The sequence below is a fragment of the Curcuma longa genome, chromosome 9 (genome assembly GCF_044706935.1).
Source record: "Curcuma longa cultivar G26 ecotype Majalengka, Jawa Barat chromosome 9, ITB_CL_G26_1.1, whole genome shotgun sequence".
In the NCBI taxonomy this organism is placed as follows: Eukaryota; Viridiplantae; Streptophyta; class Magnoliopsida; order Zingiberales; family Zingiberaceae; genus Curcuma; species Curcuma longa.
Window position 1 is genome coordinate 4,999,068 of NC_133869.1, and position 60,948 is coordinate 5,060,015.

Consider the following 60,948-nt stretch of genomic DNA (forward strand, 5'->3'; position numbering starts at 1 on the left):
AGAGTAAGAGCAAGGAAGAACATATTTACAAACAAGTTAGAGCTAGGGTTAGGGTTTAGTTAAGGAAATTAGGGTTAAGATTAGAATAAAGTTATGGTTAGAACAGAATTAAGAATTGGGGCTAAGGTTAAGGATCAGTGTATTCACAGGGGAGGTTTTCAATCGAGAAATCAACATAACATGAAACAGGATCTAATTAGGGGAAAGTGAAGATGATAAGAGAACTTCTCCTTCCAGATCGGCACAGAACCAGGGAACTAGCAACATTGATTGATGTCACACCAAAGGTGAAGCGGGTCGCACCGGGGCAGAACACCACGGCGGAACACGATCGGGAAAGCAAGGATCGGGATCTTCCTCTGCCCAATGTTCAGCTGCAACCAACAAACCAAACATCAGACAAAAGGAATTTAAACCCTTATCTTACATTCTCCGAGGGATGGAAGATGATCGGAACAGAGGAGAGTCTTTTCCCACGTTCGCAACCACGTCGGTGAGGTCAACTCTGCTCAGCACCGGTGGAAGCGGGAGGGATAGAGAGTTTGGCGTTCGCAATCATGTAAGTTAGCGTCTCTACTGTGCAGAGGGGTCGTCGGCCGCCAATCACCAGAGCTGACCACTCTCAACAATATCCCGCAGCCGACGGGGACTAAGAAGCCGCCACGTTCGCAACCACGTCGGTGGTGCCTCCTTCAGATTCTTTGGCATTCGTCGATTGAAGCCACCGCCTTTATGCTGTGCTAATCGGGGTGAAGAAGGTGGATGCACGACGACGAGAGCTCGGTGGACAACGTCGCGAGAAGAGAAGAAGCTAAAATGTCAAGCTCCCCGATCGCTGAACCGACTTTGCCCTTTTAACCGCGCGCGTGAATCGGATGGCTTGAAACGGTGGTTTATTTGGAATTGAACCGGTTCGAGCCAAATAGGATTTGGCTGAATCTAATGAGAGCTGGCTGAATCCAATGAGAATTGGGCTGGTTAAATCTGATTTGAGCCAACTGTAATTGGGCTTGGGCTGATCTATGGTTCAAATCCAATTTTAAACCTAATTTTTAATCTGATTGAGTCAACTTGATTTCTAAATTTAAATCCGACTCAAACCAATTTGATTTTCCTTTCGATTTGGACCTAATTATGAATTTTTTAAATCATTTTTTCAGTCCAATTTCAATTCTTTGTAATCAGCTTCATTCTAATTTTCCTATAAAAATCAAAGACAAAAATTAATAACCATAAATACCAAAAAATAATAAGAAAATAGAATAAAGATAAAAATTTAATCCAGATACAAAAATACATTAAAAATCGAATTTATAATATGAAATGTGATCAAATCGGTCCAATCTAACTCTAATTTATCTTTAGAAAATGCTAATTATCAAATATCTTCCAGGATGGTAGCCACTAGTCGAGAAAGTCTTTCATGGATACTGGATCCCCAACATCTTCCACATCCTGGGATAACGGAAGCTAGGACAACCCAAATGAATCTTCGGATTGCTTCTCCATTACCATCTCTCAGTTTACACCATCATAGCTTTTTGTAAGAGTTTCTCACAGAGAACACCAATTTGATGATGTCATTTTCGCTTGTTCAAGTTCCTCCTTCCTAAAAAGATAAGTCCGCCTAGATCCCTAGATCCGACAACCTGAGAATGCATAGAGCATTAGGGTTGGCCAGCTTGTTAGGATCGGTTGGTTCGCTAGAGGGGGGGTGAATAGCGTTTCTCGACTTTTCTTGTTCTTTCTCTGCACAGAGATTAGCGGAAGCAAAAATATAAAAGAGAAAGAAAGAGATCAACGCTAACCCGGTTTGTTTACTTGGTCTCCACCTCCGCAGAGGTGACTAATCCAAGGATCCACACGCACACACACACCCGATGCACTATGAATCTTCTCCTTCTCGAAAACCTCGAAGGCGGAGAAACCTTTACAACTCTTTAGATCTCCTCAAAATGATATGAAATATTGTTTAGGAGGAGAGGAAGAAAGCAGAGAATGGAGAACAAACAAGTTCTCAGAAGAAGCACAAAAGAATGAAAGAATAGCGAAATTCTTGAGTTGTTCTCGTGCAGGCTTCTTTTATAATCTCTGCAACATCAGTCGACTGCTGGCAGGGCCAGTCGACTGATGCCTTCAATCGGCAACAAAATCTCGCATTAAAGCGCATTAAATGCTTGCCAATTTTCTGCAACGTTCAAATCACAGTCGACTGTTCCAAGACCAGTCGACTGGCAACAGTCGACTCACCATAACACCAGTCGACTGCCCAGTCGACTCCTGTCTTCCTCTGGCTCGACTGATTTTCTGTGTGCGTCTGATTTATGAGCAGTCGACTGCTGGCAGGGCCAGTCGACTGGTGAAGCTGAAAAATCACATTTCAGCTTCTCTTGACCTAGACCTCGGCCTTCAAACATCTCCCACAGCCTCATGCCTTCCCTGCACTAGCTTGAGATGCTTCCATCAGCTTCGTCATGTCAAGTCCTTGCCAAGACTACCCACTTGGACTTTTCCTTGCCAAGACTACCCACTTGGACTTGCCAAGACTTCCCACTTGGACTTTTCCTTGCCAAGACTTCCCACTTGGACTTTTCCTTGCCAAGACTACCCACTTGGACTTTTGCTTGCCAAGACTTCCCACTTGGACTTTTCCTTTGCCAAGACTACCCACTTGGACTTTTGCTTTGCCAAGACTACCCACTTGGACTTTTGCTTTGCCAAGACTACCCACTTGGACTTTTCCTTTGCCAAGACTACGCTTGGACTTTCCTGCAAACTTGCATCACACATGTTAGATCACAAGTATTGCCTAACTTCAAACATAGTTTAGCCAAACATTGAAACTCAATGCACTTGGGGCAAAGATTGCACCAACAATCTCCCCCTTTTTGATGTTTGGCAAAACTTTGTTTAAGTTAGGTCTTTAAATCATGTAAAGCATAGCATGTGATTAAAACATGATAAGTAAAGCATAAATCACATGATATCAGAGTATTAACAGAGAGTATTAACATGAATAGCATGAATAGCATGATCAAATATGAATAGGCATGAAAAACTTTATTTTTCTCTCTAACTTAAACATTCATATTTCTCCCCCTTTTTGTCAAAGATCAAAAGGTGATTACATAGACTAAGTAGGGTTAAATTTTCCTTAAAAATGTTTATCCCCCTTTAATGTTGCACCAACAATCGTTTCGGAGGGAAAAACAATTTAAATTCTCAAAATATGCTGAAAACAGTAGTATCAGTCGACTTCTAGTATATCAGTCGACTCAGCAGTCGACTGCAGTCTGACACAGTCGACTGATAAACTGAATTTCAGTTATCAGAGACGAATTTGAGAAATGCATAAGTAATTGTACGAGTTTCAAAAATTCATGAAATTTCACACGTACAATACTTATGACTAACCTTATTTGAGAAAAATATTTTGAAAATTTTTGGTCTCAAATATGGTAGTTTGATACAAAATCCAAAAGTGATTGAATAAAATCAATATATGTCCAAGTTTGTATCAACTTTTCTAATGAATAGAGATTTCCTGATTTGGAGACTATCCTTAAATTACTGAGGGATTTTAAAATGTGTTTGATTATGTTAATTTAGGAATTAACCACAAGGCTCCCCCTAAACATCATTAACCTCTTTCAAACACCTTTTTAAATCATATGCTCCCCCTTAATCATAACTCCATAAAATTTTCAAACACACATAGGCTCCCCCTTAATGTTTGAAATCTCAACTCTTTTAATCTTCAAAATTTAATCACTCAAAATTACAACTTCTTAGTAAAAAAAACTTAAGCTCCCCCTTTAAAGTTGAATTTTGACCTTCTTCTTAATATTCAATCTTTTCTCCCCCTTGAAAATTTTGAAATTTCAAAATCATAAGCATCCTTAAAAAAACATCAAAGTAATAAATCAATCATTCATAAAACATTATATATTCAATTCATCAAATGAATATCCATCATAGAATTATCGACCAAGTGAATAAAAATAGAAAACAATGCAAAACATCCAAACAAAACATCCATAGTTCACACAAATGAGATAACAAATTTTATACATAAAGATCATAAAGCTTGTTAAAAATTTACAGACAAGTCATAGTTTTAAACAAAAACAACCATCCAAAAGTTATACACAAACATAACATAACAATCAAACAAAACTAGATGTTCAAGATTTAAATGATAACAAAAAAACACATCTTGACATCTACAACAACATCATATCATCTGCTCGTCATCTGCTGGAGGAGGAGGAGGTGGATCCTGAGGAGGAGAGGTGCCTGGAGTCCTGCAAGGTGGCTGCTGTCCTCGCAGCAGATCGAGAATCTCCTGCCTCATGGCCTGGAGCTCCACACGAATGTCCTGTCTGAATAACAGGAACTCTCCATGTAGGTCTCCAAGACGCTGCTCAATCCGTGTGAGGCGATCCTCAGATGGTCCTACTGCAGGCTCTGGAGCAGGAGCAGGGACCTCAGGTACTGCAGCTCCCTCTGGAGGATCAGGTGCACCCTCCTCAGCAGCAGCAGCAGCAGGGCAGCAGGATCAGCAGGTGCAACTGGACCCTGTATGTCTCGTGCCCATCTCATGGCACCATCATGATACTCTATTTTTGCTAGTTTGAGCTGGAGGGACCCTATGCAATCATATGATTTTCTAAGCTTCTTGACTTGACCCCTAGTGACATCTATGCCCTTAGATGCAAAGAATGAAGTCAAAATGTGGCAAAAGGGCATGTATAGCTTTCCATGACTAGGAGCAGAATAGTATATGATAGAAGCAAAGACATTCAAAGCGATATCGATGTCAAGGTGATGCTCGAGGGCGTACATCATAATGAGATGTGGCCAGCGAATAACAGATCGCCCTCGAGTGACTAATAGGTAGAATGCAATCTAGAATCATATGGTACCAAATATAATGGATTGCAGACATGCGAGAATGATCAAAAACATTTTGTAGTGGAGGTCTAGGAATACCAAAATAGAATTGATGTATGGTATCAGCAGAGATATGACTGAAAGATCCAGAAATGATACCATGTGGATTGGGATAGGTAATAAATGGATTTTGGGATTGACGACATTGAAGAAAGGCTCGAAGACTGTTTGGGTTGAACTCAATGACGGTTCCCCCCACAGTTGACTCATACCTCTTGTCATCCCCTCCTACTTGTCGAAGATTAACATAGAATTCTTTGCAAAGGTCAAGGTTGATGTCATGGGTGCAAGTCATGAGAATTCCTAAATTATAGTAGGTTAAGATGTCCATAAGTTGAGGTGTCCTAGGAGTGAAATAGGCTGTGTTGAGATAACGACAGTCCATGGGTTGAAAGTCAAGTGTGTTAAAAAGATTTTCGGCTCCGGCCGAATGAAATCTAGGCACTATAGGTTCAAGAGGAGGTGTGGGCTCCCTAGGAGGAGATGAGGATGGCCTACGGGAAGTCCCTTCACTCCTAGGACGCTTGCAAACGGCATGTTTCATCCTAGGACCTCTATATGCACCAAAATAAAATAATTGACATGTGTATGATGCATGCAATGAATGCAATGATAAAAACACATAAACAAGATAGAAACAAGTTAGTCAAGGAGTAAAATCATTGATTTTGAGAGGAAATGAATGTTGGAAAAGGAATATACCTCCTTGATTGCTCCATGTGAAGAAGGAAGGCTCTAGGGTTTGCAAACGAGTGAGGGAAGTTGAGTAGAACCCTAGCTTTAGGCTTAGGAAGAGTTTGGAGGCTTTGAAGATGGCCGGAGGAGGCTGGAGAGAGGGAGAAAGCGGCGCCGGCGACTGAAAACTAGGTTTTCAGTCGCCTGCTGTCGGGCGCGTATATAAGGTTTTTCGCTCATCAGTCGACTGATTGTAAGTGAGTCGACTGATGTCAGTCGACTGGTGGAATAACAGTCGACTGTTCTCATATTTTGAACCTCTCAGAAAGTTCAGTCGAGTGTTGTGATGTCAGTCGACTGATGGTCTAGTCGACTCAGTCGAGTTCAGTCGAGTGAAATCTGAGATGAGTCGACTATCAGTCGACTGCTGGTCTATCAGTCGACTGCCCTTAAATTCTGAAACTCACAGAAAGTTCAGTCGAGTCTTTTTGGTCCTGAGTCGACTGTGAAGTCGACTGATGAAGTGATCAGTCGACTGATATTCTGAACATGTATTTTTCAGTCGAATTTCATTAATTCCGTAGAAATTCCACAAAATTCAGAAAAATCTGAAATTTTGCGAGAACATTTGTCTTAGTGATATCTATAAGGGAAAAATTTTGTTTCATGAAAATTCTTCATAATTTCATGAATTGACACAAACTTCGAGAATATGCTTAAGTGTGCATTGTTTAGTGTCACTATGATTCATTGTTGTGATCCTTACAGATTTGTGACTGTCTAGCATTGTGAATGAATTTGTTATATGTTTTCCAAACATTTTAACTATCCAATTACCATTCAAGCAAACACAAACACAATCAAAGTCATCCTAGTGTCTTGTGAGGTATAATAGTTTGATATGGGATCATGCAATGCTAAGTTCATAACCAATCAAAATTCATATCAAATTCTCACTATCTAAGTTCTCATTTGTTCTATAGTATTTTCCAAACCAATATTTTTGATACTTTCATTAGCATATTTGGTTTGGTAAACATGAGTTCTTACCTAAATAACATGAAATACATCCTTCTTTGGTATCCAAAAGTTTGATTCACTCACATTTTCTAAATATTTCTTGGGTACCCATGCTTGTCTTATTTTACCCATGGTGATTGGTTTGTTGAGTGACCCTTGTCTTCCCACTAGAGAAATGTAGGCAAATTCTTTGGGTTTATATCCTAGTCCTGCCTTGTTATATACTGCCCTTTGGCTATTTAAGATCAAGTCAAGGTTCTTGGACCCTAATGTGAACTTCTCTAAGCATTTCTTTAAGTTAACAGTTTCCTCTTTCAGTTTCACATTTTCTTCACTAATTTCATTGAATTTACTAAGTTCACATGCATTGTTCCTAATAGTTCTAAGTTCCTCCCTTAATGCCTTAACCTTAGATTTTGATTCAATTAAAGCATTTAAGAAGAGCCATAGTACGAAAAATAAACTTTTGTTTCTCTCTATCCATTACCTCATCCTCACTTGAGGAGGATTCATTACCACTTGATGACGATTCGTCGCTACTTGATTCCTCGTCACTTGAAGTCTCCTGGTCCCTTCCACGTGCCATGAGCGCCATGTGCCTTGTGATGTGACATGTTTCTTCATCATCCGATGAGTCACTGCTTGAGGTATCATCCCATGTGGCTTGGGCCACCATGACTTCCTTTTTCTTTTTATCCTCTTTCTTCATTTCTTTCTTCTTCCTCTTTGGACAGTTTGTCTTGACGTGTCCCTTTTTATTGCATTCATAGCAAATTACGTTAGAATTAGAATTGACCCTTTTTGATTTACCTTGATGTGATTTGATCATCCTTTTGGCATCTCTCTTAGTGAACCCTCTCGACTTCCCAGTCAACTGTTTAATATAGTGCGCTGCTTCTCTGATTGACATCTCTTCGTCGCTATCAGAAGATTCCTGTTCAGATTCGGATGAAGACTCCTCCTCCTTTTTCTTCTTCTTCTTTTTATCTGCAATCAAGGCTATACCTTTCTCTTTTGTTGCCATATTAGCTTGCTCATGTAGTTGAAATTCACAGAATAATTCATCAAGCTTAACAGCGGATAGATCCCTTGATACTTTATACGCATCAACCATAGATGCCCATAAAGTAGTTCGGGGAAAGGCTTGTAACACATACCTTACAAGATCGCGGTTATCGATCTTTTCACCGATTACATGGAGACCGTTTACGATCTCCTTGAACCTCCCATGCATCTGACTTACATTTTCATTAGATCTCATTGAAAAGGATTGTAGTTGGCTTACCAAGAGATCCTTCTTGGCTCGTCGAGATTCGCTTGATCCTTCATTCAGTTCAATGAGCTTTTCCCATAATTCTTTGGCCGAGTCGAAAGGACCAACCTTGCTCAATTGCTCTTTAGAGAGTCCGCACTGCAAGGTCGTTATGGCTTTTGCATTTGCCTGCGCCTTCTTACATATGTCCTTTGACCAGTTTTTGATAGGTATCGTTGTTCCAGTTGCATCCTTAGGTTTTTCGAAGCCTTCTACAACAATAATCCAGTTTTCAAAGTCATTCATTAAATAAAATTCCATTCTACCTTTCCAGTATGCGAAATCGTCTCCGTTGAAGAATGGTGGTCGTGCGGTGCTATATCCCTCTTGGAATGCCATGAGTTGCTCCGGTTGATTGTTAGATCCTCCGAAACGTAACCGGCTCTGATACCACTTGTTAGGATCGGTTGGTTCGCTAGAGGGGGGGTGAATAGCGTTTCTCGATTTTTCTTGTTCTTTCTCTGCACAGAGATTAGCGGAAGCAAAAATATAAAAGAGAAAGAAAGAGATCAACGCTAACCCGGTTTGTTTACTTGGTCTCCACCTCCGCAGAGGTGACTAATCCAAGGATCCACACGCACGCACACACCCGATGCACTATGAATCTTCTCCTTCTCGAAAACCTCGAAGGCGGAGAAACCTTTACAACTCTTTAGATCTCCTCAAAATGATATGAAATAGTGTTTAGGAGGAGAGGAAGAAAGCAGAGAATGGAGAACAAACAAGTTCTCAGAAGAAGCACAAAAGAATGAAAGAATAGCGAAGAATTCTTGAGTTGTTCTCGTGCAGGCTTCTTTTATAATCTCTGCAACATCAGTCGACTGCTGGCAGGGCCAGTCGACTGATGCCTTCAATCGGCAACAAAATCTCGCATTAAAGCGCATTAAATGCTTGCCAATTTTCTGCAACGTTCAAAATAGCAGTCGACTGTCCAAGACCAGTCGACTGGCAACAGTCGACTCACCATAACACCAGTCGACTGCCCAGTCGACTCCTGTCTTCCTCTGGCTCGACTGATCTTTCTGTGTGCGTCTGATTTATGAGCAGTCGACTGCTGGCAGGGCCAGTCGACTGGTGAAGCTGAAAAATCACATTTCAGCTTCTCTTGACCTAGACCTCGGCCTTCAAACATCTCCCACAGCCTCATGCCTTCCCTGCACTAGCTTGAGATGCTTCCATCAGCTTCGTCATGTCAAGTCCTTGCCAAGACTACCCACTTGGACTTTTCCTTGCCAAGACTACCCACTTGGACTTTTCCTTGCCAAGACCCCACTTGGACTTTTCCTTGCCAAGACCACTTGGACTTTTCCTTGCCAAGACCACCCCACTTGGACTTTTCCTTGCCAAGACTACCCACTTGGACTTTTGCTTTGCCAAGACTACCCACTTGGACTTTTCCTTTGCCAAGACTACACTTGGACTTTTCCTTTGCCAAGACTACGCTTGGACTTTCCTGCAAACTTGCATCACACATGTTAGATCACAAGTATTGCCTAACTTCAAACATAGTTTAGCCAAACATTGAAACTCAATGCACTTGGGGCAAAGATTGCACCAACAGATCATGGGTTTAAAAGGATGGAAAGTATCTCCATTGGCATGAGGCCTTTTGGGGAGAGCCCAAGAACAAAACCATGAGGGCTTAGGCCCAAAGTGGACAATATCATGCCATTGTGGAGATACAGACATTCTTGGGGACCCTACAATTGGTATCAGAGCGAGGCCGCTCTTCACTGGACTAACCGCCGGATGAGCCATGATCCGGATCTAACCATGTGGGTTGAACCTTAAAAACAAAGGAAGTGGGGGCTCCCGTGGGAAGAAGGACTAGACACTTGGCAGGAAGTCCTAGTAGGTCGGATAGACCGAGGGGCATGAAGTCCTGGTTGCGGCTGGGCAGGAAGTCCTAGTAGGTCATAGACCGAGGGGCATGAAGTCCTGGACCATGCAGGAAGTCCTAGTAGGTCGGGTAGACCGAGGGGCAGGAAGTCCTGGTTGCGGTTAGGCAGGAAGTCATAGTAGGTCAGGGTGGACCGAGGGGCAGGAAGTCCTGAGAAATGGCAGGGTCGGAAGTCCTGGTGGGTCGAGAAATAGTAGTGGAGGCTTCCGTTTGAGGGAGGCCTGTGGTCCTTTGTTTGAGGGGGGGGGATTGTTGGGTTGTAAAGGTGCAAACATAGTCCCACATCTAAAACACATGGGAAAGATCATGGAGTTTAAAAGGATGGAAAGTATCTCCATTGGCATGAGGCCTTTTGGGGAGAGCCCAAGAACAAAACCATGAGGGCTTAGGCCCAAAGTGGACAATATCATGCTATTGTGGAGATACAGACATCCTTGGGGACCCTACAGATGTAAGCTGTAATCTGAGCTCTGAGATTGGGTGCTCAATGTAAGCCAAAAACCTAAATGCTGAGGTCAGGCGCTTAGTGTAATCTAAACTCAAGCACCAAGGTGAAATGCTCGGGGAATAATACGAGTACCATCATATTAATTTAAAGCTTAGTACATCATATTGCTTGAAGAGATTTATTTTTTAAATTCATCTGATTAAAAAATATACACATGCAGTCAACTTCACCAAAAAAAAAAAATTCAACTCAAAAGAATAAAGAGATATATAGGAGTGTAAAACTCATTGTTACAGAGACAGATCTTGTTTAGGATTGTCCTAACTCTAGCCGAGCTCAAAAAAAAATTATCTATGAAAATTTTTTTATTTAGTCCACTAAAATCTATTAATTCCTTGCACACCCAAAATCCAGTACATCTCATTAAGTTCAAGTCCTTCTCAGCTATAATTCTTAGATCCATCCTCAATTACATTGTTGCAACTATACAAGTCAACAGGATGGAGAAGAAGAGATTCGGATGAAGATTGAAAAAAATTTAAAAACTTTTTAAATGTGCACATAGTGCCACCTCCCTTTTGACTCCCGATATCTCTTAGATGTCCCTTTTGAGCATCCATTTTGTTGCAGTGCCACCACTTTGGCTTCAAACTCTCCTGCACCACCTGCCTCTCGCCATCAACTGAGAATATATATCATTGGAGATCATGCATACTGAGAGCCCTCTGGGCTCTCTCCCTTATCAAACGTGCATGCCAAGATGTAGATGTTCAGTGGCTGAACATTGCTTAGAATTGATCTATATATCTACTTCAGTAGGTGTTCAGTTGCCTCCTAGGCAAACCTTGCTCATAAGGATGAGTTTGCCATATCCTTTTCATGTGTTGATTTTCTACATTACAATTTGAGTTTAATTCCTCTTAAAATGTCCTAGTGTTTTCAGTGAGAAATTAAAATGTTGCTTCTGTTGTTAGAACTTTAACCCAATAGTTAACTGACCTTTATTCTTAGGTTCTGTGCTTTTGCTCCTTCTCCTTTCCCCGGCCCCTTAGACAAATACCTTATCTTTGGGGCCCGGGGAAAAATATCATGCTCCTTCTTTGTTGACTCTTAACAGCCGATTCTCTTTAACAATCAACTTCAGTTCATAGACGATATATATATTGGAGTTACTGAGAGAGACGACAAAGTCCCTTAGAGTATTAATTAATTGTAGCTAAGCAAGCAATTAATTAATGAAGGTACGTACGTAGTAGTGGAACATATATCAAACTTGCACTTGAATTTAGGCGCACTGATCTGACTGAAATCGCCTTGAAATTTTGTCAACATTAAGTTTCAATAAATTAAAATTGCAAACTTAAATGGTTCATGAAAATTCTTCTTTTGTTGGTCAAAGGGTCCAGAGATCTCGATGGATATATTCTTCTTATAATTTAAAGAGAAGAGCATCTCCTGTGGAAAGAGATGTGGCTGGCTGCCCATGTACCTGGTTTCTTTGATAGCTATGTCCAAATGGTCAGGTTGATCCGCCAGTTTGGCTCAATTAGACCTGCATGCATGCCTGATCAGACTAACCAAGCCGTTAAGCATCTAGTTCACCTTGACTGACTAACTCATTTGAGCTGACACCTGGCGCAGCTTGTCCGAGTAGACCAGATCAATCGACTCCCATGGCCCAACCAACCCTTAAGACCCCAGCCTAACTAGATTGGCTAGCTCTAATATATGTAGATCCCCGAAACAGTCTTCCCAAATCGATAAATAAAAAATATTTTTAGTGAAAAATAAACTGATCCACAGACGCACCACCACTTGGACGTGTGGTGAGAACACACTCGTTGAAAGAGTGATAGATCGATAAGTAGAATCTCAGCTGGTAGAAGACTGATCATGACTGTCAGATGCACGTCCACTTGAACAAAAGTATGAAAACTTTAATTTAGGCACAAAACAAGATACATTAATTGCTATAATATACTAATTAATTACATGAATATTAATGTAACAAGTTCATTAGGAGTTCAAGGTTACATTTATACATGCATTCATCCTGTTTCAAACACATTGAAACGTACGTACATTATCAAAGGCACAAGTAAATGGTCGTCCTGTGAATTTAGCTGCAGTTATTTTTCCTTTTTTATATTGACTTCAGGTCTTGCTGGTCAATTATGGAGTGGACATGGAATCTTGAACCTTTTAAACCTTATTCTCTTCCAACTTCTCTTTTGACCAGCTGGGTATCTTTCAAAGACGCAAGATCAAAAGGTTAGAAAACCTTATTAAGAATATCCATCTGCTATGTCTTTATTTCTATACTGACAATTGTTTGGTGTAGTAATAAACGAACTAGATTCGAAGTGTACTTTCGGCCGATCGATGTTCAAGGATTCAAATCCGTATTAACCGAGAATGTTTGCGAGCGATTTAACTCATGGCCTCACATCCAATGTGAGTTAACAACGTATGACAACACCTAGCTAGCTAGTTGCCTAAAACTGAAAGAAAGATAAGACCAAAAACACTTTAGCCAAGCCATTCCTTGGCCTTTCTGAATAAAACAAAAAATGAAATCAGTTCCAGTTAGTATCTGACACCGAATCTAAGATTTAAATACTGGATTAGCAACAGTGCAGTCAAACCAGTACTGGAATTCAACATCTAGCTCATCAGAGTTCCCAGTATAAATAGAGAGCCAGCATCAAATTTCTCATGCCAAACTCAAGCAAGTTCTCTCTGGTTCTAGCTAGTGCAGAGCTGTGTAGATCACTAGGAATCATGGATTATAGTAGGTTTGACTGTGAGACTGTCAGGTATTTCCACCATCTGTTCTTCATATATATAGAGCTTTCATTTTCTCAAGTAACCTATATATGATGTTTAATTAGTTCAGTATGCATTATTGCAGGAACAAGTGCGCAGCCTGTTTCAAACAATACAACAAAATAGAGCATTTAGTGGAACACATGAGGTCGTCATTTCACTCTGTGCATGAGCCCAAGTGTGGAGTGTGCCAAAAGCACTGCAGGTTCTTTGAGTCTCTCCGGGAACATGTAATAGGCATGTATCTACCGTTAACCAAAACTCACTATTAATTTCAAATGCTTTGATCTTTTCCTCTAATGTTTGGATATATACGACTGAACACGTGTTGAAGGTCCACTTCCTAAGGTCGAATGTGCAATGGCGTTCAGCACTCGAGGCTGCAATCTGTGCCTGAGCATCTTCGATAGCCCTGGTGCTCTTAGAGCTCACCGCTCCACCTGCCAACTCTCGCGCAATGCTCCTGTGAGCAGTCTCGAATCCGTTTGAGCAATTAGATGATGGCATGCGCGCAGTTAATTAGGGTCTAACTGCTGTAACTGTTTCAGGGGATCGTCTCGTGGATGTCGAGGTTGAGCTTGCAGGGGGCTTCGTCGGATTATGGCTCGAGGCCAATGCAGGCCGTGGCTTTGGCGTGCAAGATGGTAGGAGGAGGAAGCGACGGCTCGCTGGACCTTTGTGCGAGGGTCTGCTTGGTCGGTGAAGATGAGAACCTCATTTTCCAAACTTACATCAAGTCCCAAATCCCAGTCACAAACTACAGGTAGTAGCTGCTTAATTAATTAATTTTCTCTCTTAATTATCGATCTGATACGTACGCCACGACTTTAATTCACACATTCCTTTGTAATTAAAGTACTGTAATTAATCATGGCTACAGGTACGAGACGACTGGCATAAAGCCTGAGCACTTAAGGGACGCAATGCCGCTGAAGCAAGCGCAGAGGAAGATCCAGGAGTTGCTCACCGGCGGAGAACCGACTTGGAAGATACGATCGCGGGGAGGGAAAGCGAGGATCCTTGTGGGTCACGGCCTCCACCACGACCTCGACTGCCTTGGCCTCCAATATCCAGCATTCTTGATTAGGTCCATAATCTCAAATAAACTCATTCTTCGACGATTTTAAGCTCGAATATTAACATGCGCAGTCAATGTCAAACACAGAGACACAGCGACGTATCCACCGTTGACGAAGACGAACAAGCTCAGTAACTCTCTCAAGTACTTGACACAAGCATACCTTGGGTGAGTAGCATATACATATATATATATACGTGGTTTATTGCTAGTAATAGATAGACTGAGTAATGTTGATGTACATGTGTACGCGTACGTGTGATTAATTAAGGTATGAGATCCAAACTGGAATCCAAGATCCGTACGAGGACTGTGTGTCGGCGATGAGACTATACGTGAAGATGCGATCGCAGAAGCATGACCGCGACTACTCGTCGGGCTCCGGCGAAACCCGGAACAGTTATCCGGCGTGGAGACAGAAGGAGCTGGAGAAGATGACGCCGGAAGCCTTACTGGAGCTGTCAGTTTCCGACTACTATTGCTGGTGCTTGGACTCTAATTAAGATAATTAAGCCACGGCTGCATGCATGCAATTAAGCAAGTTAAACATGTATTACAAGGGTAATGGAGCAGGTAATTATGTAAGGAGTAGAATAATTATATATTCTAATGCATCTATATATTGCAGTGATAATATATATATTTAAAGATTGTGTTGGAGTGTGTGACTGTTTTAGAACTTAAAATTATGGTATATTAATATACAAAATTATAACACAATCATTTTGGTACTAATATAAGGTTATATGACTATATAAAATTGTTGTTTAATTTTTTTATATATATTATAGTTTTCAAATTAGTGTGAGAAAATCTTTTAAATGAACCTTGCAGTTAGTATTATAGTTTTAATTATAGAATTTGTCCCATACAAATATACCACTATATGGGGATTCTATTATAAATTAATTACTCATTAATACATGTTGGGGTTATTTGGATAGCGGTGGTTTTCTGTATCACAGAGGAAGAGTTTGCTGGACTACTACGACACAGCGAGGTATTTCTGGAAACAAGGAAAGAATATTTTGAAAAAGGATTTTTTGAAATAATGAGGATTATTTGCTCTGCCTCTTCATTCACTTTTCTAGAATGCCTTTTTTGGCTTACAATCACTTGAAGATTGAATCTCCTTAAATAGACCTTTAGGAAGAATCTGGAGAACCCATTTACTCTACTTCTTTTTCCCATGCTTATTTACTTCCTTCTCTTTCCCATGTTACCTACCACGATCATTAAGTGCTTTGACTAATCTAATACCAAGATTACTAATTACACTTTATTTAACACCCCCTCTTAATTTGTAATCTTGAGAAAGTCTTTAAACAAAGTGAGCTTCTGCAAATTTACGGACTTTGTAAGAACATCAGCGGGCTGGTCCTGCGTTGGATAAACTCCAAAGCAATCTCCTTCTTTAATACCATTTCTCTGATAAAGTGGTGGCGCAATTCAATGTGCTTCGACCTTGCATGAAACACTGGGTTCTTTGTCATAGCAATGACTGATTGATTATCACAGAACACTGTTGTTGGATGAGCAATCTTCTATTGTAATTCCAGCAATAACTTCCTTAGCCATACTGCTTCACGAATAGCTTCATTTGCTGCAATATACTCTGCTTCGGCAGATGATAACACTATAGTAGATTGTTTCTTCGAACTCCAGGAGATGGGTTTTGTGCCAAGACAAAATAGATATCCTGTAGTACTTCTTCGATCATCAATGCTTCCTGCCCAATCACTATCAACATATCCCACAAGGTTACTGTTTTCTTCCTTTGTATACTTCAATCCAACATCCTTTGTACCTTGAAGATAACGTAAGACACGCTTTGCTGCTGCAAAATGAGTCTTGGTGGGATTGCTCATAAACCTCGATAGCAAACTCACACTCTGAACAATGTCCAACCTCGTGTGGGTTAGATAGATCAATGAACCAACAAGGCTTCTATAAATCTTTGAGTCAAACTTCTCAGCACCATCATCCTGTTGCAGCTTCTCATTAAGAGCCATAGGAGTTGCTACAGCTTTGGCTTTCTCCATGCGAAATTTCTTTAATATATCAGCAACGTACTTCTCTTGAGAAATAAAGATCTCTCCTTTGCTTTGCTTCACCTAAAACCAAGAAAATACTTCATTAATCCAAGATCCGTCATCTCGAATTCATCCATCATCGCCTTTTTGAACTTCTCCAATAACGCTTTGTTGGTACTAGTGTAAATGAGATCATCCACGTAGAGACATGCTACTAGAAAATCAGCATCACACTTCTTCACATAGAGAGATGGTTTTACTGAACTTTTTGCAAAATCATTCTTCTGCAAATATGAATCAATTCTGAAATTCCATGCTCTTGGCGCTTGCTTCAATCCATAAAGAGCTTTGTGAAGTCGATAAACTTTGCTTTCTTCTCCTTTAACAACGAACCCTTGTGGCTGTTGAGCATAGACCTCCTCTTCTAGTACTCCATTGAGGAAGGCTGACTTCACATCGAGTTGGAACACTTCAAGCTCCATTTGTGCAGCAAGTGCTAGCACACTTCGGATAGTCTCCATTCTGGCTACAGGGGCGAATGTTTCTGTAAAATCAATGTCGGGCTACTGTGAGTAACCCTTTGCTACGAGACGAGCTTTGTGCTTTTGCACGCTTCCATCTTCATTGAACTTTGTTTTGAATACCCACTTTAAGCCTATTGCTTCTTTTCCTTTGGGAAGATTTACCAAGGACCATGTATCATTCTTTTCAATGCTCAACATCTCTTCTTTCATTGCATTTCTCCACTTCTCTTCCTTTGTAGCCTCTTCAAAATTCTGTGGCTCAAAAGTAGCAAGTGCAAAGTTAGCTTGTTCGTAAATATCAGTCAAGGAGCGATACCTCTGTGGTGGCGTTTCATCTTCAGAAACTTCATTCTCAGAATTTGTTCCTGAGGAATCAGCTGCTACTGTATCAATAGGATTTGAGGAAGGCACTGCTACTGATGCTTCTGGATAAGAAAACTGTTGGATGAGACTGAGAAGTCTCATTTTCCCACTTCCATGCTGCATTCTCATCAAAAACAACATCTCTTGAAATAACAAGCTTATTAGTTTTCGGGTCAATCAAGCGATAACCTTTTGATTCATCGCTATAACCAATAAAGACCAACTTCTCACTCTTCTCATCAAACTTCTCCTTCTGCTTTGTTGAGAGTGCATATGCTACACATCCAAAAACCTTTAAGTGATCAACTACGGGCTTCTTCTTATGCCATGCTTCATAAGGCGTCATGTTCTGAACGGCTTTTGTCGGGGATCGGTTGAGGATGTAGGCTGTTGTGTTCACAGCTTCGGCCCATAATGAATTAGGAAGACCCTTGCCTTTAAGCATACTTCGAGCCATCTCCACAATAGTCCTATTCTTCCTCTTGGCAACACCATTTTGCTGAGGTGTATACTTCACAGTAAGTTGTCGTTGTATGCCCTGCTGCTTGCAATAATCAAGAAATGGTTTGTAGATGAATTCTCCTCCGCGGTCTGTCCTCAACGTCTTTATTTGATATCCGCTTTGTTTCTCTGCATTTGCTTTGAAACTCATAAAAATAGTGAAAGCCTCCGATTTCTTTTCAAGAAAATATACCCAAATCATACGAGTATAATCATCGACAAATAAGAGAAAGTATCTCCTATTACCGATTGTTGGAGTTTGGGTTGGACCACATATGTCAGCATGCACCAACTCAAGAGGGGCTTTTGCTCTCCAAGAGGTTTTGGGAAAAGGAAGACGATGTTGCTTCCCATACACGCATCCTTCACAGAAGCATGCTGCTATAGGTTGGATTCTTGGAAGACCAATGACCATATTCTTCTCTTTCAACAACATTAGGCCCTTGTGATTTAAGTGCCCATATCTTAGATGCCATAATTGAGCTTCATCAGTAACTTCGCTCTTCAATACAACATTTAAAAACGAATTCATCTTCAATGGAAATAAATTATTCGCCGTCATCTTTACTACAACGATCCTTTTCTCATTCTTGTCAACGATCTCACATTGACCATCGGCAAAGGTAATTAATCTTGTAACCTTTCTTCATCATTTATCCTATGCTCAAAAGATTCTGAGCGATGCCTAGAGAATAATACACATCATTAATTTGCTTATCTTCACCATTTGCAGCTTTTACGGCAATGACTCCTTTTCCTTCAATCTTTATCTTTTTGCTATCTCCAAGCTCCAACAACGAGTTGTAGCTATTGTCGATCTCCACAAAGTTTTGCTTATTCCCTGTCACATGATTGCTACAACCACTATCCAAAAACCACACTTCATTCATATCTTGTACTGCATTGAAACAAGAGTAGAATACTTGCTTCGATTCATTTTCTTTTGAAAAATTTATCATCCTTTGAGAGCCTTATTGTTGTTGCTGTTGCTTATCTTTGTAATAGCAGTCCCTTTCTGAATGATTGGGAATCTTGCATCTTCTACACCTGAAACGACAATCCTTTGACTCATGTCCGGCTTTCTTACAAACATAGCAATAACCATGTGTATTCCCAGATCTGTTCCAGGATTGGTCTTCTCTACCGCAGAATTGGTTTCCTGCACGTCCTCTGTTGGCGATCTGGATCTCCGTCCTATGTTCCGGATTCTATCCACTCCGAAAAGCATAGAACCCCACAGGACAAAAAATTTTATCCCGCCAGGATCAATTGACAAAGTCTACAAAAGACTAAGTCAATCGATCCTTCAGGATCGTCGATTCCTAAATTACTTTCTACGGTTTCTACGACTAGTTCTAGTACGAAAATTAGACTGCGGGAAAAATAAATTCATACCAGAACCTTTAGATGACCTCGGAGCCTTCCACTGTATTCCTAACTTCTTCCTGGACGTTGGGTGGACAACGGACCTCCAGAAATAAAGGAGTTGCAATTTCCATATGAAGAAACCTTGGATCGCCTTTCTTCTTCTCCCAGCAGCTTCGCCTTGTCTCGTCTCTTTGCTAGGATCCGGCCACCACCTTGGAGGAGGAGGTTCGGCCACCTCAAGAGAAGAAGGAGAAGGGACGGTGGACGAAGAATAAGAAAAAGAAGGAAGAAGAAGAAGAAGGGGCGGCGACACTTGGAGGAGGAGGAAGAAAAGTTTTCCGAGATCGCTTCGATCTTTCTCTTCTCTTCTCTCTTCTTGGATTGCTCTTGCCGCCCACCCCTATGCCTCCTTTTATAGCCTCATGCCCAAAGACCAAGCCTAATCTTTCCATAAAATTTTTTCTAATTTGGATTGATTCTATAAACCAATTCCAAATTTATAGAAAGATTTTTAATCTAAGCCTTTAGATTAATTAGCTTGGTTTCCAGCCGTTAGATCTTTTTGATTTGGTTTTTTCCTTTTTATAAAAAAAATGAAATCAACCTTATCCATTATTTATTTGGCCGGCCACCTTTAGGATAAGATTGGTTTAATCCGCGAACCAATTTTATATTAAAATAGAAAATAAAACCGAACCGAAGAGATCTCATCCGTCGGATGCAACTTAATCTCATCTAACGGTTACGATATAATCTCTTTTAATATAACTTAATTGCTTCGATCCAACGGACCTGATCTAATCCCTTGGGCGTGTGGTTCATTGAACCATCTCTGGTTCACCTCGTGAACCGGTTCTTCCTTCCAAAGAGAATTAAAACCGAACCGGAGAGATCTCGTCCATCGGACGCGACTTAATCTCATCCAACGGTTCTAATATATTCTCTTTTATTCCTCTTTATTTATTTCGATCCAATGGATGCAACTTGATCTAATCCCACGGATACAAGCTGATCTCATCCATTAACTCATCCTACGGTCGAGAACTAATCTCATCCAACGGTTGAGATTAAATCTCATCCGACGGCTGAGAACTAATCTCATCCGTTTGATTGCATCCTTTTGAAGATGTCTTTAGGCTACAGTGGGGACCTCGAGGAGGTATTGGATCTGGCCTTCTGATGGGTTTCGGATCTCGTATTCAACCCCGAATACACACCTACATCCATCAATAACGATCCATTCCACTAGAGGATCATTATTGCACTACCAATCCAATCCCCAAATTACGTTATGGGTTCCTTCTTATTATTTTATGCATTGCTTCCCATGTTTAAGATATCGTATGTCCATCAATTATCTGAGTTCACTAACAACTCAATAATCGACATCTAAGACCTTGAATAGTACCACTCATCCTTATTGTCAGTCGGACTAAGTCCACTTGCAAGATTTGACTTGACAATCCTTATGAGCTCTTCAAGGGGACATCATCAACCCTACTGGGACACGGATTCCTTCTATAATCAATGGCACACCGTATAAATAGTAACATCACCCAACTTACCGAGAATATTTGATCTGACGGAAAGATCTCACCCTTTGGTAAATCAAAGCAATAATTACTAAGTATAGGTGCCCATTTATTACATCGGGATTAAGAGTGCATAATTATAATAACAGAGGTCTTGTTCAATTTGCGAGTCAGTGTAAATCGAACAACCTCAATGGTCCTACTCAATGCACACAAAGTGCACTAGTGTAATTCTACAGTCAAGACAGACAGTCACCGAATTACACTACAACCGTTCCCGATGGTTTGTCCAAAGTCATCTTGGTTGTGAGCCTTAGTTTATAATTCACAAGGGACCGATAATCATGGTCTTCTGTGTCTCACAGACACCAAGTTATCTACAATGTAAATTAAGAGGACTTTATTGTAAAATACACTATTGCAATCATTTGACCAAAATATGATACTTTATTTCATTGTTTATATAAAATACACTATTGCAATCATTTGACCAAAACGATGATACTTTATTTCATAAATGTTTATATACAAAAGAGCTAGTCTTTTCAGTCAACAATCGAGAACTTCATCACTGCAACACTTGATTTGATTTATAATTTCAACAACTCTATAGGAAAAGAGCATACTGCTGGAAGACGTAGCCATGATCTATAGTGGCTTTGATACCAAAATTTGTTGGGGATATTTGGATAGCGATGGTTTTCTGTATCACAGGAAGGGTTTGCTGGACTCCTACGACACAGCGAGGTATTTTTGAAAACAAAGAAAGGATATTTTGAAAAAGGATTTTTTGGAATAATGAGGACTATTTGCTCTATTTCTTCATTTAGTTTTCTAAAATGTCTTTTTTGGCTTACAATCACTCGGAGATTAAATCTCCTTAAATAGACTCTTTAAGAAGAATCTAGAGAACCCATTTACTCTACTTCTTTTTCCTATAGTTATTTATTTCCTTCTCTTCCCCATGCTACCTACCACGATCATTAAATGCTTTGACTAATCTAACATCAAGATTACTAATTACACTTTATTTAACAATTAACTCATATGCATTTCATCCATGTCTAGCTTGTTCAGTTCAATTCACAGATCACAATATTGTTATGGCTGTAATCCAGCAACTAGTGCTTTTTCTTCTGCTCCTTGAGGATGGCTTGCTTGGGAATGAGGAAGGCATCCCAAATGAAGCTTCCACCATTCCATACTGTGGCTGAGAGCATCAAGACCTGAAAAGCTAAATGCATCTCGTAGGACAGGAAGATGGGAACACTGAGAGCCATGGTTGCTGCTGTAAAGATAGCCTGGAGAAAAATGTTCATGATGGATTGATTTTTGTCACCGAGAAGAGGGCTGCTTAACCTCCACCAGATGTCTGCCTTTTGAGCCTTCTTTGGTAGTTCCCTGTGCATCAACAAAAACATCCAAATTGCTTTGGGTGAAATAACATAAGAATTGGCATGCTGCATTGTAACAACTTGAGTGAAATTAAGCAGACGCTAAGCTCATAATCCTGATCTACAAATGATAATTAAGACAAACCTATAAGAAGTTACGACCTCAGGGTGGTCACTAATTAGCAGTTGCTGCCAGCTCAAGGTATCGGCAATGAGGAAGTAGAGGAGTTGCCACAGGGTGTAGGCAGCCAAAGGAACCGCAAACAACCATGTCCATAAGAAGGCATTCTCCTCCATCTCAGGCCATGCCACTGTTCTGCCTTGAGGGCTCATGGGCTCTGGATTCCACCACCTGATGGTGAAGAAAACAATTCCTGAAATGAAACGTGTATGCATGAAGTATTTGTAGAATCACATAGTTGTTATGATTCTAATAACAGCAGATATATTACCAGGTAGAAGATGTATAAGAACACCAACAATTCTATCGATGGAGCTGAAAACAAGGCTGCATTGGCGAACTACCAATGCCCAAGCCAATGGCCCCTGTTAAAAGCTATTTAGATTTAATTCACCATTCAATATGATGAGAAATTTTCACTTCAACAATTTTGATTTACTGTTTGTAAAACTTATGAAATGTGGCTGGGGAAGTTTGAAAAAGCATTTCTTTTCTAAACATCCGAGAGAAGATTTGTAAAAGTGGGGACAAAGTGAAGTTATCCTAAGATGTACGAAAGAAACTTCACAAGGGAGTTGAAACTTCTTGCCTCTGCAAATGAAAAACAAACCATGAAAAGCTTTTCATTCTTGGGATAGAAGAGGATCATGACCAGAAAGAATGTGTTTGCATAGTAGCAGAAATCCTGTAAAAATTTTATGCAATCAAATCAAATCAACCAAAGACCATACTAATGTTTTACTGCAATACAGAAAAAGAAATTAACAAAAAATATAGATAGATAGATAGATGTTTAACATACCTTATGCTCAAATATCTACGTCTAAGGCACCTAAAAGGATATTATGAACTTATAATTTTTAAAAATGAAGTTTGCAAGCTCACCAGGAGATAATAATGCCATTTCTTGGACAGATAGTAAACCCACCTTAGAGGAACCACCGTTATATATAGCAAACAATAAATTAATGGAACATCTTGGGGCCCTGTTCACCAACATGACAGTGTATTTTTAATATTCTTAAAGAAAATGTTTTATTTAATATAGGGCTCAATTTATTTCTACTTACATGCACCAAGTATGAAGCAGAAAGCACCATATCCAAGAACACCCAATAAATATGTCGCCTAGAATCAGGTAAATTATTATTAACTAACATGGTATATAATTCACAAGTATACGTTCAAGTGACAGACTAAGTATTTTATTGTCAGAAAAAGTTACAATTTGTTCATGATTTATTACAATGATTATAATCTGAATTGAAGTTTATGGTAAAGCAAACTAACATATGTAAGCTAAATGGCATTGTTCTTTTGTAAATGGGACTACAAGTACTATGTACTTTTATCATTTTTAATTGTATGCTTATTAAAATGACATTAAATCTCTTTTGGGAATGAAAATAAAGAAATTATCAAAAAGTAATAATAAGAGAATTGCTTAAATGAAATTAAGATTTAATATTACCTAATAGTACTTAAAAGTTTAAATGGGAAAGAAAGACACAACTAGATCTGTCCGAGTCTACTGTCTCTATCAATCCCTTTGCCTATTCAACCTCATCACTAATTTTATCAACTCACTTGGTTTTGCTCAAGCTATCTTGCCTAACTGTATCATCAACCCATCTTGTCCATCCTTATTAACCTGAGTGACTTATTTAGTTCAATCAACCCAACTAACATAATCGGCCCACCAATTTGTTTGGCCTAATTTGACTCACACATAGTCTAGTCATTTCATTTAAATCATCCCACCATATCGACTCAATTGGACCCCTTAAACTGAAGTTTAACGGAGCAAAAATGATATAATAAAGCTCATCTAGGTCTATTGACTCTATCAATCCACTTGGCTCACTCGACCTCATCAACCATATCTTCCCACTACTTGACTTATGCCCCTACTGACCATCTCTATCAACTCTCTTGGCTTTGTTTGGCTTGTTCAACTTGCTTAGCTGTGTCATTCCAGCTTGTCCACCCTTGTTGACCTAAGTCACTTATTTAGCTTAATCAACCCAACTAACACAATCGGCCCACTTAATTTATTTGGTCCAATTTACATAATTGACTCACACAGCCTACTGATTTCATCTAGATCATCCCATCATCGGCTCGATTGGTCACCTTAGCCCACTCAATTCATTGGTCTGACTAGATTAATTGTTTGTTCATCCTTACTAGCTAGGCCTATCTTCCCAACTAGTCTCATTTGGTTCACCCAATTCAATTGGTCAATTTAATTGACATTACCACCTCAATTGTTGGTTCATCTTGGCTAGGCACATCTAGCTCGACTGGCATATCCACCCCAAGTAGGTTTGTCAAACCCGGTCAAGCTTGTTAGCTAATTGGTCTATTCAACTTGACTAGCACCTCTAGTTTAACCAATATCATTCGACTTGCATGGTTTGACTAATTTGATTGACCCAATTAGCCTTGTCAATCTGTTGTCGACTCAATCGGTTTGACTAGCCTACCCGATTCAATTTATTGGTTTTACTAACCTAGTTGGCTAATTTGGTTTGACCGATTGGCTTGACTGGCCTATTCGACTAGACTTGCACTCACAATTTCCTAACTCACTTAATTTGACATGTTTATCTTGCTGACCCAAGTTTACAATGTACATTTTAAAGGGTTGAATATACTAAAATGTATATTATTTGAAGAATGAAATTGATCAAGAAGTAACTATTACTCATGAATATGGGATCATAATTTTATAAGAATTGATATTTCAAATTCATTTTTACAACTAAAACTAAACAATATAAACTGTATTCTATGAGAACTAGTAGAGAATAGAATAGCTACTCTTACACCAAACAAAATGCACAATTTTTATGCCTACCTAAATATATCTGGGACTCTGAGTATCTATCTATACAATAGTGTGTTATTTAGTTACAAATAATAGTTCCACTGCCTATAGGAAAAATGCTAACCTTGAAGATGAACCTCTGGTGTTGTTCTTCTGCTCGCTTAGCAAATTTATAAACAATCCTCTGTTCCATGAAAACATTAAACTATCAAAAACAATTATATTTGCAAAGAAAAGCGAAGTAGTTTTCCAAAAATTAATTAAGCTGAAGAAACCTGGGAGCGAAGGAAGACTTTGATGCTGATGGTCTTGATGAAGGACTGTCCAACCTCCATGGTCGTGCTGAACCATATCTCGGCTTCTCAAGGAGCAAAATGGAGGACTTAATTGCTTTGATTACTTCACCTTCTGCTTTGGGAGGATGACAAAGAGAGGAACCGGAGACAGTGAATTGGCCAAAGCTGACATTTTTAATGACCTTTCTTGTACTAGAGTGCCAACATTATTAAGGGAGAAAATAATATTAATTTGTTTGGAGACTACGACTTTTGGATGCATAGCATAGGGGTAATCTTCTATCAGAATAAGGAGTCGACATAGGCATTGTCCAACTAAGCCATTTTGGATTATTCAGGTTGAATCAAATTGGCATACATGCTCAACTTATTTTGCACCTTAGATTTGGATTTAAGAATTTCAATCACAGGAAGGCAAGTAATGGGAAGGTGTGATATGAAAATAGTGTGCCAGTATATTCCTTTTATTTATTATGTTTTTGAGTGGTAATGCTTTTAGAAAGATTTACATATTTTCCTAAAATTAGTGATTTTATTTGTAAATTAAATACTTTAAAATTCTGTGATGCCTTGTTGTTTGGCCCCTAAATTGAATGATATTCTATTATTTGTATGTCTTCCCTTCCAAACCACACAACTCTAAGAATAAAAGAGTTATTTTTACGATTCAAGCACTATTAATATCTTTTGGCTATTATTACATTTACATGGAAATGAAGTCACGTTGCTACAGGCAAACACTTAACATCTGGTAGCATAACTTCTTAATCAGACAACTCATGTGACAGGTTTCGATTTTGAATCAGAATCGACTACTTTGTACTATCAAATTGTTCATATCCACTGCTGACCTTCTCTACGAAGAACCTGGACGATTTGGGCAGCGTTTCTCACGAGATAGGTCAGCCACCTCCAGTGCTAAATCACCACCCAACTCATCAACAATCTTGTCCAACTTGGATAAAATCCCTGTTTAACCAGAAAAAGTAAATGAAGCGACAGTTCATTACATCTGACATGTCACAGTCTAACACTGCACAAAACAATAAGATTCATATGGAAGTTTCTTGATGAAAATTGGTTATTTTTGCCGATAAGAATAATTGATGAAACAACCAACTTACTCAGAGATAAAGACAGAAACAAATATTTAAACTTCTTGCAATGCCTAAAAAAGAAGATAAATGACTCTAAAAGAAGGTTTGGTGAAGATGATATACCCACAAAAGTAGCATCTGACATGTAATTCTGGAGCTAGCAATGAAAACCAAAAAATGTATTAGTGGTTAGGTTTAGATAAATAAAGTAAATTGCTTTTCCCACTCCCACCCACCCCCCACCCCCCACCCCCCACCCCCCCTCCTCTCTCCCATTCAAATGACAATTTTATCCTTTTTTTCTTTGTTTTTCATTTTATTTTACTTATATATATATATTTTTTAATTTTAATTAATTTTTATTTAGTTTTATTTATTAAATTAAAACTGATAAAAAAATTATTCAAAACATTAAAACTGATAAAAAAAATTGGGAAAAAAACTGATTAACAAAAAAATAAAATCAATAAAAAAACAAAATTTAAAAAATAATAAATTGAAAAAAATACAAGTATTATGAAAAAAATAAATAAAATTAATTAAAAAATAAAATTTATATAAAATTGAAAAAATATAATAAACAAAATTGATTAAAAATAAAACTAAATAAAATTCTAAAAATAAAGTATTGATAAAAAATAATAAATTAAATTGATTAAAAAATAAAATTAAATAAAATTGAAAAAATATTGAAAAAACAATTAATTAAATTAATTAAAAAATAAAACTAAATAAAATTAAAAATATATGAGTGCTATTTTTAAATAAAATTAATTAAAAAATAAAACTAAATAAAAATTTTAAAAAATAAATAAAAAGAAGAGGATAAAAATGTCATTAGAATGGGAGAGATAGGAAGTGGGAGGGGGGGGGGGTGCGGTGTTAGGGGTGGGAAAAACAGCTCTCATAAATAAAATAGTGACCAGTTAGAGAAATATACCACGACTTCACTAGTAGTTTCAACATCTGAGATGTAGTTCTGAAATAGCAAGGAAGACGAGAAGGGTAATAGTAGTTAGGAGCATATAAATAAATAGCAATAACTCAGAGAAAATATACCGCAATATCACAAATTATTTGAGCAACTGGCATGTACTTCTGAAACTAGCAAAGAAGATGAGAAAAGCTATTAATAGCTAGCTACATATAAATAAACATAACAAGTTAGAGAAATATACCGCAATTTCATCAATCATTTCAGTAGCATCGGACATGTACTTCTGAAGCCAAGAAAGAAGACAGAAAAAATTAAATATTACTCGCACGGAACAGATAAATATACAAGTTAGAGATATATAATGCAAATTCACTAGCAATTTCAGCATCAAACATTAATTTCTGAATGTAGCAAAGGAGATGAGATAAGGTATTAGTCGCTATATATATATATATATATAAAAAACGAGTAGCTAGGTACATATGGACAGTAATACATTATAGGAATATATTGCGACTTCACTACTATTTTCGGCATTTGACATTAATTTCTGAATTTTGGAAGATCGAAGATGAGAAAAGATATTAATAGCTAGACACCAAAAAATCAATAACGAGTTAGAGGAATGTAACACAGTTTCACTAGTAATTTCAGCATCTGACATGAACTTCTAAAGCTAGCAACAAGACAAGGGAATTTCAATAGTAACAAATAATTTTGATGCTTAAAACTAAGAAAATGTATTAGTAGCTAGGTACATACAAATAAGCAGTAATGAGAAATTTTGATGCTAAAAAACAAGAGTAAGTATCAGTGGCTAGGCAAGTTCAGAAATATACCACAAGTTCACTAACCTCTGATACTGATTCCAACTTCTTAGAAGCATCTGCTAGTCGGATCCCATAAAATAAAATAAATAAATAAAACAATTAAAAAAAAAAGAAGTTCTTGAATTGGATGCTCCTGATTTTTATGACTGTTACTAAAGTACCTTGTAATAAAGGATTCACCAAGAACTCCTGTGACACAATACCAATCAGAATTAACTCATGCTTTTGGGGCATACCATTGCGGAGAATATTTCTACGTATGCACTTTCAAGATCTTAAGTCTATTATATACCTGAGCATGAAATTCGAAATCAAGTTCATCTGTAGGGTTTGATTGCTCTACAATCATTATAAAAATAGACAAAAGGAGAGAACCTTAGTTAAGTATAAGTTAAGGGAAACAAGCAATGCTGGAACAAGTTGAAAGTAAAATGAATCTTACCATAGGTACTAGAATTTTCAGAGAATGCTACTAAAGCACCTTGTAAATAAGGATTCATCAGGTGCTCCTTTATGAAAACATCAATCAGGAAGAACAAATGCTTCTAAGATGTACCATTGGAAGGGATAATTTTTGTATGCAGGTTTCAAGAATTCAGTGACTGTACCTTATCATTAGATCCATTACCAGGATGACTTGTAGGATTAGTTTGTTCTAAAATAGTAAACAAAAGATAATAAAATATTTATCAGCTACAAATAATGCTTAAACAAAATTTCAGAGTAACTATACTCGGCTTACCTTTTCCAGTCTGATTCAAGCAATTGGTTAGAAGCTCTGCAAAGCTTGGTGGTAAACCAGAAGAAATTGAGCTTGCACAGCTAGAGAGCACGATAGGATAAGATAACTCTAGTTGTTTGTTGTTAATTAAATCTGAAATTCTCCCATCATCTGTTGGCATAGGCTGTTCAGCACTTATTCACAAGGGAAAAAGATTCAATATCATTTGTGTATCTTCTCAAACATTAATAGATTCATAAAGAAAGTGAAAGCCCACACAGAACTATACCAACTCTGAAGAGTACTAAGGGAAGCTATTTCAGATGCTGATGAGTTTTCACATGCAAAATCACTCTCTGGAGGCACATCACCCGTTATTCCCTTTGAGAAAGATAATATATAGATAATGCCAATTACAGTAATTGAAAGATACACCCAATTTAGCTGGAATAGAATCTAAATCTGAAAAATATATGAAACCACTATGAATCTAATATGTATTAAAACTTTGATGTATCCTCTTTTTCTGCAAAAAAAGTGGAATCCGCCACCCTAGCGGTCCCACACGATCAGCCCCACTTTGATGTATCCTCTTTTGTGTGAAAGACACGTACAAATGATGTTTATCATAATGAAAATGAATGACCAAAAATCAGGATAGATCATGTCTCAACCAGCAACCTCATGCAATTTTGCCTCAATAAGCAATCTTGAGAAAGTGTAGAGAGATTTCCAAAACTAAAATTATATTATTAAGCGCCTCCTTTTTACAATAACCTGACCCAATCTCATAAGACTAGGGAAAAAATAGGCAAGGTGCATCAGAACTAACAAAAAAGAATGCTAAAACCAGCAATAAAATAAAATAAAATAAAATAAAGACCAGAACTTGTTCATTCTATTAGATCAACTAAATATTAAGATTACCTATTTCTGTTAGGATAAGACTACATAGGCAGATTTAGTTATTTCAGAGTCATTTACAGTGAGGTTTGGACAATTTGATATATAAAATTACTCTAAATCTAGGTGAGGATCGTGTTGTTGTTCATCCACTATGTTGAGTCAATGACTCATGAACAAGGAAAGCCCTTTTTATGTGGTTTAGTTCCCATGAAATATAATGTAGTTTTTTACCTTTATTCTTGTCAATTCACTAAACAAATATGCAAACATGTCTTTTTCAAGCTTTGTAATTTTGAATGAAAACCTAAAGAACCATTTAAGTAATTAACAAAGAGCGAGAGGAAAAAATTAGCCTTGTCTAAATAGTTAGGTTAGATAGCAAAATCACTATGCTGTAAACAAGGAAAAAATAGAAGCGCCATTCACAAAATCTGGGCATGTCTTTGCAAATCAGGAAGAAACACTTGATAAAAATGGAGAAAGAAAACCACTTTGCGTCTTGATATATCAAGTAACTTAGCGAATAAGAAATGAAGAATGAGGAAAATTTGGGGACTCCTCACCTTCACAAAATTAGCGAATGCTTCTGCATCAGAACATGATGAGAACCGCAGAGCAAACTTTTGAACCTGAACTAGTTCCAATATTAATTGTTGTAGTTAACAATAATAAACAGAAGAAACTTGAAATATAACAAGACATTCTGGAATGTCATTATAACATTATAAACGATTACAAGCAGCAAACACCTAACTATGTAGGAATTTCAACCTATCCAAATGAGAAAACGAAAGACCTACAAAGATAATCATTGGTCTTGGCCTAAAAGTGTATACATGCTAGGGTGCATGTATCACTATAGTCTATACTAGATGGTAGAAACCATTTTAGTCTGGAAAAATAGACTCCGAATATGAATTAAGAAATGAGCAAATTAAAAGAAACCCTCATCATTAATAAATTCTATCCATGGTGAATAAGTTATCTGTAGGGATGCTACTAAAGTACTTCAATTCCTTCTATCTGTGGCCCTTTCATGAATGTAACTCTACCAACCAGTTTGGAAATTTTCAATACTATACCACAGTGTTGTTGTTGTTGTGGGTGTGGGCGTCTTGACAGGGAAATAAAATACCATCAGTTGATAGAAAATAATATACAAGAGAAAAAGAACACATTAACTTGCCTGATTGGATGAATCCATGTGGCTTGCAAAGATCACTCTGCTACCTCCAACTGAAAATTGAGAAATGCATGGCAGTTGTGGCCATGAGAAAATGAGGTTTGGAACATAGTGTTCTTCCTAATGAGGAAAAAATAGCCTTTAGTATACCATTCAATTAAAATTCTGAGTTATCTATTATCTTCCTGTAGCACTTGTTCAAATCATGAGGTTATACAACGACAATATCAAGACCATTAACTATCTATCTACTCGTAGTATAATAACATTGAAGACGATGGAATTTCCTTTTTCGCCATAGAAAACAGGAGGGCACGTATCATCCACATTTTTCACTCGCTTCAGAAAATTATTGGACTAAAATCAAAGCCGCATTACTCGTCTCAATGCATATGAAAATGGTTACAAGCATTTCAGAAAACTATTGGACTAAAATCAAAGCCGCATCTGAAACCAGTCACTGAAACTGCAGATTGTAAATGTGTGGGAAGATCCTAATTATAGTTACTACATTTGCGTGGATGCTCCTCTCGTGAATGCAAATAGGGTAAAAATAAAAAATAAAAGAACATAAACTATTAAGTCGGATATCAACTCTAGGCTTCAATGTGAGACGGAGGAAACAGAAAACGAACAACAGTGGATGCCAATGCCGGGACGGTGACGGAGAGGATGTATGCTGACTCGTGGTTTGTCTTGTGGATAAGGAGGATTGCCGGGGAAGAAGCGGGGATCCAGGTTCCCTTAATGGAACGGATCCTCGACTGCGGGAGGGGTCGGAGGCCAGACGGAGCGATGGAGATCGGGAAATTGAAGAATCGCGCGAATTCCACGTCCCAGTGCATCCGCATCACGGCCGCCAGATCCGTTGCCTCCGCCTCCGGCGAAACTGAGTGGGCCATCGGTAATCCCGCGGAGGAATCCATTTGCATCGTCCGACTTCAGCGGCGAAGAGGATGATCCAAAACGAGCAGAGACTGCAGTCTGTTTGCACGTTCCCACACTCTCCAAGTGTTAACTATAAATAGAAAGAGGAGGGAATTGATGAAGGACCATTTCTAAAAGCTGTCTTCGAAGAGGAGTTGAAAAAGATGTCATAGAAGTAGCTTATTTCGGAGATCAAATTATAAAATATTAAAATAAAGATCATATTAAATAAACTATTAAATATATCTTTAATTTTACATATTTTAGTAAAATACATAAAAATTAAGGAAGTTGTTCTTTCTTTTGCTCACCTCGTAATATTTTCATTTTTTGATTTGTTAAAAAAAATCGATCAGAATCAAGGGCCAGAAGAGCTTTTTTTTTAAGTTAATTTTCTTTTTTTAATTATTAATGTCTACCACATTGGCGTTCATGTGACCACATTTTACACATGATATCCAAGTAAACAACATACCATTATTCCAAAAGAAATCGTAAACGCAAGATTTATTTTTTTTCCAAATTATTAAAAGAAATTTTATTTGTTACAACAAGAAAACCCCGAAAGGATAGATTATTCACTACTGGATATTAGCACAAACGACAATCATGCAGATTCACTATTAATTAACAGCACCAAAATTGTGCCATACGAATCTATATTTGAAGAGCAGAAGCAATTTGAGCAGAAAGGCTAAGAACTTCGAAAGGAGCTCTGTTCTTTACTTCTCTTACTGTAAGTGGGCACGAGTCAGTAATCCAGAAGTAGCTCAATCCATTGTTTGGACCAGCTGAGACGAGTGGGAAGAGCAGTCAGTTCACCATAAAATTGTGAAAATTTTAAAACGTAGATAAAGACAAAGATAAGGAAGTAAACATTAGAAGTGGCAATTAACACGAAGATATTCATGACTGCTTCACGGGATTTCTTCAGCACACGATATAATCAGCGAAAAAAAGGAATCACAAGGGAAATGAAGTCAAGAGTTTCGACCAAATTCATGGCAGGGAATAAGAATTGCAAAAATGCATACAAAGACTGTTTCTGATGGCTGTAAACTATCATAATTAAAAAAGAAAGAAAACATAAGCATCAGAATCATTAGCTGACCTCCATTGTCGTGTTCAAATCGCTCCCATGATCTGTTAGGGAAGATACCATGGGTCACGTAGGCACTGATTCTCTCTGCCCCGTGAGCTGCCAATACTTTCTAAGAAATGGAGAAGATAACATAAAGCACTTTGAGAAAAATAAGCCTGAAAGATGAAATATAGTGCAAGGAGATGTACAAGATCGTGCTTATGTATGAAATGAACTTATGGAAAGACCTTCCAGACCTGGCATTCAATCAGTGTGCCACCTGATTGCACCAAGTCATCAACTATCACAACATGTCGGCCACTAGGATCTCCCTCTTTTAGTCGTACAATTCGTTGATCACCTTCTCTGACTTTGTTGCAAATAATCTGGAATTGAAGTGCTAGACCATTAAGCCTAAATATCACATCAAAGACTAGGCAGTGTAAAACATACTGTACAGATACCGTTGGAAAATGTCGAAGTTGCTTATGGAATCGCTTCCATGCACCATCATCTGGAAAAGCAATAGATATCTGAAAAAGGATATGACAGAACAGATATGTCAAATGTGGCATGCCAAAATTATCTTGCAAGCTTAGCAGTGTATGTTACTAAACCAATAGAAGTGCTGTATCACAATCCACAAGAGACAGATGAATCTCAACAAGATAGCACTATCACAAAAATCTCTGCATGCGACTTTAAACAAAAGAATACAGGGAAATTCACTATTAAATTTGAATCATTTTTCCTACAACCAACGATTTGTTTTTAAAGAATAGCTTAATTCTCTTGCAGAAATTGCAAGTTTGTATCAACCAAAAACCAACTAAAGGAGTATATATCATCGCATCTTGAGGAAGATAAACGAATATTATATAGTTGATGCCTTGATGGTAGTTATCTCAACACAATAAATAGGGAGATCATTACTCTGTCCGAATCCGGTAGTTGTTGAAGCCTATTCATTAACAGAGGTACCCCACTCTCAAAACATGGGAGAATAGAATCTCCGAAGTAGAATCTCTCCTATCAACAAAATACAGAAGATTACAGCATGAAGTTTCACTCCCCCATGAAATACAAATTTCAAGCTAGTGACCATATGAAGGTAGATTGATCAATAACCTGCAAAGCATGAATGTCAAAGATGACTAAACTAGTCGGTCCACCTCTTGATATTGGTATGTTTGATAAAATTCTAGCAAGTGTGAAAGCTGTTGCAACATCCCCTTCATCTTCCATTCGTTCATAAGATCCAGTTGGGAAAAAAGGAAGAACAAGTGTAAATGAGGAGATAAACAACCTTGGCAATGCATAGATCACGGATAGCTGCTCAAAAATTACAGCAGGAGAACTAAATGAAGCCAAAAAGGCTACATGTTGTCCACGAATGGCTTGAGCATGAGAGATGAATAGGTTAGGGAAACCATCCTCAAATGCCCTGAAAAATAGATACATTACCAAACAAATCAACTGAACTATGCAAACTCTTCAAACAACTTCAAAAGGCTTCAAATAACCATAAGCATCCAGATTTTTTTTCTGAAATAAGTAACTTAGACAAGGTCTAACTCAAATTTTGAACCAACTCACAGAAGCCCTAACTCAAATCTCCTTAGATCCAGTGTATAGAAAATGCCCTCAGTTTTAGTACCAGAGAAAATGATAGTTTAGTTATTCAACAATCTTGTGAATACATCACTTATACACTTCCCACCTGCTCTGGGTTATGTATGTTATTGAGTCCTTACGAAATGATGATATCAAGCTGTTAAAACTTAAAATGATAATAAAGTAATTGTTGTGCACTTAATTATGTGTTTTGTGATTCATATATCACAACCAGCACTTATTCTAACGAGATAATTTTGGCGATTGTGATATTAGAAAGTAATGCATAAAGCCAGAGAATCTTAAAGTAAACTCAGTGGAAAAAAGCTAATTTTTTGAGTTTCCTATAGATGTTTTTGTTTGCTAGAGAAGCTTTTAGGTTTCCGAGATAACGCTTTGTTGATGGTACAAAGTCTTAAAGTTCTCATTAAATTCAATGAGTAGCCGTAGTCTTGACCCACCACCAAGATCATGGCATGGAATTGAATTAGTAAAAGTCCATTTCCATAATGCTGAGGTTGGGTCGAGAGACTTGAAACTTCACAACTTTCTCTTGGACAACAATGGCATTTATTTCCAGCATAATTGTTGATGAGATGTCATATAAAGAATTATCTCTCTAGGTGACATGGAATGATAAAAAACTAACTTGTTTGGTAAGCCATTGACGCACAGAAAAGTGATTGCTTCTACGAGTTAATATTTATGTTCAAGAAGAGACTGACATACAAAGTTTCAACATCTATGATTGAGATGTAACCATAACATTTGAGGTTATATGATGCAAGGTTTAAAATATCGAACCCTGTCGAGGTTTCGGTCCCGGACCAGAACGATACAGTTTCGGTACTGTATCGTATCATACCGATATAATTTCAGTATTTTTAAAATATAAAATATATTAACTAAAATAAAAAATTTAATCTAAATATTTAAAAATAAAAAATAAAATATTTTTTAAAAAATAATAAGATAATTTTATAGGTTTTAATAAAATATATTTAAATTATCCCCAATTATAGCTAGGAATTGATTATTAAAATCTCATTAAACCCTAAGTTTAAAAAAAAACAAAACAAAAATCGCGGCTGGCCACGCGCACGACCACGAGGCGCGTGCGGCCTGCGCGCAGAGGCGTCGCCGAGCTCTCACGACGCCTCCGGTGGTGTCGTCGGGCCCGGGCAGCGCCTCCGGTGGCGTCGCCGAGGCCACGCGACACCTTCAGAGGCGTCTCCTGACCGGAACCCCTATGCCAATGCTGTGTCGATGCTGATCCGTCGGCGGAACGAAATTTTTCGCCGGTATCGTGTGATACAGCTCGAGATTTCAATCCATGGTATGATGTCTACATGTGCAGTAATACCTAAATTCAGAATAGATCTTATTAAGGATGACATCTCATAATGGTAGATTTAGAATAGTAACTCTACACCACGAGGAAGCAATTACATCTATGAGGTAATTGCAACTAAGTAATCTGGACTTAATTCTCAGGCTCATAAGTATAGAAATTCATTGAAATCCATAATTTATATGATTGTTCATACTGTTAAATGTTAATTTTATGCAGTGATATGCCTTTGGCCATAAGAAAATTTGAATTTGCATTTATTTTGATTGTTTATCTTATAGCATAGTTTTGATTGTTGATTTTTTTTCTTAGAACCTCTCTGAAACTTTTCACCATCAGTATTCTCATGTTAAATAGTGAAAAATCTTTTATTGGAAAGAAAGATCATTTAGACTCTTGGAATAATGGACCTCGACTTATGTGGATAAGTTACCCCTACTAATGAAATTAAGTATGCCACTTGAGAAAACAATATATGAGCAGGGGGAGCAATCTAATCGCTTTAGTACGAGGCTCACTAAGTCTCATATTAATAAAAGCATTCAGAGTCAAATCATGACTGTAACAGGTCAGAATCTCATGAAATCCTTTGGAGAGAGAAATAGGTAGGGAAGGAAATAAGGGGTAGGGAAAAGGCAGGCAGGGAAATGGGTTCCCTTCATTTTTTTTTGGATAATGGTAAATTGTATTAAGAAAGTCATGAGCTTACATGAGGAGCACTCAAAAATCGAAAGACATGCATTTGAACTTTCGTAAACATCCTCTCAATGCTTGGGACCCCTCCCTCATATTGACATCGGTTTCGGGTTTGCCAAATCAAGTAGATCAAACATGTGATACCCAAATGGTGGGCTTTGTTGAGCATGCTACCTCCATTAAACCACCGTATGAAGAGGTTCAACATTTCTGCGGATGTCCGAAGTCTGTGCCCTATGTGTAGCCAACCTCAAACCTTGTCCCATAGAGGTATGATAGCCGAGCAAGTGAAGAAAAGGTGGTATCGCTGTCTCATCCTCCCGCTAGCACAGCGAGCATGTCTTGCAGTCTTCATACACCAATCTGTCCTTGGTGTCTGTCCTGCCATTTGCAAGCAGCCACATGATGAACTAATGCTTTGGCATGATGTATGGTCGCCATATAACCGCTGCCCATGATTTTCTGTTGTCCCGTGGCTTGAAGAAATCATATGCAGCAGTCGTGTCATGTTGTTCCTCTGGAGCAAACCATGAGTCGAGGAGGCCCATGATGTCCCTGGGTGCCTCCGCACCGCGCACCAACCTGGGTTGCACTACCTCCGCACTAGGTGCATCCGCTGTCCGCACCTGCCTAAATCGCACTGTCTCCGCACTGGTTACCTCCGCTCTGCGCACTAACATGCCGCATCGCCCTAGTCTGCACAACCTCTGCACTACGCTCTGCGCCTCAGCAAAGCATTGGGTGCCTCTACACTGCGCATCAACCTAGTTGCACTGCCTCCGCACTGAGTGCATCCACTGTCCACACTTGCCTGGATCGCACTGTCTCTGCACTATGTGCCTCTGCTCTACGCACCAACATGGAATTAGGTGCCTCCACTCTGCGCACCGCCCTAGTCTGCACCGCCTCTACACTGGGTGTCTCCACTCCGTGCGCCAGCAAGGCATTGGGTGTCTCCGTTCTATGCACCGGTCTAGGCCACTCCACCTCCGCACTGGGTGTCTCCGCTCTGCGCACCACCATGACACTGGGTGCCTCCGCTTTACGCATCAGCCTAGACTGCACAACCTCCACACTGGGTGCCTCCGTTGTCTACACCACCTCAGCTTGGATAGAATCTGGCCCCATCTGGATAGCTTGATAGATTTGGATGAGCCTCTTGATGAGTAGACTGTCGGAGGTTTTGGCTTGCCACATGCCATATCTTGGTTCGTTAGAGGTATTGATGATGAACCCACCGAACCCATAGGGAGTCTTTCTTGCGCTGAATGTTCCACAGAGACTTGGATAGCAGTGCAGAGTTCCATGTTTGTAGATCACGTAGTCTGTATTCCACCTTTGCCAAGCACATGGTGGCCCAGGAGATGGGCAGGTGCTTGGTGGACCATACAAAGGAGCAGCATATGGCATAGATCCTGTCGACGACTGCATATAGAATCGGTAGGATAGAAACCAAAAACATTTAATACCTTGCAGCACCGTCTTTACCAATTCGAGTTTGTTGGTGTACAACAAGGTTTGCTTTGACCAAGAAGTAAGTTTCCTTGTGATAGCCTCCGTCAATAAACCATAGTTGCTGGTGCAGAGCTTCTCTGTCGCAATAGGAATGTCAAGATAGCAGAACAGGAAGGTTCCACATTGAAAGCCAATAATCTACATCAGCCTCTCCGCAGTCCGATCATTCACCCCCATAATGTAGAGTTTGGACTTGTGGAGGTTAGGATGAAGTCCAACTGTCTTCCCGAACCTCTCTAAGTAGCCGACTACTGAGGTCACCGTCGACTCATCCCCTCGGCGAAGATGAGCAGGTCGCCGACATATGCTAAGTGCATGATCAGCACATTGCCGCACATGGGATGGTAGTGGAATGTGAGATGCCTTAATGTCGCTTTGAGTGACCGTGAAAACACCTCCAAAGATAATCCAAAGAGAAACGGTGAGAGCAAGCTGTAGTGCACTATATTCTAAACTAAATAAATATTTGTTAATTTATCTTATTAGTTTTACAATTTTTTAAAATAGTAATAATAAAAAAATGATTCTTTTCCTCTATGAATTTCTTAAGGAAATAATGGCAAAAATATTATATTTTATTCCTTAGGAACTAACATAAGGGAATAACTCTATGTTTTCCCTTCTACACACTTTTAACTCTTTCTTCATTTCTTTGTCACTATGTCCCTCCAAAGATAATCCAAAGAAAAACGGTGAGAGGAAGTTGTAGTGCACTATATTCTAAAGTAAATAATTTTTTTTTTAATTTATCTTATTAGTTTTACAAGTTTTTTAAAAATAATAAAAATAAAAAATTGATTCTTTTCCTCTATGAATTTCTTAAGGAAATAATGGCAAAAATATTATATTTTATTCCTTAGGAACTAACATAAGGGAATAACTCTAGGTTTTCCCTTCCACAACTTTTAACTCTTTCTTCATTCTTTCTCACTATGTCCCTCCAAAGATAATCCAAAGAGAAACGGTGAGAGGAAGCTGTAGTGCACTATATTCTAAAGTAAATAAATTTTTTTAAATTTATCTTATTAGTTTTACAAGTTTTTTAAAAATAGTAATAATAAAAAATTGATTCTTTTCCTCTACGAATTTCTTAAGGAAATAATGGCAAAAATATTATATTTTATTCCTTAGGAACTAACGTAAGGGAATAACTCTATGTTTTTCCTTCTGAGGTTTAAAATATCGAGCCGTGCCAGAGTTTCGATCCCGGACCAGAACAATACAGTTTCGATACCGTATCATACTGTGCCAGTATAATTTCGATATTTTTAAAATATAAAATATATTAATTAAAATAAAAAATTTAATCTAAATATTTAAAAATAAAAAATAAATTTTTTTGATAACTTTATAGGTTTTAATAAAGCCTATTTAAATTATCTCCAACTATAGCTAGGAATTGATTATTAAAATCTAATTAAACTTTAAAAACTAAAAAAATAAAAATCACGGCCACAGGACGCGACCGGGTACGCGCGGCCTAGGCGGCGCCTCCGGTTGCGTCGCCGGCCCCGGGCGGCACCTCCGGCGGCGTCGCCGAGGCCGTGCGACGCCTTCGGAGGCGGCGTCCCTCGGCCGGAATTCCTATGCCGACGCTGTGCCAGTGCCGGTGCGTCGGCGGAATGATATTTTTCGCCCATATCGCCCTATATGGTTCGAAATTTCAATCCTTGTTCCCTTCTACACACTTTTAACCCTTTCTTCATTTCTTTCTCACTATATCCCTCCTAGGAAATGCCATATAAGGTTAGAGAGAATGAAGCAATTTTCGTTGCCCTATTCGTTGATGATATCTTGCTTGCAAGTAATGACTTTGGTATGCTACATAAAACAAAACATTCTATTCATCAAAACTGTGTGATGAATGATTTTAGTGAAACTTCTTAGGCAAATTAGCATGGAGATTCACACACAAATAGATCAAAATTTTCATTAGAATCATATTAAAACGTTTTTACACAGAAGATTTTGAAAAGATTCAAAATGCCAGATTGCAAGCCTTCTATGAAGTTTAATTAAATTTATTATCTCCTTTGGCACATTGTCAAAGGAGATACTAAATTTAATTAAAATCAATGTCTACAAAATGACTTGGAAGGAGCAAATGGAAAATGAGCCATATGCATTGGCAATTGGAATCTTAATGTATGGGTAAGTTTGTTCAAGGCCTGACATAGCTTATGGGTAGAGATGCTAAGTTAATACCAAAGCAATCTAAGGATGGATCATTGGGAACTACTAAGTACGTCTTAAGGTATTGCAAGGATCAAGGTTATATGCTTGCTACATATTGAACACCTTGAGGTGGTCAAATATTTAGAATTTAAAAAAAAAAGGCAACCCAGTGCACAAAGCTCCCCCAATGTAGGGTCCTGAGGAAGGGTTGGACCACATTGGGTCTTTGTATGCAACTTTACCCTGCAATGCAAGAGGTTGTTTCGACGACTCGAATCCGTGACCACTAGGTCACACACTGCAACTTTACGATTATGTCAAGACTCCCCTTCAAGTATTTAGAATTAGATTTTAAAAAATGTGTTGGCATGAGAAAGTTCAACCATGGATATGTATTTATTCTAAGTGAAGATGTTCCATGGAGAAATAACAAACAAATTATAGTTCCTAGACCCACCATGAGAATCAAGTTTATTAGTTGCTATTAGACTACTACACAAGCATTGTGGTTGAGAAGCTTTGCTTTTAAGATTAATTGGTTATCAGTGATATCGAGAGAACTACTAAACTAATTGCTTCAACCAAATTATAATTTTCTTTTCTAAGAATGCTAAGGGTGGAAGTTGTAGCAAGCATTTTGATGTAAAATACATTATCTGAGGGATCACATCAAAAGGCATGAAAGGGAGATTCTTTATGTCAATGTTGGTTAATGGTAGAAAATACCATGCCTGAAAGCCCACTGGTTAGGCTAGACAACAATGATGAGAAGTATATCAAATCGTTAGTTCATGCTCTGTGATCTTGCAAGATGCTATTTCCAATTTCTTAAAAATAAAGCAACCTCCATTTTCTAAACATAAATCGTAAGTAGAAAAAAAATTATCACCCTTGGATGGCTCATTGGAGTCCACTCATAAAGTACTCAATTCATAACATGTTCAAAGGACATGATGTTTTGTGATACATGAAAGATGTATTTACTAAGAGAATATAACCACTATGATTGATGCATTAAGTTCTTTGATTGTATTTGGTGTTTTGATATTACTAATATGAACTAATGATCATATTGAAACATCACTCATCATCTTCAGGTGAATGGTTGTGTCAAATGAACCATCAAAGTTTCCATTAAAAGCAATGTGATAAGTGTTTCAAATCTAGCTTTAAAAGGGTGATGCCTCTACATCAGCATTATCGCAAGAACTTCCTTGGGCTGAAATTTAGTACGTGCTGAGAGTCTTGAGAGTTCACAGCTTGTCCAAGGGAATCTTGTTATTTTCATTGCACAATAAACGCTCTAGTCTCTTTTGGAAGTCATGTTTGTTTCATGGTCTTGGTGGTTTATCGTCTCACGATGATAATTTTTTAGGTTCCATTTTCATATCCTGCATTTACACATCCAGTACAAATAACAGCAACCTAACAAAATGATACTTTGTGTAATGATTATCCCTATTCAAGATAAAATATGGTTCCATCTTTATATCCTAAACTTACACGACCATCTAGTACAAATAACAGCTACCTAATCAAGTGATACTTTGTGTGATGACTATCCCAGTTCAAGATAAAAAAAAAAGTTCTCAAGATGAGTACAATTGATTCTATCTACACAGAGAAAAAAGAATCTGCTTCTGAAACCTAACATGAAATGAAAGATGTATATAATTTTGTTATTTCGTTCTACAAACTATGATTCAATTTAACTGTAATCATAGAACCAGGTTTTCCTTTGAGTGGTTAAAAAAAAAAAAGGTTTTTTGAAACTCACAATTTCAAATTACATAATTTGAATGAATTCCTGTTGGCACTGCGAGCGTTCGGTAATCAGGACTTCAAATTCCCAAAACAAAAGAAATTTAAAAATCCAAAGAAAATTGATCACATTTGACAAAGTTAATTTAGCCAGAGAATAAAAGCAATCGCACCTCCAAGTAATGCTACGAAGCTCAATGGAGTCGCCCGCCGACGCTACGCGCTCGGCCAGCTCCCTCATCTCCTCGCAGAAGAAGAGGCAAACGCTCTTCTTAGACCTTTGGGAGGGCAACGCGACAGTGGACACCACCGCAGGCGAAGCCGCCATAAGAGGGCGACTTCGTGGGATTTCATGGAGATCTTTACCTCTGTCAGCAAAGCTTGGACCGGTGCTCGTCTCCAACGACATCGTCAGCTCCGAACGGATCCATATCCGCCTCTTCCACGCATTCACGTTGCGAGGGGCACGTCGGCAAACAGAATATTGCGATACTGTCCTGAGGAGGCTCAATTTGGGAGGACAGAAGAGCGACACCGCGGCCGCTTCCTGTTGATGAGGACGGCCGAGATTGTTCGGATGGTTGTTGTACAGAGCAGGGGAAGAAACTGCCGACGCCGCCGTCGTCAGCATCGGCATCGCCATCACCATCCTTTTCCCTAAGTTCCTTGTTCGATTCGGTCTGCAAGGGTTTCGATGAGGTTGTCACTGCCCATGCGTCGGGTTTCTTCTCTCTAGTCAACTTGGACGGATGAGTTATTTTCCTCCAGGATGATGTCTATTTATATTGTGTCATAAATAGATTATATTATTTAAATTAATTTTAAAATATTTTTTTATTAATTTTTAAAAATGAATTATTTTATAATTTACTTTATTTTTATTCAATCTTATTTTTGAAATTAATTTAAATTATTATTAGCATTAATTTTTTTTATCAATATCTAACCACATGAAAATGGATTCTTAAGAAAAATAAAGAGGAAATAATCAATATTTTGAATGAGAAAGAGTACAAATAAATTAATTTAGATTCAACTAGTTGTTACCGTTGAAGAAAAGGATGGATTGTATGCTTCTCTTATAATATTTAATCTAAAAAATATTTACGGTCGAATTTTAAATTTTTTGTAGATTTTATTTTTCTAAGTGGAAAGTTTTCATCCTTAGCTTGAACATTAAAATCTCTAAATCCTATCGATGGCTTGTTGGCCAATTTAAGATGGCAACACGAATAGTTTGTATTTCGGTTGCAAGTCATTGTGGGAGTCACGGTCCCGAAATCTCCTCTCCAAGATTAACCGACATTAATTTTGATGGTAGAAAGGATGGAAAGGGGAAAAGGAATGCACTTGAAATTGAAGATGGGTTTAGGTAGGTTAATAGCTATACAAAATTAGTATAAAAGATAGTATGATGGGGCATTTGTAGTATTTTAGGTGAAAGTGGATAATTGATTAATGATTAAAATTAATTTCTTTAAAATTTATTTAACTACAACCACTATTAAAACAAATCTTCATATAAAATATTAAATTCAACCAGTATAAAATAAAACTTCATATAAAATATCATTAAAATATTTCTCATTCTTTTTAATGATCTAATTAATAGTCTACTCATTATATTGTATTGTGTATCTTTTTCATAGGTCATGGGATCGATAGTGTGGGATCTTTGAGATGTCAAATTTCATCTTTTGTTGAAATATATCTCTCTCCTAATAACTATTTGTCAGTGGCCATAAATAAGTTTAAAAAAAAAAAGAAGATTTAAATCCATCTCGATGCATTTCCTTTTCAAAACTTTTCATCTTTTAATTCTACCATGAACATTAATGGCATGAAGAACGTTCTTGCTTCATTATTTTTTGGATATTTGTGTGATAAACCTTTCAAATTGTGAAAGCTTCAAGTTGAATCTAAATCTCTTTTTCTACTCTTTGCTTGTTCATCAATCTGAAAGTCAGAAGAAAAAACATTAAAGTTCCTTTGCTTGCAATATATGATAAAGGGCATTTTAGTACATGAAATCATTCTAATGCAAAATGTATATATAATTTAACACCAAACATCTTTGTTTCCAAAGCTTCACCAAGAAACTCCCAAATCTGAATTATTGCTCTTCATTTAGTCTACTAATTAATCGTCATCTGTCCTAAAAATTCTCTCTTCTCTCTGTCGGGTCACGAGGCAATATACAAGGATTGTGTATCATCTCTCTAAGCATTGATTGTGAATTTTTTTTTTATAATATAGATATTCAAATTCTTACATACCCAATTAATCTTAGAGATAGAAAGTCTTTCCTTTGGTTTGTCTATCGGATTTTTTCCTTTGGTTTGTCTATTGGACAAATTCGAAAGTATAAATTATTGGATTTCATCTAGTTTGGTGGGCTCATGTAGGATTTATGACATGCGGATCTATACCCTTAAAAGAATCAAACCTATTAAGTCTCATCGGCCTGCCATGAGACTTCATATGATTCTATGCACATAGAGATATGTCAATGAAGATCCCGGTGCAGCTTAAGTGTGAGTTTCCTTTGGCTTGAGATATTCAAGTCATCTTACTCATAGAAGCTTATACTTTGACATCATAAGCAAACATCTCCAAGAAGGTATGGACCTAGGATGATCAAGCCAGCGACACGGATGAGGTAGCAAGTTTCCAATGGTCGGGACACCTAAACCTCCAAGCACCCGAAAAGGCTCCAGGCGCCCATATAGGGATAAGACATTACGGAGTCAAAGTTGATCTGACAACCTCCACATCAGCATCCAAGCGTCTAGAAGATGTCAAGTCAGTTTCGGAAGCAGATCATGGGATGAGTGGAGGCGCCCGTAAGGACTTCTAGGTGCTCAGATCAGCCTTTATATGCAGTTGCGAGGGGAAACCCTAGGAGATAATTCATACGCTACTACGATGAGTTTCTGCGTGTGAACAACACATCCAGTACGTTATCGTAACGCCAAAAAGCTGCATCTTCTATGCTACACTTTTAATTTACTAGTCGGTAATCTTTTTATTTTTCTTTTGTACTTAAACTATTAGGATGGTAAAAGTTTACCATTCCTAACTTATTTTGTAAAAGCGAAAACTTCTTCTTGTAAGAGGGGAGTTTACTAATGGATTGTCCGTCGAAAATTATCAAAGATTGTGAACCTTGGAGTAGTAGTCTATGGATGTGAACCAAGTAAATAAAAGTATTATACTCTTTTATTTCCACTGTAACTTTTACTCTGATTTATCGTAATTTTTCCGAATAAATGAAAATGTGACAAACGCACTATTTATCCCCCCTTTTAGCGCTTAAACTCGATCCTACAAATGTTAGTGAGTCAATTACAACAACTCCACGCCATAAATCAATATCAACAGCCGATGATGCAACCTTAGTACTATCAACCCCAATAGATTCCAAAGTAGCAAGGATACTTCCAACCTCAACAGCAAGATAGGTATGACTCATTGTCGAATACCTATAATTATGGTTGGATGAATCATTTAGATTTCAAGTATGGGAGTGTGCACGAATAGATTCCTAAGCAACCTTACTATTACCAATCTCAACAAAATGTGTATGAACCAGTTGCTAGTTCCTACATTCCTGATTGGGGAGATCGTCAAAATTTCATATATAGGAAACACAACAACAAATTGATCAACCTTTCCCAGCATACCAAAGTCCATATCGATTATAGAATGACCCGATACTTAATGAACTAGAGTTGTTCCAATAGGTCGAGCTAACTCCATGGGGGCATTCCAAGACTTCAGTGCAGAAACTTCAGTTCTCAATCAAATAAAGACCAAATTGCAAGAAATAGAAAAGCTCTTGTAGCAACAAATGACCTATCTTCTCCAGTCCCAACAACGAGCTGATGCATCAAGCTAGAATTTACAGATACAGTTAGATCAACTTACATCATCCATCAGCCAGATGCAAGTACAAGGTTCCAATCAGCTTCCCTCAGAGAATATTCATGATGGTATCGATGTGCTTGAGGAGATGGATTATAGAGTTGGTAATTATCTTATCTCAAATTATGCTACTCTATGGGACTCCTTTATTTATCTTGTGTTGCGATGATGAAGTTATAGATGTTAAAGATGAATTTGATGATGATGTGGATGCATGCAAAATTCTAGATGTACCTATTGATGTTGCAGAGGTTGATATTAGTAATAATACATGTACAATTCTTGCTGATGTTGCAAATGTTATTGATGTTGATGGTGCATGTAAAATTTTTGATGAAGTTATTGATATTACATATTTTGATGATATGGACGTTGAATGTAGAATTGTTTATGAAGTTGCTACTGTGTCATATATAGATGTTGATAATAATGTTTGTGTGTTGCCAGTTGCTCCTGCTTGTGATATTATTGTAGATGAAAGTGCACAGACTATAAATGTTGCAAATGTTAATGTTGATGATGTTATAGATTTTGCTGATGATGATTATGTTGATGATGAGGATGCATATAAAATTCTTGATGAAATTGTTAATGCTCCAGATATTAAGGATGATGATGTTGGTGAGTTGTCTATCGATCCTACTTGTGATTTTGTTGTGGATGAAAATGTAGAGACTTGTGTAGTGGAGGCAATGGCAACCAAATTTCTTTCTTCAATTGTGCAACTACTTGAGCCAGAGTTCATACCCCTTCTTGATCACTTAAAATATGCATATTCAGAGAAGGGTGAGCAAATCTCCATTATCTATTATTGCTCAGAATATCGAACCTGACTAGGAGAGGACACTTGCAGGTATATTTGGGGTAGTAAACAAATATGATGGGCTGATATCCATGAGAGTGATGGATAGCTGGAGGATTCTAGATAGAACACTTCCATTTAAGTTGAAGTATCCAAAACTTATGCTAAAGAAGGCCCTAACATTTGCATTAATCCAACCCTCGGATACTATAAATAAATCACCTCCAACCGCTAGAGAGAACCTTTAAGGAAACGATAATGGAGGGAGCAATGCTCACCTTAGCTTAGATCATTCCATCCTTGGCTTGAGGACCTTCTCTTGATTCATTCCTCCTCCTACTTGGATTCTCAAACTAAATCATCTTCAATCGCCAATCACTCAAGGGAGTTAATTCCTTCTCATTTGTTGCTTTATTTTTTCTAGTATATATGCTTCCTTTGCTTTGATTATTTTGTTTGTCAAGTTTTGTTTATCAAATATTATTTTATCATATTTTGAGTTATTTTTCCTATGCATTCTTTTATATCATCTTAGAAGTCATAAAAGCTAGTTAAATTTGACTATAGAATTTTGAGATTTATTATCATGAATGGATACCTTAATTGTCAATGGTTACTAGTTGGTGATGGATTCTATTTTGATAAATTGGGTTGATACTTCTTACATACCTAGTGAAGATTGAGTCTATTTTATTCTTTATTTGCTTGTGCGTGGTGCTCTTGTGGTTATAGTTACTATAGAATTTACTTTGATTCTTTTGAGACTATATTATCATAGGTTTGCATGATTATGATGAAGGTCACCTTACTTATTTCCTTTGCTTCTTTATTACTACATGTTAATTGAATAATATTCTCATCTTTCATCTGGTCATTTTTTTCTCTACTTCCATTAATTTCTCTCAATTGTTCTTTTGGATGTTCTATGATGAGTGTTTTGCCCAAGATGATCAAAAGTTTAAGTGTGGAGGAGAAGTAGTTTGGAAGAGAGTGTGCTTGATGCGGGTAGCATAGGCAAGTCATGCTCTTTATCTTTTTGAATGAGTTTCATGATAGAACATAGGGAAGTGCACATCATGTCAAAAAAATAAAGTAAAAAAATGATGAAAACAAAAACAAAAAAAAGAAAAAAATGAAAATTTGTTGCTAAAGGAATAATGGTAATAACAAAAGAAGAGAAAATTTGACATTTTGTGTAGTTTTGAATTCAAATGTGATAAAAGTGTTGTGGTTGTCATTGAAAGATGATTGTGAACCATGAGTTGTAGAAAGAGTGATAGAGGGTTGTTTACATGATGAGTAGATTATTGGGAAAATTGAATGGCAAACTTGTGGGCATGTAACATTCCAATATTCTCATGTCTTCCTCTATTTCTTTGTTCTCTTTTTTTTTCTTGCACACATATTATCATTTGTCTTGATTCTTGTTTCCCTTGCAATTCTAATAAGTTTTCAGAATTATGCATTCATATGCTTGTGATAGTGATGGAGAGTATAAGATAAGCAAGCATGTGATAGTGCAAAAATCATGAGTAATTTGAGTGGAACTCTACCATGAGAGTGAGAGCAACCACCATTCATCTTGTGAGATTTTATCATTCTCAATTTATTCAAGATAGATCGAAATCACCATGCTTGCTAACCATTGTAAGAATTGAATATATGAATGCTTAAGTCTTTAAGAATTAACAGTCCTATGTAACTATTCTTTTACGATATTTAAAGTGAGATTGAATATTGTTTGGAGAATGAGTCCTTGGTTATTTTCTTAGTTGCGTTTATTTGCCCGAGACATGTAAGAATAAATATGGAGGAGTTGATAATTAATATTTTGACACATTATTTTGACTCTTATAATTGACATTTTTATCCTCTTATATGCATAAATCATTCTTTATATCATGGTTTGTGAGTAAAATCTATTTTCCTCACAGATGGTCGTGGGATTGACCGTATGAGATCGTTGGAGTGACAGATTTCACCTTTTGCTGAAATGAGTAGGATCTATTTTGAGTTCATTATAATTTTTTCTTGAAATTTGGCATTATTTCTTAAATTGTGAACATGATTTTGTAGAGAATTAAAGAAAAGTTATGGAGTCAAGACGAATTGGATCAACTTTAGCCAAGGTTAGGGTTAAAGGGGAAGTTCAATCTGAAATAATCTAAGCCCTCCATCCAGATCTAAAGCCATACGAGCCTTTGATGAAGATCTGGAGTTATCTTGTTCATCCATCCAAATATGGGTTATCCAATGGTTGCAAGCCATCCAAGAGGTGGAGCTCCAATCCAATCTGGATCCAAGATCCGAATCCGCAAGAGGATACCCAGATCAGATCCCCAATCTTCTCTCCCGATCGACTGTTCCGAACACACACACACAAAGAGTTACACCCGACGCCAACCTCCCCTCCTTCTCCTCCATCCGCCGGTTGGCGGCCACCATCCACACCAACCATCGGCCATCTCCATCCTTTCCACCACCGGCATCAGCACCATCCCCTTCCTCTCCCACAACTCTAGCCATCTTCCTCTTCGGTTTAGAAGAGGGGAATCCGAAGCTTTTCCACAACTTCAATCATCTTCCTCTTCAGTTTAGAAGAGGAGAATCTAGAGCTCCACTCCATCTCTACTGTCATACCGCCGGTGATCCTCTCTTCCCCTCTCCTTTTCGGTTTAGAGGTGGAGAATCCATCTTCTTCCTCACCGGCAGCCACATCTCCACCGCATCTCCTCTTTGGTTTAGAAGAGGAGGAGTCCTCCACTCCTACCGTCAGCAGCCTCCTCAAACTCCGACAGTCCACCTCTCCTGTTTGGTTTAGAAGAGGAGAACTCCGTCTCCTTCCCGCCACCGGCAGCCACCTCTCCTCATCGGTTTAGAAGAGGAGAGTCTGCTCTCTCATCCGAAGCACCACAACAACCTCCTTCACAATTCCGAACAGTAGCCATGCACCTTCGCAACTCCAGCCATCCACAAGGCATCTCCTCTTCGGTAGAAAAGGAGAATCCACTCCATCCACCGGAGCTTCCTCTTCCTTCCACCGTCAACCATCATTCCGCAAGAATCATTTGGTGTTCGGTTAACTTCTTGTTTTTGAGTTGATATGTTCTTGTGTGTTGAATATTTGTAATAGAATTGATCTCCCATCTTTAAGATTGCATGCATCTAGTTTTCATTGATTCGTGCATACCATGTGTTCATGAAATGTGTCTTTCATTAGCTATGCTTTAGTTGCAATTCCTTTAGTTTAATTCTTGCAATGTTTGTTTCATTTATGAATGTTTAAGTTTGTGGTCTTCATTTAGATGCAATTAGGTTAGATTAGATTATGTTTCATTAAATGCATAATTTTTGTTGCCTTTAATTTTTCACAATCGTAGTTAGATAGGTTAGGTTTAATTACATACATTGCTTGTTATTTATTAGGTTTAGTTTCCAAAATTCAAACCCTCATTTGAACATCAAAATCTCAAAACCCCTATTCGTTAATAATTGATCATGAGATTATTATCCTGCTGGTACATTTCTTGTAAGAGACAATCTGGAGCATTCCCTATATTATATTAGTATGGAGATGTTCAGTCAATTGTTTGATATACTTGTAGTGTGACACAAAATGGGATGGTTATCAAGCATCCAATCATAGAATTTAGCTGTGGAACTTCATTACAGTGTTGGAGATCATTAATGGCATTGACAGATCATTAAGGATTAACTGTGATAATAAATCATAGAACTTTATATTAAGAACAATCGTAGCTCGTCGAAATTTAAACACATCAACATTAAATTTTTGACGGTTAAAGAAAGAGTTCAGAATAGTCAAGTGATGATAGAGTATATCAGCATAGATTCTATATTGGTAGATCCACTCACTAAAGGTTTGGTGCCTAAGGTATTTCATACGCATGTGGTGGGTATGGGGGATTTTCTATTTGATGAAGTGTCTGTTTAGTGGGAGTATATATGTATTTTGGTATTCTATAATTGTTTATAAACACATGTGTTTTGTTTTTTTGGATATGTACTTAAGTACAAAATATTCATGTGTATTTTATTTAGTACTCTGGAATAAATTCATGATAATTTACTATTATTGTTTAGCATATGGTGCTTGTAAATATGATATGAGATTTTTTTAGAATCATGAGGTTTAGATCAAGATTGGTTATTGCAGTTTAGCATAAAATATTTATAAGTATGATCAGATCCTTTTAAATCATTAGGAGGATCATTTAAAAATTGACATGTATAGATCACATTTCATATAATTTTCATACTGCACATCTGCATCTTGATATATGTCATTAATAACATTGGTATTGTGATTACTGTTAGGCTTATTACAATTATATTCTAGTAACTATGACCTCGTTAGTCATATACCAATGGAGTTGATAGACTACATTATTTTTTTCAGGGGTATTCATTATCCATAAAGTTTGTTATTATTGTTGATGTCAACTAAGGCTTAATCGTATGTCATATATACAAATCACATATAGTCATAGTGGGAGATTGTTAGATTTCATCTTGTTTGGTGGCTCACATGTGATTTGTGGCATGCGGATCTATACTATTAAGAGATACAAACACATTAAATGATCTAACTTTTGTTTATTGAGGGTTTGGGTTATTGAATGTGGGGTTCATGTGTGTAGAATTCGTTAACTCACACCGTTATCATTAATGGGGTGATAATGGATAGGTTCGTAGATATATAAGGTAGGGTCCCTGTTGAATTAGATATTCTGATAGTTCTCTATGCTCTCCATCGGTGAAAATATTATGGCATCGTCAATCTAATTCCTTCGAAAGACTGACCCCTTACTTGCTTCTCGTCTCCGCAGGATTTTTATTTTATAGAGACAGCACACTCTGAGACGATGATTATTCCACTCCATTCAAGTTCATCATTTTTCTGTTTACACATTTAATTTTCCACCATAGTTTTCAATGTATTAGATCTTTGATCTATTTTTGTTTTCTTATATACGAGTTTATTTATAGTTTAGAATTCATGTAGATAGGAAAATAAGATTCTCAAGGCAAACGACTCTTCACCTTAATAACTAACGTCTTAGATTTTTTATCTCATTGGAGGAATATTCTGTAATGCATTGTAATTAAGATTTGAATCGTAGATATTTGATTAATCTATTGAACGTCTTATTGTTTCTGCAAAAGGTGGAATCTGTCACCCCAGCAGTCCAACACGGTCGGTCCCATGCAGGGGCGGAGGCAGGTTTCCACGAGAGGGAGAGCCACATTTTAAATATTTAATAATTAATTATTAATTTTAAAATACAAACTTAATGAAAATCAAAAAGCTGGGGGGCGGTGGCCTCTACCTGCCCCCCTCGTGGCTCCGCCCCTGGTCCCATGACCATCTGTGAGGAGGTAAATCGAGAAGTTGTAGTTGACACAACGGAAGAGGACATTGTATTGGCTTCGCTAAGATTTTAAACATCTTATCATTGTACCATACTTAGGGAGCTATTGATCATGGATATTTTGTTTAAGCCCCGGGGGCATAACTGAGTTGGTTATGACGGAGCAGACTTTCAGAAAAATATAAGGGTTCGAATCTCGACGAAGTCGAGCAATACCCTCTTCCGTCGTGACCAATTGTAGTTTCTCGATTTACCTCCTCACAGATGGTCATAGGCTTGACTGTGTGAGACTGCTGAAATGGTAAATTCTATCTACAAAACCTTTTGCAGAAGTGGATATTTTGTTTATGCACAGTTTATATATTTTGAATGATGAATGGGGTCAGAATTTCACTTGTTTTGGGGCTTTTCAAATCCATTTTAAATGAGTAATTAATCATGGTTTGGATCTAGTAATATTAATCTCTGTTGAAATAAAATATCCATCCACAAATATATCCTATATGAATTTTGTCTATTACAAATTAAATGCACGGTAAATTAGAATAGAAAAAAAAAAGAGAGAGATGGTAAATAGAAGACACGCTAAGCTCATTGTTCTAGATGGAAGTTGCTAACACGTTGATGCTTTGAGGTCTATTATAATTTTCTTTTTCATGTCCAAGTAAAGATATATAGAACTAACATTAAAATTCTATATTGTTCGGAATGCTTCTTTATTTATACATAAAGCTTAAATATTATTAAATTATATTATAAATACCATTTGAATTAGGTAAAAATAAAAAACGATGTCCCAAATTATATTACCTAAATACTCGAAATGTCCTTTTTTTTAAAAAAAATAAAAGGGCACTCGATGAGATATTTTATCTCGAGAATACCTTACTATTTCAACATTGTTATAATAGTTACTCGGTAGTTACTGCACATTGTAACGTTACAGAGTAATTACTATAACGTTATTTATTTTCAACATTATGACTAACTACTATAACATGTAGAAGTTGCTCTATCATTATTACAGTATGTAACATCTAATACAATATTATTATAATGTTATAGTAGATATTTAATAGTTTTAATAATTATTTTAAAATAATTTTAATCAATTTAATCATTTGGATGAAGTTTAAATAATTTTAATATAAAAAAATTGATATAATAATGTTTAGAATTTAAAATTTTAAAATTTAAAGTTTCACTAAACTATGTAGCAACAATCGGTAGGTGCTACAAGGGTGTAGTATTATTCGATAACTACTCCAATATAAAAAAAAAATTAACTATTTTATTTTAATCAAAATTACTATACACAAGCACTATTATATCAAAATATTATTTATCAACTTAATCAAAATTATTTAAATTTTATCAAAATCATTTTAAATGGATCAAAATCACTTTAAAATAACTACATAATTATAATTAAACTCTAAATTTTAAAACTTTAAACTCTGAATATTATTATATCATAATATTTTTTATCAACTTGATCAAAATTATTTAAACTTCATCAAAATTAATTTAAATAGATCAAAATCACTTTAAAACAATTATAACAACTAGCTAAGTAACTACTACATAAATGTAAAAATTATTAAATAATTGTTAAATAACTACTACATAAATGTAAAAATTACTAAATAATTACTATAATGTTAAATAGTATTGTATTGTGTGTTAGGTATTGTAACAGTTACATAATAACTTTTATACGTTATAGTAATTAATCGTAATTACTATAACAATGTTGAAATAAAAAATATTCCTGTAATAAAACATATGATAGAATACTCTTATAATTTACATAATTTAAGATACCCTTTCGATTTTTGCTCATTGAATTACGATACCAAAGAGTTATTTTACAAGTGCTACTAAATTGCATAGTAAATACTACCAATTTTAATTATAGATAGTTTCAAAAGTTACTGTGATGGCTATTAAATTATGTACAAAAATAAAATAAAATATATAGAAACTGCTGTGCAAGATCAACTAAATCACAGGTAGGAAACATCAAGATCATTTGAATAACGCACACGACTTAGCAAGGAAAAGAAGGGAAACTACAGCTAATTCACAACCATACACACACAGATAAGCAACAAACAAGCCTAAAAAGGAGAAGAACCGAAAAATTCAAACACGCAATCTTTTTCAACTTCAACAAAAGAAGAGAAAGAAGCTTTTTTTTCCCTTCTTTTTGCACAGGAAAGCAGAACTTTGGAAACTTGGACAAACTTTCTTGTTCCTTAAGTGGCTTAGAGATGAGTCACAATCCAACAAATTGTCATTCATAAAGCAATATGATTCTTACTGGGCAAAGCAATCCGAATCCAATTCCACTACCTTTTAGAACAAAAAACCAAAACCTCTCAAAAATTACGTACAAATTACAACCTTTCCTATTCCTATCCACCATATGGTACCATTTCCTAGTATTACACATGTATATTTTGTTCAAAGCCATAAACCTATAAAATGGAACAGAATTTCAAATTATACTGAGTACAAGGGCCCATCTGTAGTTTGGTTGCCGCGTACCCTGATGATTTCAGCCTTCAACATCGTTGACTCGATTCATAGAATAAGCTGAAGGCATGAGTAGGATCTTCCATTTACTAATAATTGCATTTGACATACTTTGGAAAGAATGAAAAGGCAAGAATGTTGTCTCAAATTTAGCATCGATGCTTTCAGATATCGAAGCTTCTACCAACTGAAATGGCAAATCGAAAACAAATACTGTTTTTGAGAGAGGAGAAATAGGATAGAAACAGAATGGAGCAGACAATTAATTCAGTCAAAAATATGAAGCCTGCAACATTTGAACATATCCAAGAGAATGATTTTCATGGAATAACTAGGAAATTGCAACTTGTCCTTGTCAACTTGACATATTAATCACCATATCAACTTATTGTCTTGCCTGAAGCCACCATTTTATTTGCAGTTCTAGAATAGAATATGCAGAATTTGTTCACAAAGAAGTGCGACTTAAGATATCAAAAGTAAGGCAATTGCAGGGTGCTTACACATGCAAGCCAAGATCCAAAAAGGTGCACCTAAAACTAACAATTTTATGGTGAAGGATTAGAAAGCTCGCAGTAAGAATTGAAATGCACTTACAAGCTTAGGACAAAAAAGTTGTGAATAATAAGATCTCTCTACTGTTGTAAGTGTGATATCTTTTATGAATCTGATGTCTGATTCGATTCATTTGTACTAAGTTATCCCAAGTGTTATGAGGTATTATGAATCACTAGAAGATCACTAAAATATGACTAAGATATGAATGGAATGATGATAAGCTCCACTAAATTATTAGAATTCTTAACAAAGAAGATTTTAAATTATGGAATACTCAACATAATGATCGTAGAGAAGTAGAGAAATTTTTCCTAGAGATCACTAAGAGAAGAACTCTGGTTACTTATCAGGATAGGCTATATTTAGAAAGACTCACACATAGATACATCATTCATGCTCTTTGTTTTAAACACTATTTAGTTGTCCGTTATAAATAATGTTAGAAGGATTCATATAGGTAGGCTCTGTGCCTCCCTTTCACTGAGAAATGCTTTTAAGAAATGAGCAAGCATAAAAAAATATGCAATGAACAAGTTCAATTATTGTAATTATCTAATGAGCCAAGGCCTAATGTAAAAAACTTCATCACCCAAGAAGCATAATCATAATCATAATGCATGAAGTTTAGTAGTACTCACAGCTAGACTCAGCATCCACCACCACGAGCCACATCGTTCTATTGTTTGGTGGTAGCTGCAGATAAACAGGACTGAGGTTGTGTCGTAGAGGGTGGCGAGTGCACACAATTATATCATCGAGCATTGTCAACTTCTTCAAAATTCTAGTCAATTCGGGCACACTCGTTCCCGAAAAAGTCATGGAAGGCCATTCAACATCATCATCTAAATTGCCACGGTCATCTGCTACAGTGTAGTAGATGGTCCGAGAAAGTGCCAATTGCCGGTGCTGGTGCTGGTGTGGGTGCTGGTGCTGGTACCACAGTTGGGACTGGAGCTGGTGCAGCAAAAGAAGGATATTTCTGCAAGAGAAAAAATGTTCTATATCAAATATTTGCATCTAAAACAGAGAATAAAAGGTCTCAAGTAGAATAAAATATTGCGAACCCAATAAGTAATTAGACTGAATTGAAAAAAGTAATTGAAAAAGAAAAAAAAGATTTGATAAGTGCCAACACATGTGAATAACAGGATCGGTCCCAATTCATATAATTGCAGATAAAAAACTAATAATTGGTAATTGGCTATTAGAAAAACATCAGTTTCAATGTTCTATAGTTCAAATTGCAAGATGATGCAAGCCAAAATATTTGTTCAAGGAATATAAACATGAAGGATGAACCAAAATTAGAGCTTATCTAATTCAGTATTTCAAAGATTTGACTGGTTAAGCGTCAAAAGTCCAGTGTTTTTACATTTATGATTTCATCTGAATCTTCAAAGATAGATTAACAACTAGAAAGGAGAAACAATGAATGAACAAGCATCATAATGAACGTAAACAAGTTCACTAATCGCTAGTAAAATTAACTATGATATGCACATGTTAAGGACCGTACCTGTGAAATGGCGGATGGCTGAGAGTGAACGGTGTTGGTGCGAGGAGAAGAATCGGAGATGGAAGAAGAGGTCGACCATGAGAAGGAAGCTTCGTGAGGGTCATCTGGCTCAGATGTCGCAGAAGGTGAAGAAATATCAACGGCAAAAGGGGGTTTCGGCTGCAACGGTCGCGGAGGGGAAGGGGGCCGCGTTATGGAGGCAGCAGGAGGGGCGGGTTTAGGCTTCACAGTGGCGGTGGCGGCGGCGGAAGAAGGCAGAATCTCGACGATGTTAACATCCCATAGGACCCAATCTTGGGTAGCGGTGTAGTGGGGGAGGTCGTGCGTGACGGAGTTGCGCCAGGGCGGGAGACTGCCGTTGGCGCGGAGGAACTTGCCGGCGTGGCTCTTAAGCTTGACCTGGAAGCCATCTCGAAGGACCTCCCACTCTAAGGAAGGGTCGGGTTGGTCGAGGGAGCGCTGGAGCTGGACGACCTTCTTTCCGGTGAAACCGAGGAGGAAGGATTCGGGGGAGGCGGCGAGGTAACGACCGTAGCAGCTTCGCAGGAGGAGGGCGGGGCGGCCGGGGAGGAACTCGACCTCCCAGCGGGCCCCCGGGGCGGAGCCGTTCCGGCTCTGCGTGACGTGCTCCTCGTCCTCGTCGGCCGTAAGGTACTTGCCGTGGTGGCTATGGAGGCGCACCGCCTTGGCGCGGTCGAACAAGTCCATAACGGCGAAGAAGAAGAAGAAGAAGAAGACGAGGAGGAGGAGATGTCCGGGAAGCGAGAGAAGAAGCGAAGGGGTTTAAGAAGGAGAAGGAGAAGGAGAAGAAGAGGGCCGGTGTAATTAGTGTCAACTGCCAAGGTGCTGCGACACGGCATCAGCCAGCTTTGCTTTCCACACTATCTGCAGCCCACGCCACGCACGTGCCTTCAGGTTGCTTTCCTGATAATGGATAAATACAGGGCAATTTTTTATTTTACTCATGATTTAGCAGAATAATAATAATGAAGTGTATTGCTATCTTGCATGATAAATCCGTGTGCGACCCGTGCATGACTCTCCGATCCATTGTCGCTACTGCCGCCCTCGCTGCACCATCCCGCCACTGTCGATCGTCGCCCCGGGCGCGATCGACGCGCCACTCGCCGGCGCTCCTTCCGGAGGTGGATTCCAGTCGGGTAGTGGTCGGAATTCGACAAATTTACTCGAAAATACGACCCCTGCCCGCTCACCGCCACTGCTGGCCAAATCGCGATCGGAGATCGACCGAGGAAGGATCAACATGCAACGACGGTTCTTCCTCGGTCGGTCTCCGGCCATGATTTAGTCGTAATCCGACCACGATTTGGTCGGAATCCGGCACCCGACACTGCCAACCAAATCGCGGTCGGAGGACAAATGGCCGGAAAGGACCGCCGTGCGACGACGGTTGTCCTTCCTCGGCCGGTCTTCGACTGCGATTTGGTCGGAATCCGACCGCGATTTGGCCGGCCGGCAGTGGCGGTGAGCGGACAGGGATCCCGTTTCCGGGCAAATTCGTCAGATTTCGATCGGAATCCGCCGCCGGAAGGAGCGCCGGCGAGTGGCGCGTCGATCGCGCCGGGACGGCGGCCGGCAGTGGTCAAACGGTGCGACGATAACGGCAGCAACGACGGTGAATCGGAGATGTCGCGCACGGGTCGCGCGGCATAACAAAACTGTAATAATGAATAGTGATAAGACAACGGTGTTTTAATAGAATAATAATATTTAAGGGAGTAAAATAATAATATCTAAATGCCAACGAGGATATACTTAGGAACTAAGGATCTATCTATGGTCGCCTCGCCTGCCTCAATTAGTTTTTTTGTGTTTTTGTCAAATAATTGAATTGATTTTTGCAGAAAGCATCGACGTGGATTTCAGAACTTTCCGCGTTTGTTCCTTCTCTCGTCTCGTAGCTTCCCTGGAACAAGACAGACCTCGAGAATATCTAGAAGCCTCGTAAGATTCGATCGTAAGTTCTATTTTCGGTAAATTTTCAAATGACGCAATTCAAATTTGATTTTGTGCACCCAAATTTGAAAATTCCTACCAGATACACTTTGATTTCGATTTTATCTTCCCTCATACACTTAACTTCATTCGTGATTCTCTAATGCATATGAGTTATATTTTAATTAAAAATTCATTCGTTGATTCGAATGACAACGCTGAGTCCTATGCTTACTTTATCTCTTCTTATTTTACACACAACCTACACTATCACAAAATATCGACAAGATTTTAAAAAAGTAAAAATATCAACAAAAAGAGTAATCAAATGAACCCTAAAAGATGATCTAAATTTCGATGTCGCTCAAACTTTAAAGATTGTTATTCTCCAAAGAAGATTTCAACATAACAGTTCGTTCCATATTTTTTCATTGATTCTTTTTAAGATTTTCTTATGTATATTTCTGATTTATTTATTTATTTATTTATATTGAATACAATAAAAAAGTTTATTTTAGGATTTTTTTCCCTCCATTTCTATGTAATCGAGGTTTTTTTTTAATTAAATTTAATTATCTAATTATAATGTGGTCAGTTTTTTTATATGAGATATCAATGGTTAGTAAATGAAAAAATAAATTATATATTTAGATATTTAAGTTTCTACAACTTATTAGTAGTGATTTTTATAATTTGGTGTTGAAATTTCAAAATTTGAAAGATGTACAATAATTTGAAACTCTAACACAACGATGCTAAATATTATATTCCAGTACCATTTCAATTCTGAATTTTTTAAGTTCCAACACCACTCTGATACTGAATTTGTAGTGTTAATGATTTAAACTCTATTAGTCCTGTATCAATTATATTTACATCATATCTATTTACACTCATCTCTTCCATTAAATGTCAAAATCCATTAAGGGACTTAACTATTTCATATTGACAAAATTTCATGACAAAATTTAAAAAATCCAAATACCCTAGATCAAAAATCATTGATGGACCTAGAGAGTTCTAATCAGACTCATTCCAAATGATAGAGATTTTTGAAGTGCCCATGAGTTTATAGTCTTTATGTGCCCAGGGTTTTGATGGTTTTTAAAAGTGTATGACTGAAAATAATTGGCACATATATATAACGTATCCAAATTAACTTTATGGGATGTCAGAATTAGGCATGGACATCAAATATCTTCTACACACTCATCTCTTCCATTAGATTTAAACTTTTTAGAAATCCAAGTCCCCTAGGTACATCAATGGATTTCGATCAATATATATTTATAGACTTAGAAAACTCTGATCGGGCATATTCCAACTCCTGTGAGTTTATTAGATGAACTTGAGTTTAAATAAGTTTTCTTTTACTGGTTTAAGGCGTTCCAAACAGTGATTAAAATGATTTGAATCTTTCAACATCATTGTGATGTTGGTTTTTGAAGATCAGCACCACTATACCAATAAACATTGTGTATTCTGTTTGGCTTGATAGTAGAGTGAGTTCTATGACAATCTCATATAAACTTCATATTTCATACATAACATTATTCAATACTCGCCGATTAACAATATTAATAACTCAACCATAATATAATAATTCAATACAATTATTAAGATATTTACATTTATAGTATACAAATCACAGATAATACTATAGCGCTGGTGTATTATGCAAATATAAATTTAAAAGTAACATCATTATATAATTTATTCTTTACAATCCCACTCAATCATTCTTATTACAACAAAATAGATAATTAAATTTAAATTTTTAAGAATTTGTCTCTCAAAATTGATATTGATACATTGATTCTAATTTTTTTAATGTATGTTTGTTTGAAGTTCATCTTCAAATCATATATCAGACATCTAATGTATTTCATCACAAAGAAGTCATAATCATTGTTGTAAATAACACGAGGAATTTAGTATTCAACAATAATTTAAAACTGCATATACATATGGTTTCTCTATTCTTACCTGGCTTCTTGTTGTGAACAACCGACTGTGACAAAGACCATTTGTTAATGGGATTGTGATATTCTAAATCAGGATCAATAGTAGTAAGTTCCTTTCGAGAATATTCTTTTAATTCAGATACTCATTTCTTAAAAATTGATGATGATTTATCATTGTGCGCAAGAGAGTTATAATGATTCAAAGTCATTGATTTTGTTGTCGATACATAGCAAGTGAAAGTGTGCATAACCAATGTTGATAAATATAA

General features: G+C 37.5%; 4 protein-coding genes, 1 long non-coding RNA gene and 1 pseudogene across 5 annotated transcripts; 1 reads left to right on the forward strand and 5 right to left on the reverse strand.

The window, feature by feature from the left end:
• The first annotated feature begins 13,041 nt into the window (after positions 1–13,041).
• On the forward strand, positions 13,042–14,715 carry LOC141834428 (uncharacterized). The gene is made up of 7 exons (XM_074721771.1): positions 13,042–13,124; positions 13,220–13,371; positions 13,469–13,599; positions 13,683–13,897; positions 14,015–14,221; positions 14,300–14,380; positions 14,484–14,715. The coding sequence occupies exons 1-7, from the start codon at positions 13,090–13,092 to the stop codon at positions 14,713–14,715; spliced, it is 1,053 nt and encodes a 350-aa protein (XP_074577872.1). The 5' UTR covers positions 13,042–13,089.
• A 6,887-nt stretch (positions 14,716–21,602) lies between these two features.
• On the reverse strand, positions 21,603–22,757 carry LOC141834429 (glycerophosphocholine acyltransferase 1-like). Its single transcript, XM_074721773.1, has 4 exons — positions 22,719–22,757; positions 22,380–22,473; positions 22,073–22,301; positions 21,603–21,934 (listed from the first exon to the last, which is right to left on the reverse strand). Exons 1-4 carry the CDS (start codon positions 22,755–22,757, stop codon positions 21,655–21,657), a joined length of 642 nt encoding a protein of 213 aa, XP_074577874.1. The 3' UTR covers positions 21,603–21,654.
• Positions 22,758–23,042: 285 nt separating this feature from the next.
• On the reverse strand, positions 23,043–25,297 carry LOC141834305 (uncharacterized). Its single transcript, XR_012602310.1, has 4 exons — positions 25,214–25,297; positions 25,063–25,122; positions 23,179–23,236; positions 23,043–23,094 (listed from the first exon to the last, which is right to left on the reverse strand). It is a non-coding gene; the product is annotated as an uncharacterized LOC141834305 (long non-coding RNA).
• Positions 25,298–26,090: 793 nt separating this feature from the next.
• LOC141834430 (protein POOR HOMOLOGOUS SYNAPSIS 1-like) lies at positions 26,091–31,810 on the reverse strand. Its single transcript, XM_074721774.1, has 9 exons — positions 31,544–31,810; positions 30,289–30,354; positions 29,109–29,200; positions 28,841–29,013; positions 28,707–28,753; positions 28,541–28,607; positions 28,391–28,437; positions 28,260–28,287; positions 26,091–26,203 (listed from the first exon to the last, which is right to left on the reverse strand). Exons 1-9 carry the CDS (start codon positions 31,808–31,810, stop codon positions 26,091–26,093), a joined length of 900 nt encoding a protein of 299 aa, XP_074577875.1.
• A 546-nt stretch (positions 31,811–32,356) lies between these two features.
• LOC141834771 (ribose-phosphate pyrophosphokinase 4-like) lies at positions 32,357–42,761 on the reverse strand. The gene is made up of 7 exons (XM_074722125.1): positions 42,202–42,761; positions 34,045–34,360; positions 33,850–33,945; positions 33,381–33,449; positions 33,174–33,302; positions 32,947–33,046; positions 32,357–32,626 (listed from the first exon to the last, which is right to left on the reverse strand). The coding sequence occupies exons 1-7, from the start codon at positions 42,675–42,677 to the stop codon at positions 32,493–32,495; spliced, it is 1,320 nt and encodes a 439-aa protein (XP_074578226.1). The 5' UTR covers positions 42,678–42,761; the 3' UTR covers positions 32,357–32,492.
• Positions 42,762–54,421: 11,660 nt separating this feature from the next.
• Positions 54,422–57,567, reverse strand: LOC141835158 (uncharacterized; annotated as a pseudogene).
• Positions 57,568–60,948: the final 3,381 nt, after the last annotated feature.

Coding starts and splice junctions, on each gene's coding strand:
- LOC141834428 (XM_074721771.1), top strand. CDS start 13,090: ATGGATTATAGTAGGTTTGACTGTGAGACTGTCAG. Junction 13,125..13,219: donor TTTGACTGTGAGACTGTCAG/GTATTTCCACCA, acceptor GCATTATTGCAG/GAACAAGTGCGCAGCCTGTT. Junction 13,600..13,682: donor AACTCTCGCGCAATGCTCCT/GTGAGCAGTCTC, acceptor TAACTGTTTCAG/GGGATCGTCTCGTGGATGTC.
- LOC141834771 (XM_074722125.1), bottom strand. CDS start 42,677: ATGGTGATGGCGATGCCGATGCTGACGACGGCGGCGTCGGCAGTTTCT. Junction 33,450..33,849: donor AACTACCGGATTCGGACAGA/GTAATGATCTCC, acceptor ATCCTTTTTCAG/ATATCTATTGCTTTTCCAGA. Junction 33,047..33,173: donor GCACACTGATTGAATGCCAG/GTCTGGAAGGTC, acceptor TCCATTTCTTAG/AAAGTATTGGCAGCTCACGG.
- LOC141834430 (XM_074721774.1), bottom strand. CDS start 31,810: ATGGCCCACTCAGTTTCGCCGGAGGCGGAGGCAACGGATCTGGCGGCC. Junction 30,355..31,543: donor CGGCATTGGCATCCACTGTT/GTTCGTTTTCTG, acceptor GAACTAGTTCAG/GTTCAAAAGTTTGCTCTGCG. Junction 28,288..28,390: donor ATTTCGAATTTCATGCTCAG/GTATATAATAGA, acceptor ATTGTGTCACAG/GAGTTCTTGGTGAATCCTTT.
- LOC141834429 (XM_074721773.1), bottom strand. CDS start 22,757: ATGATCCTCTTCTATCCCAAGAATGAAAAGCTTTTCATG. Junction 22,302..22,379: donor TCTTATACATCTTCTACCTG/GTAATATATCTG, acceptor GTTTCATTTCAG/GAATTGTTTTCTTCACCATC. Junction 21,935..22,072: donor GAGGTCGTAACTTCTTATAG/GTTTGTCTTAAT, acceptor GTTGATGCACAG/GGAACTACCAAAGAAGGCTC.